At 37.1% G+C, this 61603-nt stretch overlaps 3 protein-coding genes across 3 annotated transcripts; 1 reads left to right on the forward strand and 2 right to left on the reverse strand.

The window, feature by feature from the left end:
* The first annotated feature begins 1608 nt into the window (after positions 1 to 1608).
* On the forward strand, positions 1609 to 6592 carry LOC120192594 (cyclin-A2-1-like). The gene is made up of 12 exons (XM_039195342.1): positions 1609 to 1751; positions 2671 to 3024; positions 3283 to 3568; positions 3930 to 4057; positions 4388 to 4480; positions 4835 to 4968; positions 5239 to 5327; positions 5451 to 5526; positions 5681 to 5714; positions 5796 to 5945; positions 6060 to 6194; positions 6286 to 6592. Exons 2-12 carry the CDS (start codon positions 2710 to 2712, stop codon positions 6346 to 6348), a joined length of 1503 nt encoding a protein of 500 aa, XP_039051273.1. The 5' UTR covers positions 1609 to 1751; positions 2671 to 2709; the 3' UTR covers positions 6349 to 6592.
* Positions 6593 to 8078: 1486 nt separating this feature from the next.
* LOC120192651 (dnaJ homolog subfamily B member 4-like) lies at positions 8079 to 10491 on the reverse strand. The gene is made up of 3 exons (XM_039195395.1): positions 10250 to 10491; positions 9183 to 9588; positions 8079 to 8811 (listed from the first exon to the last, which is right to left on the reverse strand). Exons 1-3 carry the CDS (start codon positions 10431 to 10433, stop codon positions 8373 to 8375), a joined length of 1029 nt encoding a protein of 342 aa, XP_039051326.1. The 5' UTR covers positions 10434 to 10491; the 3' UTR covers positions 8079 to 8372.
* Positions 10492 to 12406: 1915 nt separating this feature from the next.
* On the reverse strand, positions 12407 to 55082 carry LOC120192674 (protein TIC236, chloroplastic-like). Its single transcript, XM_039195417.1, is given in 30 exon segments — positions 12407 to 12453; positions 12456 to 12567; positions 12810 to 13082; positions 16601 to 16792; positions 16914 to 17152; positions 17950 to 18206; positions 18464 to 18744; positions 18863 to 19696; positions 20304 to 20435; positions 20549 to 20614; positions 20918 to 21193; positions 21644 to 21766; positions 22258 to 22317; positions 22418 to 22588; positions 31325 to 31794; positions 31797 to 31849; positions 31983 to 32063; positions 32065 to 32138; positions 32583 to 32666; positions 32766 to 32996; positions 33208 to 33270; positions 37074 to 37165; positions 37168 to 37188; positions 37191 to 37212; positions 39277 to 39346; positions 39348 to 39379; positions 40655 to 40714; positions 40812 to 41010; positions 52992 to 54732; positions 54735 to 55082. Coding segments are annotated over 30 exon segments (6531 nt in total). The 5' UTR covers positions 54925 to 55082; the 3' UTR covers positions 12407 to 12421.
* Between the last annotated feature and the right edge of the window lie 6521 nt (positions 55083 to 61603).

A 61603-nucleotide genomic window follows, 5' to 3' on the forward strand; every position in this document is an offset into this window, starting at 1 on the left:
TTAAGAAAAATATAAAGATTTATTAGGTATTTAAACTCGAAATTCATCATGAACCAAACGATTTTAGTGATTAAGAGATTGTTGTTATCCTTGAGATCTCGAGTTCAAGCACGTATATAGGAGTATGAGCGTTCATTGTCAAATAGTTGAAAGTCTTTGTACATATATTACCTTGTATTCACCCTAAAAAAACTCAAAACTCAAAAGACAACTTCTTATTTGTCTAATTTTTAAACTTACAAGGACTTTAATTGTAATTAGACCAAAAATTTGAGAATACATACTTATCATTCTTTAGTTCGACCCTACTTGATTAAATATTTAATAAATTTTTATATTTTTTAAATTTAAATATTTATTTTTACATGAACCAAAATACTATTATACAAAAAATATATCGAATATATAAAATTTAATAGGGGTCGGTGGCCCTGTGAGCTCTGTCCCTGGTTAAAAACTAGATTTAACTAAAATTGAGTAAAATTAATAAAAATATAAACATTGGAGATTATTTTATCATTATTTTTATGCTAATCAAGTCTTATTCAAAATTTGAGAATAGTTCAAGTCTTATTATAGGTAAATTTATTCAATTTTATTCTAATTTAAGTATAAATATATTTTAATTATTAGACTATTCTTTTATCGCTTGTGCATTATACTAAATCATTAATTATATTTATACGTATGTATTTTGATTACCTTTAAAAATTATTACACTTTTTAGCTAAAAAATCATTTTTATTATAATTATATAAATCCTTAATTTTAATTTTTTGAAGTTAAGTCATCAACTTTTTATTTGAATTCAAACGAGACTTTAATGTTTAATCTGCCATCAAATAAGCTTTTAATATAAATAGATCTTTTATTTATGATGAAGATTTATTATAAACCAATAAAATGTGAGTTTATTTGGTTTAATAATAGTAGTATAAGGATAAAAGACATTTAAAAAAAGAGAGTAAATTACAATGTTGTAACTTCTGTTAATTTGAGGACATAGCACATGAGTAAAAATGAATTAATTTTAATTTGATAATTGAATTTTAGATAGAATATTAATTTGACTTTGTATTTTTAGATAAAATGTTAATTTCATCCCTAACTTTTAGATAAATATCAATTTAGGTCATGAGTCCAATCAAAGCCTCACTCTCGATTGTCATTCATCACCATTTTCGATCACCATCAGTTATTGTCATCTTCATCACCAACTGGTGACTGTCATTGTAGATGATCGTTGCACCCTAAAATTTATAGTTCACTCGTTAACCTCATGAATGTAAATCTGATGTCCGTTTCATAAAAAAATACCATGAACTTTATAAATCTAGCATAAAATCCTTAAAAAATAAATTTTAATAATAGTTTACTATTATATTTATTTAAAAATAAGATACCAAAATGACTAAAAATGAGGAAAAAAAACCAAGTTCAGGACTAATGTGGAAAATTCAAGAATCAATTTGAGAAAAGTTACTAAATTCAAGGACTACCTATTGTTTTATCCCTTATTTTTTAAAAGAACTTTAAACTGTAGCAGCGTCCCGCCCACGGAGTTACGCTCCTCTCTGCTTATATCAGACAAATAATCTAACGCTCTCGGAAGCCTCAGCTCACTGTCCCTCACTGTACCTTTTTCACTTTCTCTTAAAAACAGAGAAAAAAGTTGAAAAAAGCCAATATAAAGTAGAGAAAACCTCTACAGAGTTCTTCATTTGCGGTCTCGCGGAGCTCCCCAGAACGCAGTAAGCTTCTTCTTCTTTTTCAAGTCTTTTTAGCGGTTGCTATTGGTTTTTGCATTTGAATTACTATAGTTAATAATGATGGTTGTCAGATTGGTAGAGTTCACAAATTTGAACTTTTAGATCTATAACGGAGCTTTTATTTTGTTTTTTCAGAAAATTTCTGCATTTTTTTTAACTTTATCAAGCATTCAAGCTGTGTTTTATTTTTATTTTAGTATTGAAATTTATCCAAACATTCAAGTGCATCACATTTTTCTTATGAATCTGTGGTTTTTATTAAGAACTTTAAATTATAATCCATTCGGGGATTTGGACTCAGTCTTTCCTTATTATTATTATTTACTTGCTAGCTCGGAATTCGGATAGGGATCGATGATTTTTCTCCTTTTTTAAGAAATGGCATAAATGCTAAAATGTTTCATTTTGAAGGGTTTAGGCTCCAAAAATAAAAACAAAATAACTTAATAATATATAGAATCCTTTATAGCCTACTCAGAATACCGTAAAAATAATTAAGTTTTTTTTAACTGCACATTGCGAGACACGCTTCAACCAGTAAAAATAATCCTTGTCAAACTCCTCGGAGACACACTTCAAGTGTTGGAACATGAGAATTGAGACATTGATTTTGGACACCGTAGGTCTCACATTCCAATATTTGAAAATGGAAAAGGGTGACCTTTCATAGCTCAATTTACTCTTCATAATGGAAAACGTAGTTCTGATTTTACAAAACAAATGGCATTTTGTGCCTGAGGCTAAAGTTTATCTAGTCAATAATTTTGTCATATTGTTGCAGAGCTTATACGGTGTGAGAAATGACTTTCGTCATAAGATTTGTTTTGTTTTTTTCTCTCTCTAGAAAGTTGCAGTTTAACGCGTTCATTATTCTCATCATGTTGCATTGATTCGGTGTTAGAAATTCAGGTTCAATGAAAACAATTTCAAATTGAAAATCATGCATTGCTCTTCCAGAAGGCAATCAAGTATGAAGAAAGAAAATGAACTTACTGAAAAAATTGAAGAGCCTGCAGGACGGATTACTCGAGCACGTGCTAAAGCACAGGGAGGTGCAGCCTCAAAATCGTCCTTCAAACAAGTTCAAAAATGTGTTCATCGAATGAACTCCAAACGTGCATCATCTGATGAGAACAAGGCTTCTGTGACTGCTACTGTTGGCCTTGAGCCTAAAAGAAGGGCAGTGCTTAAAGATGTAACGAATGTCTGTGCTGACGATATGCACATGGACTGCTTAAATGCAAAAAAAAATCAGGTGAGGACATCTTTTGATTCCCCCCCCCCCCCCCTGAAATTCAGCTTGCAAATTTCCTATGCACTAATAACATCTATTTAGGACCTTCGAGCTTGTTTACTTTACTACTACTCAAATAAACAACGGAGTAGATGAAAATTCTTGCTGAAATTGGTCTGAAATGCAGGGATGGGTTTTTCTTCTATTTATTCTCCTAGTGGCAAAGTAATCTGTACTTGCTAAATTATCGAAGTTTCTGTTATTATTACTGGTTGACAGACCTCCAAGAAAACCATTAGAGATCCTAGAGGGAAGAACAAAGAAATGGTTGAAGATATCTTCACGGAGATTCCATTAGTGGAAGATGTGAAAGCAAAGTTAGCTGAAGACTTGTCAAAAATAATGATGATGGAGGCACAAGAAAGCACTTTAACAGTAAAACTGGAAAAAAGAGCAGTAGCAGAGCCTAAGTGTCATGCTGAAAAAGAATGTGCTGTACCAGATTCAATGCCTCCAATACAGGCTTTTACCATGCCTATTGGACACCAAAGCCCTCAAAATAAAGGTTAGCGCTCTTTCTAAAATCATCGAAGGAATGGCACAGATCATGCACTCCAGTTTTCTAAGAAATAGCGTTCCTCTGTTTTAGAAGTACTAGGTGTCAAGACTGCTCTTAGGTTAACACACGATAAGATACTGCAAAGTATTACTACGGTTCTGTTTTTGATAAAAATGTTTAGTGCTTTTAAGTCCGTGTCATGTTTATGGAACCTTATTCTGAAAATGCGGCATTATCTGTGTTTTACCTTTTAAGACAACTTTCTTTTGGAAGAACATAATGTTTTTGGAAGAAATTAGCCAGTTAGCCCTTAAAATATTATGCTTGTAAATTTATGTTGGTTTTGAACTTTTAATTGATGTTGCAGAAGAAGATGAGGTTTGCAAGAAATTAGAAGGCTCGAAAGATGTTGTCGATATTGATTTAAACCTAAAAGATCCTCGAGTGTGTAGCTTGTATGCCCCCGACATATACAATTATATACGTGTTACTGAGGTTGGTGCTGCAATTTTTCATTCACTAATTGCCAATATATGGTTGTTGTACTTTTCGATAGGAGCACTCCATTTTCACACTGAACACTTTCCTATCTTATCATTCTGAATTTTTTGTTTGATGCTGCTGCTACTCTCTCTCTCTCTTTTAACATTTTTACAAGTGCATTATGGAGTAACAGTGATTCCTGTTGGCAGTATAATTGTTATTTTTGCTTTGATGATGGATTTGTTCTTTCTTTCTTCTCATTGAATGGAATGTCTCTTAGCTTGCAAGTTTTACTCTAGCGGCAACTTGTTGATACTTATTTCATCAGATTATCTTCTGCAGCTTAACCGAAGACCTTCAACTAATTATATGGAGCAGGTGCAGAAGGATATTACCCCAAGCATGCGAGGAATTTTGATTGACTGGCTAGTGGAGGTAAGTCAATGTAGTTAATTTATAGCCAAATAGTTACTTGCATCTCCACATGCTTGAATGTAGGATAAAAGTTGAAAAAGCTGCAGGCTTTAGCCTAGTACGAGATCTTATTATGCAGTTCTATTTTTCTTTTTCACCAGAACTTTTCTCTCATGAGCAGAGACAAAGTCTACTGTTTATTGTTCTCCTCACCCAAGAGAATCATTTATTTATCAAACTTCTGCATAGAAGGATATTCTGTTTGTTCTTGAAGCGTATAAAGAGTTAGTTTTTCGTACTTTTTTGTTAGTATGAGCTAAACTTTAGGCTATTTGATATGCTTGCTGCTATTTACAGTGTTTCTTATTGTTTCAGGTTTCTGAAGAATATAAGTTAGTCCCAGACACACTGTACCTCACTGTGAGCCTCATCGATCGTTTTCTCTCCCACAATTTTATAGAAAAACATAGACTCCAGCTACTTGGTGTTACCTGCATGCTAATTGCATCGTAAGTTCTTTAATTTATTTCCTGGGACTTAAGAATTATGTTCCATGCATCTCTTCTGACATGCTTGTGCACTCGCATATGCATGGGTGACAGAGGAATCTATTTTTTTTCACATTGCTGATAAATATGAAAAAAAGTAGTCATATTTGCTGAGGCTAAAACATGCACTAAACTTTCAAACAAGATTGGTGATATGTGTAACACTGGTCGTTATTATCTTTCTTACTCTGTCATTAAGGATTCTAAGTGCTTTACTTTTACGGTTTGAAGAAAGTACGAAGAGATTTGCGCACCAAGAGTGGAAGAATTCTGCTTCATCACTGATAATACCTACACCAGAGGAGAGGTATGGTTTTTCAGCTACTACTTGTACATAGCATTCATGAATCTAGCATTACTTAAAAAAAATCAAAGCCAAATCTTGCTCAATAGTCTAGCAGTATTGTTTGTGACATATTCTGTTGGATCTGGCTACATGGCAGGTGTTGAAATGGAGAGCAAAGTTCTGAATTTCTTGTATTTTCATCTCTCTGTTCCAACCACAAAAACATTTCTCAGGTAATGACACCATCTTCATACTCCACTAAATGCCATCCACTTTGCCGATCATCTAAAACGAGCTCAGGGTTTAGCCCGAACGGTTTGCCTGCCTCTCTTAGGACGCAAGAATGGATTAATCTGTCTCCTAATTTTCCTTTTTTTTTTCTTTCAGGAGATTCATTCAAGCAGCACAAGCAACTTACAAAGTAGTTTAACTTAGAATCCCAATCTACATCTTTTTCTATAAAATTCAGTAAAAACTAATTTGCATTTGTGTTGGAGTACAGGATCCGTGCATGGAACTAGAGTTCTTAGCAAATTATTTGGCAGAGCTGAGCCTAGTTGAGTACAACTTCTTAAAGTTCTTACCTTCCCTCATCGCTGCATCCGCTGTATTCCTTGCTAGATGGACCCTCAATCAATCAGTGCATCCATGGGTCTGTTCATCCTTGTTCCCCTCCCTAGCTTTTCTCTCTTGTTCTTTCTTATAATAGGAAACACCGTCTGAAGGACACATTTCCCATTTATTTTGGGGGGTTTTTGTTGAGCAGAATCCAACCTTGGAGCATTATACTAGTTACAAGGCATCAGATCTGAAAACTACTGTACTTGCATTGGAGGAATTGCAACTCAATACTAATGGTTGTTCCCTCAATTCCATTCGCGACAAGTACAATCAACAGAAGGTAAATTTTACAGATATATACAAAGAATATAAATTTAAGTTTCTGATAAAAAGGATTTTCTCCTTCTTCTGGTTGATGTTACAATTGACAGTTCAAATGCGTAGCGACAATGAGTTCCTCAGAAAGAGCTGTATCGGTCTTCTCAAGAAGATGAAGGAAAGACAGTTTGTCTTCTAAGACGTAAAAACAATGACCATTTATTCCTCCTTGCCTGGAGAATCATCATCCAATCTTAAAAAAAAGTTCAAGTTTTAGTTATAAAGTTCCTTTAAATTGTGCCCTCAATTCAATCTTGTTGTAAGTTGTAGCATTGTTGGCTTGACGGCTCTGGACCTTCCAGTTCCCGACCAACTTCACTACAACATTGTGTAATTTGTAAGTGTCATGTTTTCCAGTCTTTTTTATTTTTTTTTGGGTGGGTGGGTGGGTTGGGGTTTTCATTAATAAAATTCCTCTCTCCAATGGGAACCGGGAAGTTACCACCACTGTAATGAACCTTTGTAATCCAAGTACCCCAAGAAAGAAGAGTTCTCTCTCTCTCTCTCTCTCTCTCTCTCTCTCTCTCTCTCTCTCTCTCTCTCTCTCTCTCTCTCTATCTCTCTCTCTCTCTTTTTAAATGATATCTAATTATCCTTGGTTAACTTTTACTATTAGTTTTATTGTATTTTCATCCATTGAGTTTATGACATTCAACTTTTGGCACCAACTTAGATAAATTACCCTATGTATATTATATATAAAATGACTAATTGAATTAGTTTTTTATATTTTTTTTGTAGCAAAGAGATATTGTTAAAAAACCCTTCGTATCAAGGATGAACTTTGATAGCTGAAGGAAGAAAAGAGTTCCTAAAAAACTTCTATATAAATCAAACCACACCACAGTCAAATAACATCAAGCCAAGAAACTAAAATATGTAGGTCATGGACAAAACCTATGAACACACCAACAACAGACCGCCCAGGGTCTACACAATTAACCAATTCCTCTCTTGGCATCATCTATATGTAGTAATATAATTAGAAAAGTATTAAAATATCTTTATTTTTAAATCCTTCACACATTAATGTCCCGTATGGGCCGTTCTCTCCCTATGTTATAGGGACTTCTTATGGAGATGATCATCGTGCTGTAACTACGTCCTCAAGGTGGTCAAAACATGGGAGTAACAAAATGCAAGGTACGGTTTTGTTATTTTTATTTTATTAGCAGCATCAGCAAGAAGTACATCCGAAATATAATCCGATGATTCATAATTATAAAATAAAGATATTAGGGAGAAAAAAAAAACAAATCGAGCCAAGAAATGAGCAATCAAGTTTGCAGAACGACGAATCTCATACAATTTAAAAAACAAATTAAGAGACCACAATAAAAATCACAGAGGTGATTCACTCGGTTTAAAAGATCAAGTAAAGACATTAGATTTGATGCCTTAAGAAGAAGAAATATTTATAATGACGAGTACAATTAAACCAAGCTTTCATTACAAATGTTCCTTGTGCTTGAAGACGAGTAGATTTTTTTTTCGATTCGACTTTTTTCATTGTATCTTTTAAACTCGTGAATCATATTATGTTCTTGTAAATCGTAAACGACATGAAATGTTTTCAAGATTCTTTTAAGGATAAAAAAATAAATATCTTGAGACTAAAATCACACACAAACACTTGAATATAATATTGGTCTACTGCTTGAAGAATTACACCTCAAATACTTCTGAAATAATAAATAAAATTTTCTTAATTAACGGTGATCACCTATCATTGCAAATGTAATTTGTACCTAAAAACATGACAACTAATACTACCGATAGCGAACTATTGATGCTCCATGGATCGGAAAAATAACAAATACAAAATAAAAAATAAATGACAAAAATGGGACAAAAAAGAATCAACCCCTTATCTCATAGAGTACATAAAGAATTACACAATACAAGTTGGGAGAAGAAAAACAATGATAAAAGATAAAAGCCAATTATAATAGGTTACATGGGTTTAGGGCATTGAAAGATACATTTGATTGAGGCACCAAAAATGATGAGGGAGTTAAACCATGATAGACTGGCAAGCCAACTCTCTACCTACAAGATGCCGGTCAATGACTATATCAGACCAAATTTGACGTTTCAGTGCTGTCGTCGATGCCGGTGCAATAGGGAAAGATTTCCTACTTCAACCCCCCAGAACACGTTTGAGTCCGGCTCGTTGCTCCGGTGTCAACTTTGTAGGGAACTTCACATCAAATTTGATCCTAAGATCACCCCTATTACCAGGCTCCTTTGCAATTGGCATTCCTTCCTTAGCAACAACGAGCTCATAATCCGGGTGGATAATGTCAGTTATGGGCAACGACAACTTACGTCCATTAAGCGTAGTTAGATTTACAGTTGTACCCCCAAGTGCCTCGGCTAGTGACACCTTCCAGTCGACGATAAGATCGTTGCCATCTCTTTTGTAAATATCATGGGGTTTCTCATCAATTACAAATACAAGGTCAGCTGGAAGCTGATTTGGCTGTTCATTTCCTTTATCTGGGAAAGTAATCTTTGTTCCTTTCTTCCACCCTGGCTTCACATCGATGGTTAGTATTTCCGATTCCTGTGCTTGCCGCCTATAAGGATCCGAATTATTGTTCAATCAGCAAAATCAATATAAAGCATGAATATGATATACATGCATAGAAAACACAAAACCACAAAGCATGAAAGAATTGAACTAATTTGCCACCATTTGATTTGAAAACATAATTGCTTTTCTTTTCCTCTCCGAGTTCATTGAAAATGCATGCTTAGACTGTCAACTTGCAGGAACTAAAAGATATAAGGTAAGCATCCATCTTTGATGGGAGTTTCAGTTGATGTGATAAACAATTTCATTAGTTCCATCCTCGGAACACAAAACTGAATTTCTGAGCTTATCAAAATGAAACTTTAGTCAAGAAAATGCAATAGAGGATCATGCATTAGATGAATATATCCATACCCAGATGCATTGACAACAGTTCTTGAGATCTTCATCTTCCTTGTCGATCCAGTGTACAGCTCTTCAAGGGTGCAAGGCAATTTGCTCTCAACCGGGGGTGGTTTCCTGGGTGGAGTTGCATCATTGCACGTTCGAAAACTGTTGTCAGTGCAACCAAACCCTCCAAATTTCCCTCCATCGGAGTGGAACCTTGCAGACCTACCAGGTCCCACTGATCCGAATTCGAAAGGACTACTTCCAAAGAACTCGGCAAATATATCCTCGGCATTCCTAGGATTGAATCCACTCGACCCACAGGAGCCATTTCTTGATGATCCGCCACTGCCCGGTGGAGGCATGTTTTTCAACCCTTCTTCACCCTGCTGATTGTAAATTGCTCTCTTTTGAGGATCACTCAAGACCTGAATAACAAAAGTAACATAATTACATAATCCCCCATATCAAATCTAAAAGACAATGGATACCAGCTCTCGAAAGAGCTTAAGGACAACATACCAAAAATGTTGAAAGAGCTTAAAAGCTGCTATGTCTTCCTATCAGATAAATCGGTTTCTGCAAACGCAATGCATAACCATGTTGCTCGGACTCTTCATTATTTTTGAGGTATTCATGTCCAACACCCATATCTAACATGTGAATACGAGGATATAACCTCTAAAGATCCTCCAAATACATGAAAATAACTTTAGAAAAATCCAACTACATCCATATCGGATACATCGAAGTCCGAGTAACATAGATGCATTCATATTTTATACCTCCTCTTATTACCATTCATCAATTTTTTGCACTAATCCCTAATTTCCTTTCAAGAAAAACATATCTAATGCCATTAAACAGCAATGCAATTCTAAGATTGGAACAAGCACATAAATTTCTGCAGCCCTTCCCCTATCAACATTAATTCATTCAAGACCCTTTTTCTAAGCCAAAAGGTCATTGTGTTTCCTTCCAGGCAAACACCATAAGCAAATGGCAAAAGAACTTCATAAAGAAAACACAGAATGTAGTAATCTAAATTCCATCATTTTCATTTTCTATCATAAATTAACAATCCAAGAGAAACAAAATGAAGGGAAGACTTGCCTCATAGGCCTCTGAGATCTTCTTGAAATTGGCTTCGGCTTCTTTTTTATTGTTTGGGTTCTTGTCAGGATGCCATTTCATTGCTAGTTTCCTGTATGCTTTTTTCAGATCATCTTCCGTTGCAGTCCTGTCCACTTTCAACACATTGTAATAATCCACCCCCATTCTTTCTTGATTTTCTCTTTACAATTCAACCCGAATCCTATAAAAACATCAAATCCTTTCAACAATTTGAAAAAAACCCACGAGAAAAAAACAAGAAATTTCCACTTAAATCCCTCTTTCTGTCGGTAAATCCAAATTCTGCAGGAGAAAATCTATGAATTTTTTAATGTTCCATTGATTGGAACATGAAAAATGGGAGATTTTTTTCTGCAGACAAGATTAACACAAAACAAGAGATTTCCTGTTATTTAAACCAAAAAAAGAAAATAAAGAATAAGATAGGGGTTGAGATCTCCCTCCCTCGGGGAATCAATATGCTTGCATTTCGACCGTGTTTGTTGGGAGACTTTCAGTCCATATAAAATGAAACGGAGATTAAATCAATATCACTAAGATCGCTGTTTGATCTTAAGTACAAAAATACATATATAACCATGCATATATTTGAAATTTGGTTTTTTTTCTCTCCCTATTCCTGGAAAAATGGAAATTATGGTTTGCATTTGGCAATGAAGGTGCCGCGTAAAAGCGAATGTAATACAACTGTACATCTTAGGGCAGTCTTTGGTTGATGCATTATATTTTTTGAAGGGCAGCACCATCGAATTGGATCCCTTCCGCCATTTTTGAAGACTTTTCAAAGTTTGAGACTGAAGATTAGAAAGCGTTCCCTACCACTAGGAACGAGTCTGCTCTCTAGAATTTGGTTCCACATTTGGAGAGCAGCTGATATCTTCTTCCCTTCTTTACACAGGCCACTAATGAATGAGGCATAGGCAAAAACAACGGGTTTCGGTTTCTGTCTATTCATTTCCCCTAACAATTGAACAACCAAAAAGGTGATTGTAAGGAAGCATGGATAGGAATGTTGTGTATCAAGTCACGTCAGGAAGGAACTCGGTGTTTCTTACGCTCTTAAAAATCCGATATGCAGTTGCAAGTTACTGATTCTTGCAAAGATTATGAAGCAGCAAATGGCAAGAGACTACTGTTGGTGTAGGACTACTATGCCTCGTGAAGCAGCAAAAAGACGATAATTGTGTATGTAATCACATTAGGCTTACACCTATCACTTTGCATCAAACGAACAATTATAAAGCAATTACAGATTATGAACAAATCCTTCTTTCTTCATCAAATAAAACAATTACTAAGCAATTTAACTTGATTCTTTTTTCCGGGATTTTCTCCCAGACATGAACCAGGCACTAATGGCAGTGGAATGCTAAGTCATAAGCATAGTAATTACAGTAGAAGATTCCATGAGAAAATCAGTGTGTTGCGGTTTTGCTTCAAAACCCACTTCCCAAAACGTGTTATGAAGGGATTTGGTGCTCTTCGCGCTTTCTTCTTCACTCTCTCCACACATTTTCCATCTTCAGGTGCATATTTTTACCTTTCATTATCTCTTCGTTTTTTTATTTATAAATAGTCTTATTTATTTCGTTTTTGAACATACATGGGCAGCAAAAAGTGTTGCTGATTCTGTATTGTCTGACAAATCTGCACTGGTAATACAAATGACTTCCTTTTCTTGCCAACTAGCGCATTGTTCATATACCTTTTGAAATTTTGTTTCATTCAGTTCACTCGGCAATTTGTAATATTCAATTAAGATTGGAATCTTTCTGATATGGAAATTTGCAAGAGGTTAACGATTGAGCAATTCCAGAAAGGATTTAAAAACGCTGCTAGTGTCTTACTTTTTACCCTTGAAACAATGAAACATCACTCTATTGAATTTTACATCTGTACAAAGCTGAAGGTGCTGCAAATATAAACAACCTTATTCGTTTTAAGCAAAGAATAAAAATTATGCAACTAAACCTACCTTTGCATTTTCAAAAACTATTGCCCCTTCCCTAGACCTATTACCCTTTGTTTTACATGAAAGATGGGCATCACCATAGAATTTTTCACCTGTGAAAGGCCCAGGCAGGTAACGGGTTTGGCATATAGAGAAAAAAAAAATGAAGCCTGATAGCAAGTTAGTCTTGCGAGGTAGCAGAATACTCAAAAGAAGGCGTTTGGAAGGGGCAGATTGTAGTAGAACTCGCAGACGACTTGTAAGTATGTATATCAAGGTCCATTGCATAGCCATCTCTGAGTCTTTCAGCTGCCTAACTATAGAGGCCTAAGAGAGATGAAAGCACCGTGTAAGAACAAAATTCGACACTGATTAAAGCTTGTATAAGAACTTTTTAGCCACATCCAAATGATTAGTGCAAATCAAAGCACCTAAAAACAGTTTTGCAATGTTGGTTTTTGGTTCCCCCGGTTTTTCAATCTATGAATATCGATTCACTTTCATGAAAAGCTCCTTATATGAAATGGAATAGAAAATAAAAAATAAAAATGGATAGAATTTAGATTTACCTGCAGACGTTTTCCAAGCTGAACTTCAACTTCTGTTCCAAAGGATATGTTACTGGCCAAAGATTTGAGAGGATCAGCTGTTGGATCAACAGAGAGTAAATTGGGGATTTGTGGGGCATACACAAGCCTCCACCTGGCCTGACCAAACTCTCCCTTCCCTTCTATTCTTGGCATCAGTGTTTCGAGTGTTGCAGTCGCAAGCTTTTTAAATGCGAGTTGACCATTACCTTCCAATATGGACTCGGCCAGTTGACTCTCAAAAACTCTAGCAGCCTGTGCAAGAGGGGAAAATTCAAAACAACCCATTAGAATTCATGAGATATCCGAACTTGGCAACTACAAACAAGATAATAAACCACATCAAAACCAAGGGCAAAAATTATCCAGATACCCATGCTAAACTTATAAATGCCTTGTCACATTGGATAATGATATTGTCAGACCAACAGAAAACCAGAACCAAATATCACATGTGGCAGCGAGAATGGAAACACACATTGTACATGAATGAAAGTATACAAAACAAACTAGTTAATACCCATAAGGTTGATATTCTGAAATTCTTTCATAACTTTTATTTAGGGAAAGATTGGGAACATGGAGTAAATCATACTTTCATTACTCTTATCCCCAAGGTGGCCAATATTGGTGGATTAGATGACTATAGACCTATAAGCCTTGTAGGAGGTTTGTACAAGATCCTCTCAAAATGTCTTTCGAGGAGATTAAGGAATTGCGTTTCTGATGTAATAAGCCCTATGCAGTTTGCTTTCATTCCAGGTCGTCAAATTCTGGATTGTTCTCTTATAGCCAATGAGGGGATTGATTTTTGGAGGAAAAAGGGACTCAAAGGATGTGTGTTTAAAGTGGATTTTAGAAGGGCATACGACACTGTGGATTGGTCTATTCTTTTTAAGGTTATGGAGAAAATGGGTTTCGGTTCTAAATGGAGAAGTTGGATAAAACAATGTGTTACTACTGCTTCTATTTCAGTTTTGATAAATGGGGTACCTTCTCAGGAATTTCCTATGGCAAGGGGTCTCCGCCAGGGCTGTTCTCTTTCGCCCTTGCTTTTTAACTTAGTTGGGGAACTCCTAAATGTCTTGCTCTTAAAGGCTGTCTCTGATGGATTGTTTTCTGGTCTGCATATTGGGAGGAATGAGACTGCTTTCAACTTATCTCATCTGCAATTTGCAGACGACCTAATTATTTTCTGTGGGGCTTCGAAAATGGAGATTTCAAATGTTAAAAGGGTCTTAAGAGTGTTTGAAGTTATGTCTGGTCTGCAGTTGAATCTTAAGAAAAGCAAGTTATTTGGTGTTAATACGGCTACAGAGGAGGTGGAGGAGTGGGCGTCGTCTATTGGCTGTGCAGTGGGGAAATTTCCTTCTGATTATCTAGGTCTGCCGCTTGGTGCAACACGGAATTCAACCTCTCTTTGGGATCCGGTTGTTTCAAAATTTAACAACAAACTAGCAGGTTGGAAAGCTGCCACCCTTTCCTTGGCAGGGAGATTAGTTTTGATTAAATCGGTTCTCTGTTCTCTTCCTACGTACTACTTGTCTATATTCAAAATTCCATCATCCGTTACTTCTAAACTCAACTCAATCATGTCTAAGTTCTTATGGGGAGGTGGAGCGGAGAAAAATAAGATTCATTGGGTTAGTTGGCTTAACGTGTGCAAGCCAAAGGAGGCTGGTGGTTTAGGAGTGTTAAATATTAGCAATATGAACAGAGCACCATGGGGAAATGGTCTTGGAGATTTGCTAATGACAAGGATGCTGTTTGGAGGAGAATGATCTGTTCAAAATACAATATTTATCCTTTTTCCTTATTGTTCAATAGCAAAATCCCAGCTCAAGCTTCTTGGATTTGGAGCTCGGTGGTGAATTCTTATTTTAAAGAAGACTCTTTTGGTTGCTATTTCCGCAGCATGTTCAGACTAGAAGTTGGGAATGGTCAATTTATTCAGTTTTGGCAGGACAAATGGGCAATGGACTGCCCTCTTAAGGTTTCTTTTCCGAGGCTGTTCGCAATCTCTACAAACCAGTTTGGAAAACTGATTGAATTTGGTGAGTTCAGTTCTTTGGGATGGATTTGGAATATTCAGTTGAGGAGAAGCTTAGCCGATTGGGAATTTGAACAGTGGGCTAACCTGATGGCTATCATTTCTAATTTTTGTCTGTCTAAAGAGGCAATCGATGGTCTGATTTGGAAAGGAAACGGAACTGGTGTCTATTCTACTAATTCATGTGTGAAGACTTGTTCTTTGGCTCAGAAGGATGATTATGTTTGGAAGAAATTTGTGTGGAAAGGTCTGGTGCCACCAAGAGTCGAGGTATTCATGTGGCAGGTAGTTCTTCAAAAACTGCCAGTGAGGTCTGAACTGGTTAAGAGAGGGATTACGGGTATAACAGATCTTTCTTGTCCTCTATGTAATTTGGAGGTTGAATCTTCTTCTCATTTATTTTTCTCGTGTTCAGTTGTGTGGTCTCTTTGGAACAAATTTGTGCAGTATTGGAGTCTTTCTGTGGTTTTTCATACAAATGCGCAGAAGTTTCTTCAAGCTTGGGAAGATCTAAATCCTAGGTCTGCTATTTGGAAGTTTATTCCTGCCGTTGTTATTTGGACTGTTTGGAAAGTAAGAAATGATATTGTTTTTGATAGAGGGAAGTTTGACCATCTTAATCTATTTTTCCTAGCAAGAGTACGACTTGCATCTTGGTTCTTAGCTAAGTTTGCAGATTCTGTTATTTCAATGGATTCTCTAATCGGGGACCCTTCTCTTGGGGATTCATGCTTTCCTCTCAACAAATCGATTGTTACTACAATTCCTTGGTCCCCCCCTCCTAAGGGCTTTGTAAAATTGAATGTGGATGCAGCTACAAATTCTGATTGGAACAGCAGTGGAGTTGCGGGTATTCTAAGAGATGAGGAAGGTCTTATTCTAGGATCTTTTAAGGAGGCCACGGGTCCAGGTCCACCCATTATGATGGAGCTAAGGGCTATCCAGAAGGGCTTAATTTTCTTTGATTCAGTGAAAGGAGGTATTAATGGTCGCTTGTTGTTAGAATCAGACTGCAAATTGGCAGTGGATTGGGTCAAGAATGGCACTTTCTGCCCTCAGATTTTTGTCATTCTTGTCAGGAACATAACAATTAAGCTAAAAGAAGTTGAGGGTGTTATTAGATGGGTTGCTCGGACAGCCAATATTGAGGCTGATGGGTTGGCTAAATCCGCCATTGGCTAATTCCAGTGTGTCTTAGGGGTATTTTATGTTGGGATTTTCAAATTGTTGTAAGGGGCTTATCTTCTTGTTGTAATCTTATGTATTTTCATTAATGAAGTTTAAGGCACTCTTTTCCTCCTTCCTCTGAAGAAGGAACTCATTATAAGTTCCTTATTCAAGAAGGGGGTTTTTAACGAGGCCTACAATTCCTATCAAAAAAAAAATAATGTCTCGAGCAAGTTTTCACAGCGTAAGGAAGAATTTTACTCAGAATAGTTTGATTTTATACTTCCTTAACACAGCTTAATCGCGGATATAAAGCCAAAACCAGAAATCCTTGATCATCATTTATGAATATATTTCATTTACTAATATCATAGGATGCAACCCTAGTACAAGTGGTTATAATCTACTTTCCTAGGTTCGAAGTTCCTAAGGACTGAATCTGCGTCATTCTACCTTTGCCACTTTGTTAGAAGGTGGTGGGAAAAATGCTAACAGTTCATGTTGGTCAGGAAAGATAGTTTCAGGGGGCCAGGTCTTTTATTAATTATTCTATTACCTCAGTGGGTGAGAGAACATCCTGCTCCACAGAACGTATTGAGGTCACCACCAACTTGTCCTGCCAATTGCTGGCTCGACTTTGTATCCTGAATTGCCATTCTGATCCGACCAAAGCTAAATCTAGCATTGGATCTAGACCATGCTCTGGTTCAAATTTTGCTATGTTTAGATGTTCCCGCTTAAGCCTGACCTGATTTGGAGAAGTCCAAGTCAGCATATCAAATGCAATGAAAAATCCCACCAGAAACAATTTGAAAAACACAAAGGAAAAAAAATTAAACAAGATTAACATATAAATACATAGGACTCACTTGAGTTGCAACAAGATTCACATCACCATTCTCAAATGTTAAAACGCCCTTTGGTTTTATCCGCTTTGGATGAGCCAAGCCATTCAACTCGAGTTCCCCACTAACAGCAAAGTTAAGAATCAAAGGATAAACTATCCTCAATTCTGGTCCTAAAACAAGCTTTAAATCACTAAGGCGTACATCTACACTTGGTTTAATGTTCACTACCTCCATCTCCTTATCAACTTCAGCTGATTTAACTGGAGGGGAAAAAAAATAATAAGTATTTCCCTTGGATGATCATAAACAAATGACAGAGACGAACTGATTATAGAACGATAGATGGGATTCTGTATGCTCATGAAATTGGGGATAAATCCTCATCCTTCATTTTCAGAATATCGACATTATTTATTGCGCATTTTAATAAATAAAAAGCTGCTTCATCCTGTCAGTATCATTTAATTTATATAGAAAATAAGAACAAAACCAAAATATAAGTTTAAGTTCAATAGCGTTTAATATATTAATCAAAGATTTAGAAATCAATAGACCAACCCATATCTATATCTATAATTTTCTAATACAAGATTCCACCAATAGGCGTAAATTTATAAATAAACAATAGAGTTTTTTGCTGCTTCTTCCTCTTCCTGTTGCATCAAAGTTAGCTTATTCCTTATATTTGTCACCCATTAGAGGCTTCAACGTATTGAAAAACGAGAACAAAATCCACTATAAGAGATTTTCCCTTGAACCTCTTCAAGTTATCTAAGAGCCTAACTGATAGAAAAGGCCCCCAATTTTCTTTTCTAGTTTAGTGATTTGTTTTTAATTTGGGATTCATAAACACATAACGAGTATTGAATAGCACATAAAATACTTGTCTAAATTCTTATCTAGTGGTTGAAAAAGAAATATTTCAATAATATCTACTGAAATTAACAAAATTTAGAACCACATAAAAGCGAAGCCTTGATTTCTATTGCTGTATTTGGTGACTGCTAGGGAAAAAGAAAAGGCATCAAAATTGAAAGCATTGAATAGCATATACTACCAGATGGTTGTGGGAGTTTGGTCCTTGAAGAAGCAGGTTCAGAACCAAAAAACCGTGAGACATATCTAGAAGCAACTGCTTTGTTGACACCAGCATCTAGAAGCCTGGACTGATTTGATGCCAACCTATTGAAAGGTGCAACTCCACCACCCTTATCATGCGGTAAATATGCCTCCCCATGGCTCAATTTAATATTCCCTGATATGTTTGGCTGCAGTATGGAACCAGTTATCTGCAACTGAGTGTCAACCTGGCCACTGATTTCAGAAAGATTTCAGTTTTCCACAATCAACGCATAGGAAATCAAAACAATTAGGCAGCTAATCAAAGGCTAGAGGGGGGTGTTGAGAGTTCTGTTTGGTATATGGATCTAATGGGGAGAGTACGGAAAATGCCAGAGGGCAGCTAGGGAGCAGTACTGCAATTAATACCTTTCATCAATGATGGCAATAAACACAGAAACCACTCATTTAGAAACAAAGTCACTATATTAAGAATCATAAATCATGTTCACCTCAGAATGTTCTTTGCCCGTACTTCAAGACCTTCACATTTCAAGTCAATTTTGTCACCCAGGGATGCTTCACTTGTTCTAAGGGGTAAATTCCCTTTTAGAAACAGCTTCCCTCTTCTGCTTACCCTGCTCTCCAATAAAGCAATGCATAACTTATTTGACTTCACACGTACGGTGCCACCAATGTTTGTAAGTGGTTGCCTGAGTACTGGTGAAGATATAGATGCCCTGTGGAATGATGCAGATCCATCAAGCACAGGTTGTTCAACAGTGCCTCTAACCTGGTTTACAAGACATGAAAACAATTGAGAGATACTACTAAATAACTCTTGGTTGAATGTTATGCAAATTCTTTACTGTAAGTGTTAAGCTAACAAGAACCTTCTTTAGTTAACCCACCTGAAGCATTACATCAGCATTGCCATTAAGCCAGTCTGCATACGGAGATAATGCTGTCAACAACATCATGCCCCCATCCTTTATATCAGCATCAATTCTAACTTCTCCTTCATCTAGGATGTTCCAATTTAATCCTTTAAGACTTTCAGCTAACTGAGCGTCCCAACCTTCTTCTGTTCTCTCTCGGAAGGTCTTCTTCTCACTAGTTTTATCAGTTGACTCCTGGCTCCTTTCTTTCACCCAGCCAGGGACAAAAGATGTCCCGTTTTTTTCTGTTTCTGTTCCTATTTCTTCATCGGAGACGCTATATTGGACAAACGTAACAGGAACACTTCCCTGTATGTGCACATGGCCATTTTGGGTGCGAGTGCTTGGTTCAAATTTGGCATTGAACAGAAAACGGCTGCTTGAGGTCAGGGAAGCAACAACTTCAGCTCGCCCAAGATCAATGCCCCCAATGGTACCATCCAAGAGCCTTACTTGTACATCACATTCTGGTTTTGCAAGACTTCCTCTGAGGTCTCCTTCTGTGTATAATATACCCTTAATTGGGGCCAGCAATTGTCGCAAAGAATGAACAGCTTCAGTGGCAGACGATTCAATAATCTGTACCAGGGTAGGAACTAGACTAACAGGAAAATTTAGAACAGCAAAATGAAGATTGGTTTTTGGCCCCAACAAAGTTCCATCAGCATGGATTGTTGCATTATCCTTTTGGATAAAAATTTTTTCAAGACGCAAGCCATCATCATTACTGTATGCACCCACCGCCTCAACATGTTGAGTGTTATAGCTTCCCCACTCCCAATCCTCCCCGTGAAAGTCAAATTCTGCCTGAAAATATTTACAACCGGTAATGTCAGAGGAAATATGTTGCATAGAAACAAGTTCCAAAAAGTTACTGCAAATGACAAGTGGCAATCTTTCTTCCAAAATATGCAAATTGAATATGACATTTAAGATCACTTATATGAAGTTAAGGTACCCCAAGAGAGAGAGAGAGAGAGAGAGAGAGAAGGTCCCCCATAGCAGCCTTGTGTTTGAGATCATGATTCACAAAAACTGGATATACTTTTGTGCTTGAGATTGAGTGTCTGTGTGTTGTTTTAGGAGTGTTTGGCCATAACCTTTACAAAAACACCAGCAATATTCATATTTTATAGTTCCCAAGATAATAGTTATAAACAGGCTTTAAGTCCAGATTTTTTGTGTATTATCATGAACAAATAAAAACTTGGCTTTTCCAATTCGAAGAAGTATAGATATGCATCAAAGATCCAGTTTTATTAAGCTTTGCAGCAAGAAATTCCGACTTGTTATTTCACACAACTATTGCAAATCAATCACATGATTATACACTAACCTTAACAGCAGCTATAATATTTCATGTTCGACAAACAAATATTTTTAAAAATTACTCATGCACATGGAAAATGCATACCATTGTATCTCCATTGCCTCCACCACTTGCATCAAGAGAACCGTGCCAACGGCCTTTAAGTTCAGCTAAACCTGGAAGACTTGGGTCTTCAAGAACAACTTCATTTGATGCAGTATAATGACCCCGAATTACCTAAAAATTCAAATAACTATCAAAAGCATAGAAAAGTACAAGAACTGAACTTTGGTGCGTTCTACATGCATAAATGGCATAGAAGTTTCTGAAATCAGGTATTGACCAAGCACCTCAAGCAAGTCCTGAAGACCCTCAGTATATACTCCCACTGATGGCAAACTTTGAATGAAAAGATCCTGGAGACAATATGAAGAAACATGAAGATTTTTAATTGAAAGGATTAAATACTCTAGAGTGATCTCCAATAATGCAAAGAAAAAGCAACCATAGAGAATTCTAATGACGTGAAACCAATTGCACTCTATTTTTCATTTTGAAGAACTTGGTTAGGATGAAGTGGGCACAGTTCATAAGAATAAACTATTATGCAACTACCAAAACGCTTCCAGCAAAATAGTTGGGGTGGCTTCTAATGAGCATATGAGCTGCCTTGAGAAAATTGAATATAATACATTTCAGTAAATAAACCAAAAAACAACCTTTGATCTAGAAAGGACAGCAGGATCTATGCTTCGAGACAAGAGTCTTGCAAGGGGAAGCATCTCAGCAACCTCAGCTCTAGGAACTTCAAGTCTCATTCTCCACCTTCCCATAGAAGATATCACACTACCAAGATGCCCTGTCATTGCTCTTCTCAACAAGCCATCCGTTCCCAATTCAGAGAAGTTTCTATCCCGGCTGCCAGGCAATACATATTCACCTTGAAGCTCATAACAGCTACTAGTTTGCTCTAAAACAGCTTTCTCAAGCGTGATCTACAAAAGTCCATGTCAGCCAGTAACATCAGCCACATAGTTTGCAGTGTCTATATGATGCAATACACGAGATTGATTAAAAATGGAGTCTTCAAATATGTTAGAAACTCTTTAGCAAGCAATATTAAAAATCAATTTGTTGCCACAAAAAAAAACCAAATCAAAGCAAAACCATGTCAATTACTAATATGCAGAATACAATTCCAAATACATAGATCAGTAAAATAAATAACCAAAATTAATATAAACTGAACTGGATGTATCATACAATCGCCTAGGAACCAATACTGGTAAGAAAAAGACAACTTAAAATTGAAATTTGTTGAAAGAATTCCAAACCTATTTAGAAACAAACACAATATATTACACAGTACTTTCATGTGAGATGACACAACAAATTAACCAGAAAATAATGTATATATCAATAGAATAGAAGCTTCAAATACTAACAACATCACCGCTCCATCTAGCAGCCACATCTAAGGCTTCACCAAGCACACCACTAAATTTAGGCCGAAGTACAGATAGAACACCGTGACCTCTTCTTTTCTGGAAATTAAGCTGGATTTCAGCCTGAAAGTGGAGAAAAATAAGTGATTAACTAACAATTTCCGGCTCAAATCACCACTACCAAATGATATATTAAATGATTAATCATCATTGACAGAAAAGAATCCAGCTTCACTTGGAACACAATGTTTTAGATGGAGACCAGTAACAGCTTAAAACATCAATACAAGCACCACATAATATGATAAAACCTTTTTTAGAATCTAGAAGATTTTCCGTGTAATGTGCAGCCCCCCCCCCCCCCCAAAAAAAAAAAAAATCTATTCCCAAAGATTGGAAGAGAGAACAGAACAGAAAAAAAGAGTAAAAGGATACTCCCACTATTTTCGAACTTAGACATGCCATCATCATCCGAATAGAATTGACTTATTTTTGGATTCTTTCTTGCCAAATTAATAAAATATGACTGAATTCTCTTGCCCTCTCTCCCTAAAGAAAACCCATATCATCTCAATTAGTTGCTATCTAACAAAAAAGCCCACATAAAAGGTTACCCGCTGTATTGTTCCACGAAGTGAAGCAAGCTCCAATTCATCAAGTGGCAAGTGGCGTATCTACAACAAAACACATGTCAAGAAAGTTTCGAGTTCATCTGACTTTTAGTCCTTGAGAAGACTAACATATACAAACTAAACTGGAAAGATCTCAATATACCTCAAAAGTAGCAGAATGCAGTGGGCGTAAACAAACATTGGCTCTCAGTTGCCCCTTCTGAAGAGAAAAGGAGAATAATTTTCCATTTGGCAAGTTTTCCTCAGAGCCAGGTTGTAAGGGCCGCAAAACCTCAACTGCAAGACTTTCATCTGGCCTGCCTATGGCATCTAACTGCACAACCAGAGTGGACAAACATTTTTTTGTAAATAATGAGGGGAAAATGGCAATACATTGGTACACAAGAATAAGCTGTCGACCTTTAGCATAGATATTATATTGAAATACTACACATTTTGAAAGAAGATGCTCACTCCTATTTTACCCAGTCCAACTATAACAGACTAGACAGGGAACATAAGGGCTCTTATTATTATTATTATTATTATTGTCACAGCAGGGTTGGGGGGCATAAAAAAGGAGGCCAAAGGCCAGTGGGACATTGGGGAAAGGATAATTTGCGAGAACTAAGGATCAGAACCCAGGCTTGCAAAAATTCTACCTGGAGGTGGGTGAACCATTTGAGCTAAGCCCCTATTTAAAATAAAGGCTCTTGATGATAAAGACATTAACTACTAACTGGGTTGCATAAATTTTGTGATGCATTCTTTTTTTTTCTTTCCTTTTTTCGGAATTTCGAATTCAAAACTATACACTGAACAAACCATTAAAGATCACGATATAGTAGACAAACATGAGATAGAGGTTTCTGTATCAAGCAGACACACTAGATCTCATCATCTCAATGAGAACAGTTATTTAATTAGTTTGCATATACTGATAACGAGGACATGATCCAATAAAATTAAAAATAGAATGAATTTTTTTTTGATAAAAGTTGGAGGTTTCATTAAAAACCCCCTTCACAACTGATCCTTTCCGAGAGGTAAGGAACAACTAGCGGAAAGAGGAAAAGAGTGCCTCATTTTATTGATATAAAATTCATACAACAAAAAGCCTTCAAATTACAATAGAAAATACTATCCCCCTAAGAATACCAAACAACATCCTCAATATAACTACCCAGTCAACCAACACCTTTAGCGAACTTATCAGCCTCCCAATTACAATCTCTAGGAATTAATTTAACTATCAATGCCCCAGACAATACAAAAAGCTCAATATCCTTAATTAGATTACTAAAATACACAGGTGCAGAAGAAGGCGAGTGAATCTAATCAACAGCTGTTTTGCAATCAGTTTCCAGAATCAATATTCCTTTATTAGACCAAATCGAGGAAAAGAAAATTTCAGTTGCTTTCCTAATTGCCTTCAATTCTGCCAATGGAGGACTAGATCCAATACTTTCTGAAAACGACGTCAAAGTGGAACCATTTGAATCTGTAAGAATTCCCCCAATGCCACCAGCCAACCCATCCTTTGTGACAGCACTATCAACATTGAATTTGTAGAAATCCGCTGGTGGAGGAAGCCATTTTTGTACTGCTCTATTCTTTACCTCTGAGCACTTAACACCATCTGCTAAAGTAGGATCCGCCATTAACAAGTCAACTGAGATCGAAACTTGTTGAAACTTGTTGAAACTTGGCAAGAAACCACTTAGCTAATCTAAATCTTACAATGAAGAAGATAGAAGACCTGTCAAGAACTTTTTTGTCGAAAACAACTGAATTCCTATGTTTCCAAATAGACCAAAGAACCACACTCGGGATAAGTTTCCAGATCACAAATTTGGCCATCAAATCAAGCCAAGAGCAAATGAATGATGGAAGATCAGAAGGCATAGCTGTACAGATATCCCAAAAGCTGAAAAACTTATTCCAAATCTCAGTAGTAACTGAATAGAAAATAAACAGATGCTGGGCAGACTCCTCACGTTGATTACATAACGGGCAAAGATCACCATCAGATAAAGGACCCCTCTTTTCATCAACTCTGATTTCACAGCCAATTTTTGATGAATAACTTGCCAAAGAAATGTTTCAACTCTAGGAGGAACCAACCCCAACCATACATGATTTTTTCAAATAAGGTTTTCTAGATGATCCTTATCAATAGTATTTCTGCTGGATCTCACCGAAAACAACCCATCACCATTCCCAGTCCAGGATAGGAAATCTTCAACTGCCTCGGATAACTGTATGTTCAATTTAATCATTAGCTCCAACCATTGTTCCAATTCCAGTCACACAAATTTCTTCTAGTTCGAACATTCCAAGACCAGCCATAAGAATCATAACTTCCAAAATCGACCATCTTCCATGTTTTATTTAAATACAATGCAAAAATTATAGGCAATTGAATTTTCAACGGGGAATTGTCAACCCAAACATCATTCCAAAAGGATATTGACTTACCATTCCCCACCTGAAGCCTTGAATGAGATCTCAAACTTTCTCCAGTCGAATCGTGCTTTAAGAAGTTGTTTACAATTCCTTTCCATATCCAAGATTCATGGGGAGAATACACCCTACTAACTGACATAGACAATCTATCTTTATTGTGTTTGCTACAGATCAAATTTTTCCACAAGGAGTCTTTCTCGTTTGCAAACTTCCATATCCATTTTCCCAATAAATCCCGATTAGTTAGATTCAAATCCAAAACCCCCAATCCTCCATATTCAATTGGGCTACAAACCGTTTGCCAATTCACCCAATGTATACGACTCTTCTCTGGCCCATCACCCCACAGGAATTTAGCCATCATGGATTCAGTTTCTGACTAACTTTGCTATGCAACTTAAAAATAGATGGGAAACAAATCGGAAGAGAAGAAAATACCAACTTCAGGAGCACCAATCTGTCAGCTAAGGATAGTGAATTAGCTTTCCACCCTGCCAATTTTTTATGGAACCTTTGGATAATAGGATCCCCAAGATAAAGAGAGTTTTTCTTTGCTCCAAGAGGTATCCCTAAATATTCCGTAGGGAAAGAACCCACTTAACACCCTATGGATGAAGCCCACTCTTTCAGAACGTCTTCTTCCATATTAATTCCGTACAAATGACTTTTCGAAAGATTTAAATTAAGACCAACTATCAAGCTGAAAATTCTGAACTCTTTTCACATTTCTAATTTATCCGAGGGAAGCGCAACAGAAAATGATAAGATCGTTTGCGAACTGAAGATGTGACAACTGGAAAGGATTTTCTGCCCCTCCAATAGAGAAGCCATAGAATAGACCCATGTCCACAACTTTAGCCAACATCAAATGAAGTAACTCACCAACTAAATTGAATAGACCCAGATTCATATCCTCCACTTCCAACGTTGCTTTACTATTGTAGGACTGGAAGAAAAAATCTGATACATGATTCATTATTTGAACTGGATCCGAAGTTTCCTTACCATCAATTTTCAAGGAACAAATGTTAAATTTTTTCCTGCTCGAAGCACAAAGGTGAAAAAACCTCGTATTCTTATCGCTATCCTTGATCGACCTTGATCTTGACTTCTGGAACCATTTGCTCTCTTCAATCCTATGCATTCTCCAAAGATCATTTTTGAATTGCGTCAGATTAGTCCTTTCTTGAGGAGATAAGCTACCACTCTAAAATTTTAGTTCCATATTAAGAATTTTTGCTTCCAACTCCGATATGGACTCTGAAATCCCTATGTGCATATTCCCATACCCGGCTTTTAATCGCCTTTTTTGTTCCTAGCAAAATGCTGACGATTCCTCTTCGATTATCCTCCTTCTTAAGATTTGATAATGCAAAACTAACCATATCTTCAAACCCTTCTTCCTCTAATAAGTAGTTAAAAAATCTGAATGGCTTTAAACCCCAATTCAAGCTTTTTTCTTCCAACAAAACCAAATTGTGATCCTAAAGAGAATTAGGAAGGAGACATTGCACCACATTCGGAAAACAATTCAAGAAGTTGCCATTAATTAGAAATCGATCCAATCTAACCCATGTTGGAGATTCTCTATTACTACTCCATGTAAACCAACCACCCGACAATGGAAGATCCATTAGATTAGTCTGTTGAATGAAGTTCCTCATCAGCTCAATGGAATGCCAATTTTGGGACGCACCTATTTTCTCCTTCGGCTAAAGATAGGCATTGAAATCTCCCCCGATACACAATGGAATGTTAAGGCTAGCAACAAAAACCATTAAACCCCTGAAAAATTCCTCCTTTTCTGCCTCAACAGTAGGGTAATATACATTAATTACTGCACACTTGAGTCTCGACATCCTGAACATACCAACAATAGCTATGAATCTGCTGTGTAGAAACTTCAAACAAATCCTCATTCCACATGCAAAGCAACCCGCCTGCTGAAGAAAAAATTGAGCCATTCAACCGATTACCTCCTATTTTCCTTCTCAACACGAGCTGACATTGTTCTTGCTTGGTCTCTTGAATAAACAAAATAGATGGGCTATTCTTCTTCACTAGCCTTGACACTGCTCTTGACTTTTTCTTTCATACCTAAACCCTGAATGTTCCACGAAATCACACTGATTTTAGACATTTATTAAATCTTCAAGAAAATAAAAATCCCCACAATAGAGAACTGAAGCTTAATTCTTCTTCTTCGAAGAGGTCATCTTCTCCAACTTCGTTATCTCTTCCTCTAACAGATTCTTCCCCCCAGTGAAAGAGATTCCCAACATATCACTAATCTCTCTCTAGTGGCAACAGCTTCCTCTCTCGCATTAATGGAAGCAGGGAACGAACTAGATGACTCACTGTCTTGGTCCAACGAAGCACGAACCATTCTTCTTTGTACCCTTCTATATACTCTATCATAAAAACTGATGTTGACCTCTGAGGAGACACTACCAAAACGACGAGATGAGATTTTATTATGGGTATGATGGCTATAGCTCTTAGACCGTTTTAGGACTCACCTGTGACTGTCACCATGAGCTTTAACATTTCCGTTATTACAATTACTCCCTTCAGCTTGATTTTCACCAATTTTTTTTTTTTGATAGAAGATTAGGCCTCATTAAAAACCCCCTTCTTACCCTCAATGTTACGAAAATAACATGAAGGACATTGAAAGGAGGAAAAGAGTGCCTATAACTATATTAATGTGAAGAATAATACACTGTCATCCCTAGCATCAAACTTAAAACCTTCCCACAAGAACATAAGACTTAAAAACCACATTCTGCTGAAAAGCCTTATCACTAATACATAAGACTGAAAACAAAATCACTGCTACAACGAAGGGAATCATACATTCTAACACCCCAAAAACACAACCTAATAATCAACCTATACCATCTTTAGCTAATCTGTCCGCTTCCCAGTTGGCAGCCCTCAAGATAAGCCTTAACGTAATATCCTTCCCTTCCATTAAAGAAACGATCTCCTTCACCAAGGATTGGAACATAGGGGTGCTTGATTCCAGATTTTTGATCCACTTCAACGCGTTACTTGAATCCGATTCTAAAATAGTCCTCTGATTAAGAACCAAACCTGACTCATAACACATGTGCAACCCCCTCTTTATCGCCAAAAGTTCTGCCAAAATCAGAGGACCACCCCCAACTTTATCAGAGAACCAATCAATCAACAAACTACTGCTGTCCCTAATCAGGCCTACTATACCACCTTTAATCCATCCCTTCACCATCGCTCCGTCAACATTAATCTTTATGAACCCATCTGGAGGAGGAACCCATCAAGTAGGTTGGGATCTCTTTTTTTCTGTCTAGCAACCGAATCTGCAAGTGTAAGGTCACCCACTAGGGAGTCGAAAGGGATCTGCATGTCAAAACTAGTAGCAAACCAAGAAACTAATCTAAAACGAGCAATAAAAAACAGCATCACCACATCCAGCGACCCATGTTTAAAAATAACCTCATTCCTGCTCTTCCATACCGTCCACAAGATAGCCCTTGGAATGAATTTCCAAATACTAGAGGTCGGAAGTAGATCGTCCCACTGAATAATACAGTCTAAGATGTTATTTGGAATCACCCAACAAACGTTCCACAAATTCGAAAATCTAACCCACAATCCCAAAGCTACCTCACAATGCAGAAAAAGATGTGAAACAGTTTCCCCAAACCCGCCACACAACGGTCATAAGGGATCTTCAATACCAGCCACTCCACGCTTCAACAATTCCTCTTTAACCGCCACTCTCTGATGAACAACTTGCCATAAGAAAGTTTCAACACGGGGAGGTGCTAACCCTACCCAAATATTTCGTTCCCAAAAATCCTGATTCTCCTCAATATCGACCGAATCAAAGAAATTCTTGATACATGAATTAGTAGAGAAGCAACCCTCTCCATTCCCTAACCAAATCCAACCATCTTCCTCCTCGTGAGACAGTGAGATGTTATTCAGCATAGAAATCAGGTGTAACCATTGTTCAATCTCTCAATCCACCAGATTTCTTCTCATTTGTATATCCCACACCCAGACTGCAGCATTGTTCACCCTAAACTCCACCACTTTACCCGTTTTATTAATCGAAAGAACATACAATATAGGGAACATATCTTTGAGGGGGACTTCTCCCAACCAAACATCATGCCAAAATACCACAGAATGACCATTTCCAGTTTTCAACCTCAAATTATTCCTAATGCAATCCCCAAACCCATCATTAGAAAAGAAATTATTAATCACTCCTTTCCAAATCCAAGAGGCACAAGCTGTCCAAGTATTCTCCAACATTTTGGAATTCAGTTCCAAGTTGTTCACACAACATACCACCCTCTTCCACCAAGAATCTTTTACAGAGGCAAACTTCCATACCCATTTACCCAACAGAGCTCTGTTCAAAATTGCTAAGTTCGGGATCACAAGACCCCCCAACCTTCTCGGCTTACTGACCAAATCCCAGTTCACCCAATGCATGTTTCTTTTATCAGTCAAACCCCCTATAAAAAAACAGCCATGATAGAGTTTAATTTCTGCAACACAGTAACTGGAATTCGAAATATTGAAAGGAAATAAGTGGGGAGAGAGCACAACACAGCTTTGACCAACACCACCCTTCCTGCTAACGCTAATGAGTTTGCCTTCCAATCAGTCAACTTGTTATGAAATTTCTACACAATTGGCTCCCACATTGCAACAGAATTCCTCTTAGACCCCAGAGGCAAGCCTAGATATTCTGCTGGAAAATTACCCACTGAGCAGCCAATTTCCTTAGACCAATCAGCTAGCACATCCTCTTCAACATTAATCCCAAAAATTCTGCTTTAGCCTAGATTAATCTTCAACTCCACCAATAACTCATAAATCAAAAGCACTCTTCTAACATTCTTAAATCCCGAATTGATGTTTTAGAAAAATAATAAGGTCATCCGCAAATTGTAGATGCGTTAGCTTGAAGGAACGATCTTGAAATCCTAACTCTGGTTACTGCCTGTCACCGTGGAACTAGCCACCCCGACATGATTAACATCTGGTAATAGGTACTCTATCACCTGACCTGCCACTCTGGAGCCACGTAGTCACCTTTGCATGTATTGAGAATGACTACAATTTAGTCATTTAAACTTACATTGAAAAGTTATGCAACATATAATTCTTTTTCTTACCTCGTCACACCATCTAATTTCAATTGATACATGTTATTTCCCTTTTATGCACCAAGTAACAATCATGCTATCCATAGAGGATCCATCAAAAACTCACCTTTTACTCCCAAACCTAATCCCGAGTTCTATAAATGACTATTCCATTGATTATAAGCTTCAAATATCAACAAAAAAGGTTAACCACGTCAAATGTACCATTTAAAAATGGAAGAGTAAAGAAGTGTGTATCGAAACATAGTTGCTAAAATATCCCCTTCATAAAAATGGAGTCGTGATAAAATTTTGAACAGGAGAAAGCATGCAATGGGCAAATGCCTGCATAAAACCATTATTCTATAGCAGCCAGAAACACTTCAAACATATGTAACCCTTGAATGCAACATATTGTAAGGATGCATCTGTCCTAGACTAACCACAAAAATTCTCAAATTGCTATGTGATTATCACCTTCAACCAAGGAGGCTGCCATTTCATTTTTGTCAAGTCTAAAAATTTTCCCAGTTCATAACTGAATGAAGAATTATGAGAAAAAGGCTAGCAAACTTGTTACCATCTTAATATGACACTCAATGATGCATAATAAGTCACTTCCAGTCAACAGTAGACACCTAGTAGCTAAACACAATTGTAAAAGAAAAGTAATGGGCTAATTACATATATCATACATTTCTAAAACATATGTTTTCTGCAACACTTTCAACACTGACAACTCTTGAAGAATTACTAAGAAAAGTTAGCAAACATCTTCAGCATGTGATCAGTTACAATTAGTGTTGTAGAGAGGAAACCACCAGTCAACAATAGACACATGGAAGCTACAAAAGCAACTTAAACCTTCCTCACTAGTTGGAAAAGCTATAAGAGTTAAAGGCCATACTATTACCAGGCCATCAGTCTATTTAGGTCCACGTCCTAAGCATTTTCAACAAAAGCAACACTTTCACAACTTCAACCCATGTTTTCTTTTCCCTTCCCTCCCATTGACACAATGAAAGAACATGATATTTTTAAACCCAAATATTATATTGTCTATATTGAATGAATTACTCACTTTGTCAGATAGACTATATGGGTTCAAGGCCATGCTATTACCAGGCGTCAATCTATTTAGGTCCTTATTTTAAGAATTCTCAGCAAAAGCAACATCCTTTCACAGCTTTAACCCATGTCTTCTTTTCCCTTTCCCCCCCTCGACACGATGTAAGAAAATAATATTTTTAAACCTCTATAATATTGTCTATATTGTAGGAATTACTGCAGACATTTTAAAAGAGCATGCAAAAGTTTTGTCTAGCAGTGTATTGTAGCCCTCTCAACATGTCCACCAAAACTATTACCATCGTAAGCCCTAAGATTCCTGAATATAAACACAAGAAAATCTTTAATAGTTATCTTGCCTAGTGGAGAAAGTTCATAGACGGTACCTTTACAGAATCTTGAGAGATGCTCAACTGTCCACCCAACTGAGGTGCCAACATTAACTGATTCAGTCTGAGACCTGAGACAGACAAGTCACCAACAAGACTCTTTTTACTTATATTATCCGTCATTTTCTCCAATTTCCCCTCAGCCTCGGAACCAATATTTTCATCACTCGTAATAGAAGACTTCAGAACCTTTCCATGAAATTTTATTTTTCCTGTTGCTTTCAAATGTGTAGGCCTTGGAGAATCAAAAGTATAGGAGGAGACCAGGTTGAAAAACTCAAAACCACGCATTCGCAAGTCCAACTCCACTCCTTCAACAGTAAATGGCACGGTGATATTCGCACTGAACTCCTTTCTGTTTAGCCAGTATTCCTCAGGGTAAGAAGTTTGAACTTTCGTAAACAAATCAAAAGCAGCAGATGAAGAATTAACAGTGATACAATCGGGTGCAATCATTATATCTCCCGAGCATCACTAAATGACCCTTCAGCTTTCGGTGCAGTCCACTTGATATCAAACCTCCTATGTTCAAACGGAATGCAAATAAACCAACTTATAAGCACCAAAAAAAGAAAAAACAAGCAGAAAATTGAGAAATAAAACTAGGTGGTTCGCATCCATGAACCCAAATCAAGAACGAAGGTCATCAGCTTACGGTTTCAAAAGTGATCCAGAAAGTTTTGTCTCCCCGCTTAAATCCCCTAACTTGAGTGGCATAAGATGAAGATAACCTGGTATATCGCTGCATAATCTTGTCGAAGGATAAATTTCCTGAGAAATTTACATCCATTGCTGTATCATCTTCCTCACCCTGGGAAACGTAAGTACCGTACATCAGTAAGGCAGAAGAAATTACTTTTGAATGTATAATGTGTTGTATGGCAAAGAAACATACTTTGATTATTGTATTTTCGATTTGCCAACTAGTTAAAGGGAGAACTAAAGCTAAGAAATTCAATAAATGACAACCATCTAGCACCAACCAAATAAATCACGAAATTGTGATATAGAAGAGATGCAAGCAAATATCAGTAATTATAGAAGAAGCAACCTTGTAAGTCCATAAAATAACAGTCAATGTATAAAGGTTAACCAGGCTCTGCAATATCAAGAAATAAGGAATGAAGCAGAAAGGAGATGCATTCAACATGATACCAGAAGAAACCAGAAACTGCTTGAAAAAGATGATAATCCAATGACAATTAAGTGTTCTGTCAGCGTAGCTAATTGAGCAGGAAAAGTAACATTAGCAGACCTCGGGACAAATCCATGCATTTCCTGCCCCTCGAATTTCCCCACCATCCACTAGACTAGCTCGAATTCCATACAAGTCAGCAACCTATAACATATGACACATTTTCAAAAAGCTTTCCACTACAATGTTATTCAAAGAAAAGTTCATCTTAATACTCATTATTTGTTAATGAAAACAACGTACACAATTGTCAGTATTAAAGGTAAAATTGGCAGACAGATTCGAAAATGGAACACGGTCAAATGCTGCCACTGCACCAGCCTCCTTATTTTTCAACATTGCTTCAGAGGCAGAGGATGAAGGGACATCCGAAACGGAGTATGATATCTTTCTAGACACCATTCCACTCCCTACAAAAATAGGGGCATCCAGTGGACCTTGACAGTTGAACACCGCCGTCACAAAACCAGCCAACTGCAGTCAAGATAGAAAGCACTAAATTCCTCAAAAATTGGAACATAACGGTAGAACAGAAATAGAGTGTATCTGATTAAAGGGGAAGATGACAATGTCATCTGTTAGAACAGAAAGTCCTAAGAAGTAAGAATAAGTCATAAATAATTAACAATGGTAGCAGACATAGAAATAGTAACACTCGTGATGATAAAATAGATGATATGCGTACTGGAAACAACAAAGGCTTCATTTTGAAGGTTTTCATCAGGGCATTTACTTCCACACACGGAACCTGAAAAGGAGTAATGGTGAATTAGAAAATTGGTGAAGAATAAAACATGTGTGAAGAATAAAACATGTTGCAAGTTGTCAGATAAACAAAAGGATCACAGCAAAGCTGCCACTTCAAGCTCAAAGAGAAAGCGTAGGATTAGAAGTCATGACTTCTTTCATTTCCTCCTAGTAAATTTTGATGTAAATGTTGTGTGATGCATGATGCATGTTACAAATACATTCATTTAAAATTTTAAACATAATCAAATGGTTCATCATTAGACACAGATCTACGACTATAAAATGTAAAATATATGGAAAAAGTTGCTATGACAACATCTTTGAGATGATCACCAAAGTACAGCTCATCTTCGAGTATGAATCTAACTTCAAGCATTACTTTTGAAACCTAGCACTCAAACATATTGAAGTTGGGAGTTATAAGAGATGGCAACCTTCTTATCAATCAAATATAACAATGAAATTTTTAAAGAATAAAATCCTCAATATGATAACTAAGAGAAAAAAACATGAGAGAATCCTTTTTTAACATGAAGTTCATGTTAAACAACACACAATCGATTGGCAATAGACCAAATGGTCCAACCTGAATAAAATACTGCAACAATACCAAAACTTAGTTGATATGAAATTGCTCTGTTCAAAACTCCCACCAGCACGTAGGAACAATATTTTTTTTGATAGAAATAGGGAAGGCCTCATTAAAAAACCCCTTCTTGACCTCCATGTTACTACAATAACATGAAGGTATTGGAAGGAGGAAAAGAGTGCCTTGTAATTTATTAATATCAGAATAATACAAAGCCTTATCCTAGGTAGCTTTTGTTACAACATAAGACTTGAAAATCCCACAAAGAACATAAATAACCAGCTGAATAGCAGAACTACCTAACTCATACCCTATTAATCATCTTATACCTTCTTTAGCTAATATATCAGCTTCACAATTAGCAGCTCTCAAAATATGCCTAACAATAACATTTCTACTCTCCACTAAGGCAGCAATGTCTTTCACCAAAAACTGGAACATAGGAGTACATAAAGCTGGATTTTAATCCATTCAGAGCAGTTAGGGAATCCGATTCTAGGATGACCTTGGAATGAAGCCAAAGCTTTCTCCTCCATAAATAACAACCTCTTTGATAGCCAACTTTGCAAGAATAGGAGGACCACCCCCAATTTTATCAGAAAACGAACCATGCTGCAGCCCTTTAGAATCCCTTATCAAGCCACCTATGCCTCCTTTATCCCAGTCCTTGGACATCACACCATCAACATTTAACTTAACTAAACCTAGGGGGGAGGAATCCAGCAGGTGGAAGAAAGACTACCCTTCTTCCTTCTTATCCCCAAATCAGCAAGTCTAACATCACCCACAAGAGAATCGAAGTGGATCTGAACATCTTTAAATCTCGCAACAAACCATGATGCAATCCTAAAACGAACAAGGAAGAACAATAACGGACCATCCACCTTTCCTTTCCCAAAAATAATTTCATTTCTGCACTTCCAAATCGACCACAACACTGCCCTAAGGATGAACTTCCAAATGGTGGAGTTCGGGACTAGATCATCCCAAATAATTATGAAATCCAACAGTGTTCGAGGAGCAACAAAAGATACATTCCATGATGAAAAGAATCTACTCCACAACACCTTACAACCTCGCAATGTACAAAAGATGAGAAACCGATTCCACACTTACCGCACAACGGACAAGAGGAGTCTTCAATTCCTATTACTCCTCGCTTTATTAATTCCTCTAACTGCCACTCTCTGGTGAGCAGCCTGCCAGACAAAGGTTTCCACCCTTAGAGGAGCAACCCCTTCCATACAATGATGTCCCAAATGCCTTCATATTCCTCATTACCAGCCCAATCAAATAACACTTAACACAAGATTTAGCTGAAAAACAGCCCTCCCCATTCCCTGTCCAAACCCAACAGTCCTCTTGCAAGGATGATAGAGATGAAGTATTCAACAAGGACATAAGCTGCAACCACTGTTCAACCTCCCAGTCCACTAGATTCCTTCTCAATCTTATATCCCAGCAACACCCGGAAGGAGAATTTTCTCTAAACTCTGCAACTTTACCATCTTATTCATTGATAGAGCAAAAATCCTAGGGAACCTAACTTTTAAAGGAATCGAACCCAACCAAGAATCCTGCCAAAATTGCATTGACCCACCGTTCCCATCTTCAACATAAGTCTTCCTCAGACAGTCCCCGAAATCATCATCAGAAAAGAAATTGTTTAAAATTCCCTTCCAAATCCAAGAAGCCGAGAGGACAATGAGTTCACACTCAATAACGAATTAAATTCATATTATACACACAACAAACCACCTTTTTCCACCACGAGTCCTTCTCCGTAACAAATTTCCATACCCATTTACCCAAAAGAGCTCTATTTAGAAGCATCAGATTCGGAATTCCCAATCCCCCCAACCTCTTCGGCTTGCAAACCAGTTTCCAATTCACCCAATGAATATTCTTCTTCTCAGACGAACCCCCAAAGGAAGGCAGCCATAATGGAATTCAATTCCTTCACACACCACTTGAATTCTAAAAAGAGAAAGAAATATGTGGGAAGAACACAGGACTGACTTACTAAAACTGCCTCCAGCTAGAGATAGGGAATTAACCTTCCAACCAGTCGATTTTTAATGAAATCTTCGAACAATTGGCTCCCATAAGGCTGCAGAATTTCTCTTAAACCCCAACGGTAAATCTAGTAATCTGTTGGAAAATAACCCATTGAACAGCCGATTTCATTAGCCCAGCCTGCTAACAAGTCCGGTTCGACATTAATACAAAAGATTTTACTCTTAGATAAATTCAATTGCAAACCCATCAACAATTCAAAAATTAGCAACACCCTTCTAACATTCTTCAAGTCTCGGAAAGAAGCCTACTAAGATAACAGGTCATCCGCAAATTGCAAATGTGACAGCATAAATAACCTCTCTTGATTTCCTAACTCGAAGCCTGAAAATAGTCCTTTCCACTGCTTTAGCCAATCAAATGTAGCAACTCTCCAACTAAATTAAACAGCATGGAGATAACGAGCAGCCCTGTCGAAGTCCTCGTAATGTTTGAAATTTTTCTGTAGGTGTCCCATTAACTAAGACTGAAATTGTTGTTGTAGACACGCATTGATTAAACCAAGAAGACCACTTAAACCCAAACCCCATCTTACACATTATTTCATCAAAATAGACCAATCTACCGAATCATATGCTTTTAAAATCTACTTTGAACACTACCCCTTTCAAACCCTTTTTCCTCCAATAGTCGATACCCTCATTTGCAATAAACGAACAATCCATAATTTGTCTCCCCGGAAATGTAGGAACAATATTAACAACTAAAACGAATAGAACAAGCCTAATTCACCAATAAGTAAAAATGGAAAAAATAGCAAATACTATAAATTGACAACAAAGAACTTCAGCTCTCTACCGTAAAGATCCAAAATGAATTAAGAAATGGAAAGCCTAACCTAAATAAAAGGCCTTAACAAACACCAAACTTGATCAATGTGGAAAATACAAACTAAGAAATCAAATGTTTAACTGTTCAAACTATAAAGAAAAACTTAATCTACCATCTATCAATATAGATTATTCTTTTTTCTGTTGCATGGAAAACACCAATAATCCAGTTTAATTATTGTTCGAATACGTATTCATTTTAGCACATACAGCAGTATCACTTTCATTGTCCAGTATAATAACACAATTCGATGCAGAAATCAGGTCATCGGATAAAGCCTGGCCAGAATATACTCAAGTACATGCCTGACACATTAGATGGAATTCTCCTTCCTCAGGGTGGATGCCAAAATCTCCAGAAGCTTCTAAAGGAACATTACCAAACCAGCCACTTGTATATGAAGGAATATTCTCTGACCCGGAAACATAAACTTGCTGAAATATCCTGCAAAAGAAAATATTGGATAGATCAATAACTTCAAGGACATACTAGAATTAGGTCCTTAATGCTCAAGTTATCTGATTTAAATGTATCAAGTACGCCAATGCATTCATGAACATAAAATAATCACATAAAACAGAGTAGTAAACCTTAGAATACATTTTCCACTCTGAAATGCCAAGAAATTGGCGGTTAGAGTGGAATTGAAGAAAAGAGGGGTTAATCTAGAAGATGTTCTGTGTCCTTTTGTCACAAATATGAGAAAACAATTCAAATCTGTTATTCTTGCTCGGTTGCAGAGGAGTTGTGGTATAGATTTTTAAGGTTTTGGGATATCTCTTCAGTTATGTCCAAGAACCTTCTTCCCTACTTTGTTCTGATCTTATCTAAGGGAGTGTTCTACTATTTGGAAGTTATTCCAGGGGTTGTTATGTCTTATGGAAAGCTAGGAATTCAGTGGTGTTTGAAAACTGGAATCTAGACACTTCATCTGTTCTTCATTTCCAGGTTTAGGTTGGGTAAATGGTTTTTAGCGAATTCCCTCATGTTAATATTCAGGTTGACTACTAGTAGGGGATCCATCGCTTGCAGACAGATTACCTATTAAATCCTATAAAAAGAAGAAGGTTCTTTACTGGTCTCCGCCTCCTTCTGATTTCTTTAAGTTCAGGTGGAGGGAGGGTAAGAGGTGATGGGCAGCAGGGTGGAATTGGAGGAGTCTTGAAAGATTCGAAATGTTCGACTTAAATACATTTTCTATGGCGTGGGACCTGGTCCTCTTATGTTAGCTTAGCTGAAAGCTATTAAACAGGAATGATGTATTCCTTTCTTCTGAATGGGCTTTGAAGGGAAGACTAATCCTAGAGAGTGATTGTAAATCAGTAGTTGATTGGATTTTGAAGCCATTTTCTGCCTACGTTTTCATACTTTGGTGGGGAAATTGGGGCCTTAGTTTCTGCTAGGGGTTTATTGTTAGATGGATTCCTAGAAGCTGCAATTGGGAGGCAGACAAGTTAGCTAAGGAGGGGATTGGTTGATATTTAGAGCTTCATGGTTGTTTTGGTTTGTATTATTTCGGGCAGTGTATTATGTAAGCTGTAATCTTATGTAATTATGGTTTATTAATAAGATGAGCTACTCTTTTCCTCCTTCCGCTAGTTGCCTCTTCACAAGAGCCAACTAAGAGGGAGGTTTTAATGAGACCTCTATTCCTATAAAAAAAAAAAAAAGCCATACCCTCATGATAACAGGAAAAGAGAAAATAAATCTTACATAAATTATATCAAGATACCACCCAAACCACAAAAGTAATCTCAAATTGCCACAATAAAAAGGTAAAGACATCTGCAAGAACACTTGCAATTTCCATATTACAAAACGTTAAGACCCAAACCAAATAGCGTTTATTCTTGCAATAGATTGGGTTACTAAAATTTGTGAAAATAGAGTGCATTTTGAAAGAATAATTGGATACCCTAGGCAACAAAGTTTAGCAATTTTTGCCAACATTGTGAAAAAAAGGAACATAAAAAATGGTGCAGCATAGAGACAACAAAGTTACGATGAATTTACTAGAAGGCCAGCACATTGCCAACAATGGTGGCATCCAATAGAAGAGAAATGAAAAACTGGTTAGCACCTAAATATAACTAAGCATTAAAGAGTACAGGAACATAACCAAAAAGAAGGGAAAAGAGAGAGATTATATATACATCATTTGCAGATATGTATAAAACAGAGACGGGTCGTAAACCACTCAAGAAGATGCATAAAAAATTACTTTAAGATCTCAGACCTGCTACAGAGAGAAATAACAATTTTTACTGCCCATTTTAATTGGATGTTCGACAAAAAATTATCAAAATTTTCATACATCATATCAACATAAAACACACAGAACATGTAAATAAAAAACCAGGCAAAGATGTGCAAAATATAGAAAAATAATAACCATTTGTGCGTTCATGCTACAACTAGATTTAGTTAATTTCAATGGAGTGCTACAAAAAAATATGGATGGATATGAAAGCAGGGAACTGCTACAGAGAAGAGGAAACAAGGACATACAGAAAAAAATGATGGAGCATCGTATATCTGAAAGGCCAACCCTGTCACATCAATCTGTCCATGAAAATAGGAAATGTGTCCCTCTTGACATGCACAAGTGAACCTGCCAATAAACAAAGTTGACGGGTATGTTATAATGGAGAGGAAAGATAAAGGAGGTGATGAAAGAGAAATCTGACTACTGAATTTAGGAGATTACAATAGTTTTAAATAAACTGAGTAGCTAACTTCTAAAAGGACTTTTCTGCTAAAGATAAAATTCTATCTACATATAGAGATTACAAAAAACCTAGAATATCCTTTTATCATAAAAGACTCATAAACAAACAAGACTCTACACAGCTGATTCTAACAGTATATATATCCATCAATCATACTTTATACTGTAAGTAGGGGTTTCAGTTCTTTTACCTTCCATAGCATGATATAGCCCTTCCAAAAACAAAATTGACAAAGATAGATATAAACCAATCAGTACTTCAAGTTCTAGTATGTGTATTAGATTCCTTTTCCCTCTCTATAAGAGAACAACCAAAAAAATTGGTAGAATCTTTACCTTCAGTTCTTTTACCTTCCATAGCATGATATAGCCCTTCCAATAAACAAAATTGACAAAGATATAGATATAAACCAATCAGTACTTCAAGTTCTAGTATGTGTATTAGATTTCCTTTTCCTCTCTATAAGAGAACAACCAAAAAAATTGGTAGAATCTTTACCACTTATTAAGGGAGGGAATAAAAGATCTAAGGCCTAAAAAAACTCAACCACTGCCATTTGATATGTTTCTAGGTCACAATTCACGAAAAATTGTCTCTCCAAGGACAAGGGTAGACGGACTCAATCATAGTGGTTTCATAAATATCAACCATTCTATGGGATAATGTTATGTAATCAGACTAGGAAGCAAGCATCAAATACAAGCATGTTGCCAACACAGATACATTCTATTTTTTCTAAGTTAGTCAAGTATTTGGATGGTCTTTGGAGCCATAGCCATGGCCTGATATGTGTCAGACATTGGAAAATTCAAGAACGATGAAGTGTTAGAGCAAAATGGTATTGTAGTGTAGTGATACTATTATATCTATCCCCCTTCGTCAATAATGATATGGGAAGTCAAACATGGAAGCCGCTCAAGAACTTCCAGTGCAATTGATTGTGAAATTTAAGACGTAAAGAGAAGTCGATAGGAAAAGAGCAAAAGATATCACAAATATCACATAGGAGTGCTAAAAACACCTTTGAACATGGTACTGGAATACATACAAAATGACTTGGTTGTCCATGTAGCTTCCAAAAGATCAGAACATGACATGTGTATAATGCCAGAAAAAAAACAAATGCAGGAAAAAACAAAGTGAAGTCAGAAAAGCACCTCACCACTGGCTCTTCCTTTAAGCCATGTGACTGGAATTTCTAAAATCCTTTCAAAAAGCTGTAGAAAAGAAAAACATGAAAAACAGACATCAAAAATTCATGCTGGATCAAATGCAGACAGAAAAGTTAATCATCACATTCTTTTTATTCCTTACCGGAACAAAGAGGTTAGAAATATTTAAATTTGCATGCCATTTTTGATCTAGAGTATCAACAAAAACATCAGTAGACAACCAGCCACCATCTTCAGAGACCAAATCTGATCTCCAAGTTTTACAATTGCCACAGAGTTGTACATGCACAAGGCCATAATGATTTTGGAACTTCACATATCCAGAAGCATTCTCCATCTCTCTACAAACAATATCAAACGTTTTAAAACATAGAACTAACATAAGCCATCTATTGTTCATAAACTTTTTTACATGAACATGGCAAACACATATATAAAAAAATATCAGATAGAGTACGTGTGTATTGATTATTTCAAGGACAGATTAGGCTTCAAGAGTGATTTCACTTTCAAAATGTGTTTGAATATTTTTTTGGCATATCAAGACAACAAGTTTGGTAAATTTCTAAACTGAGCTTAAGGGAATAAACGATGTGCTTTAAATTAATCCTCCAGAGGCCAAATTTCAAAATGCAGCTTTTAGTTAAGTATTGCGAAAAAGAAAAAACACCAAAAGGGAGTAAAGCTCCCTCAAGTTTAAACTAATCTCGTCTTTCCCAAGCCACAGACACCTTCAACTATAGGAAATTCCATCAACATCAATTTCGGAAGTTCCTCTTTGTCTCCTCTCCAATTTCCATTTCATCATCTTTTCTTCTTTTGCTTCATACTTGCACGTCTCTAGAGCATGTTTGGTAGAGAATATAGCCATAGGTACTGACGGTCGAGAACTTGAGTCACTATTTATTGTCTGGTTTTTTTTTTTTAAATGGAGTGGCCAAAATGTTGGGTCTTTGACCATTTAAAGATGGTTTAGAGTTATTTATAATGGTGATTTAAAAGGCTCAAGTGGAAATTTTAATGGTTGTGAATTCAGTTTTTTTAAAGGTATGGTGCAGTCGTTTCACAGTGGTGGAAGACTGATAGAAAAGAAAGGGCGAGGCATAACCGATTCCTTTTTTCTTAACTTTCTCAAGGCCCCTTTTCTTCAGAGTCCATCACAATTCATTGTTACCCTAAAAACAATTCAGATCATGGATCTCACAATGCCCCAATTTATTGAACTTATCAAACACCAACCTCATATATCCAGTAGAACTGTAGAAAACTATATGATAAAAAAACAGCTATATGTTCGCTGGATGGAAGGCTTCCTCTCTTTCTTTAGCAGGGAGATTGGTATTGATTAAGTCGGTTCTATGTTCGCTCCCAACTTATTATTTTTTTATAGGAATAGTAGGTCTCATTAAAAACCTCCTTCTTAGTAGTCTTTACCATGAGGTTAGAACCGACTAGCGGAAGGACGAAAAGAGTGCCTGAATATATTAATTATAAAAAGATTACATAAGACTTAAACCACTCCATGTAGATACATAAAACTAAACACACTCTAATAACCCCCTTGGAATAAAACATCCGAACTCAGTACAACAAAGTGAACCACTATCCAATCCCCTCCTTTGCAAGCAAATCTGCCTCGCAATTGCAGCTTCTCAGAATCCACCTCACAATGACCTCATTCTCAGAAACAGTAGCCGCAATATCCTTAACAAAATTTAAAAGAAAAGGTGGAACCAATCCGGATATTTCAACCAATCAACGGCTAACTTGCAATCACTTTCAATAATGAGCCTTCCCTTCATAACCCATTCTGATGACACAAAGATGTCTAAGCCTCTTTTGATAGCTTTCAACTCTGCTAAAATGATAGGAGTAGGACCTATTTTTTGAAAACCAAAAGCTTAATTCAATTCCAATCTCTTAGAATTCCCCCAATTCCAGCTAACATCCTAACAAACTCACAGCACCATCCACGTTAAACTTAAAAACATCGATTGGAGGAGGACTCCAGCTAACCACTGGCCTGTTCAAATCCATAGAAGCTGAAATTTTATCAGTCAATGAAGGATCCCCAATTAAAGAATCCACTTGAATAGAGAGTAGAGGATACTTAGCTAGGAACCATTTCGCTAACCTTAACCTAACTGTGAAAAACAGTGAGGATGTGTCCATCTTACCTCTTTCAAAAATAATTTCATTTCTCATCTTCCAAATTGACCAGAAAACATCCCCCGGAATAAACTTCCACATATCTGAATAAGGCCTCAAAACAGACTATGAATTTAGAAGTGATGAAGGATCAGCAGGTAAGGCTAACTTGATACCCCAGTAGCCTATGATTTTGTTCCATAACACCCACGAAAATTGGCAGGAAATAAACAGGTGTTGAACTGATTCTTCAGCTTAATTGCAAAAGGGGCATTGAATGTCCTCCCCTATAGGAACTCCCCTTTTCTTCAATTCCACTCTAACCGCTAATTTATTGAGTGATACTTGCCAAAGGAAAACATCTACTCTAGGAGGAACCAGTCCCTGCCAAACACATTTACTCCACATAAAAGGATCCTCATCAACTGAGGAGATTGAAGTCGTGCAAGCTTTTACAGAATACAACCCCTCACCCACGCCATCCCAAAGCAAACAATCCTCCAAAGATTCATTTAATTTTATATCATTGAGCTTACCCAATAATCCAACCAGCTGAACCACTTCCCAATCATATAGGTTCCTCCTAGTCTTAATATTCCACTCCCATCCATTCGAATCAAAGCTACCAAAATCAACAACCTTACCCCCTTGGTTTGATGAAAGAGCAAAAATCCTAGGAAAAAGAACTTTCAAAGGAAAATCCCCCAGCCATGTATCATCCCAGAAGGAAATTGATTTGCCATTCCCAACTTGTAGCCTCGCATGAGATCTAATGCATCCTCCAATGAAATCATCCTTCATGAAGCTATTCACAATACCTCTCAAAATCCAAGAGTCCTTGTGAGAAAGGACTTTAATTACATCCATAGAAAGACAACTAACATTATATTTAGAGCATAAGAAATTCTTCCACAAGGAATCTTTTTCATTTGCAAACTTCCAAACCCACTTTCCCAACAAAGCTATTAGTAAGCTTCAAGTCAACAACTCCTAGACCCCCTGCACTTTCGGTTTACAGATCTTATTCCAACTCACCCAATGCATTTTCTTCTTCTCTTCCCCTCCACCCCATAAAAAGTTCTCCATCAAAGAGTTTAATTTTGACAAATCTTAGATGGAATCTTGAAAATGGAAAGATAAAAGATGGGTAAAGAGGATAATACCGACTTGATAAGCATCAATCTACCGGCCATAGACAAAGAGGAAGCTTTCCATCCCGCCAATTTCTTTTCGAAGTTGACAATGACTGGCTCCCACAATTTCTCACAATTCCTTTTAGCCCCTAACAGAAGGCCTAAATAAACCGTCGGAAAGGAACCAATAGAGCAGCCAATGTCCTTAGCCCAATTTCCAATGATGTCCACATTAATACCATAAAGTTTGCTTTTAACTAAATTAAGATGAAGCACTGTCATAAAACTAAAGATCGTCAACACTCGTCTAACATTTTTAATTTGAGTGATGGAGGCTCGGCAAAAAATAATTAAGTCGTCAGCAAACTGGAGATGAGTCAAATTGAAACAGTTTTGACTCTTTCCAAAAGAAAATCCTTGGAATAAGCCCGAATCCACAACTTTAGTTAACATCATATGAAGAAGTTCACCAACAAATAAACCGTCGGAAAGGAACCAATAGAGCAGCCAATGTCCTTAGCCCAATTTCCAATGATGTCCTCCTCCACATTAATACCATAAAGTTTGCTTTTAACTAAATTAAGATGAAGCACTGTCATAAAACTAAAGATCGTCAACTCGTCTAACATTTTAATTTGAGTGATGGAGGCTCGGCAAAAAATAATTAAGTCGTCAGCAAACTGGAGATGAGTCAAATTGAAGCAGTTTTGACTCTTTCCAAAAGAAAATCCTTGGAATAAGCCCGAATCCACAACTTTAGTTAACATCATATGAAGAAGTTCACCAACCACGTTAAACAATAGAGGAGAAATACTACATCCTTGTCGCAAACCTTTCACAATATGAAACTCTTTGTAGGAGACCATTCAATAAAACAGATATTGAGGCTGTGGAAATACACTGATCAATCCAAGAACACCACTTTTTTTCGAAGCCCATCTCCTTCATAATCCTTAACAAAATCTGCCAATCCACTGTCATATGCTCTGCTAAAATCCACTTTAAAAACAAACCCCCTGCAGTCCTTGTTTCCTCCAGTAATCGATGCCTTCATTGGCTAAGCAGGCACAATCCAACAATTGCCTCTCCGGAATGAAAGCAAACTGTGTAGGGCTAACAATATCTTTAACACAAGATATAAGTCTTTTTGCAAGAACTTTAGCGAGAATCTTATACAAGCTACCCACTAGACTAATAGGTATATAATCTTCAATACTCTCAGGATTACCTTACTTTGGAATCAAGGTAATAAAAGCGTGATTAACCCGTGAACCCACTGCTTTCCATTGTAGAAATCTGTAAAAAACTCCATAATCTTCACCTTTAAAAACTTCTAGTACTTCTTGTAAAAACCCACTTTGAGCTTGAGACAATTGATTAAAATCAAAATTAAGGCCCTCAACTTCTAGTGTTGTTTTTTCATTATAGGCATTCTTGAAAAAATTAAATACCGTCTTTTATCTGTTCTGGATCCGAGATTAATCTGCCTTTAAATTTGATAGAATGAATGTAGTGTTTGTTATTCCTTTCATAGCACTAAGGTGAAAAAACCTTGTATTCCTGTTGCCATCTTTAATCCACCTGTTTCTGGATTTTTGAAACCAAATCCTCTCCTCGATCCTTGGGAGTCTCCATAATTCCTTTTTAAATTCAGTCAATGATCCTGTTCCCCTGGAGATAAATTTCCACCTTGACACTTTAAGTCCAACCTGTTAATTTTGATTCCAGCAACGAAATGGACTCTGCCAGCTCTAAATGGCCACTTCCAGACCAGTTCCTGATTTATTTTAGCTTCCTGCATATTCTGAAAATTCCACCACTATTGTTCTTCCTTTCTCTACTACCATAGATTCTACAACTAAGTCATCGAACCTTGTTCTTCTAAAAGAAAGTTAAAGAACCTAAAAGGTTTAGGGCCCCAATTTATAGACTTATCCTCCAGCAAAACTGGATTATGGTCGAAATAGATTTCGGTAAAAGAAACTGCGAAATGTTAGGGAAATCTTAAGGAATCTTGCAAAATTAGAAACCGGTCTAGTCTTACCCATGTTGAAGATTCCTATTACTGCACCAAGTGAAAGAACCTCCTGACAGGCAAGTTAATAAGTTTCACAAAAGACCTGAAAATATCGATAGTATGCCAATTTTGTGATTTCCCAATCTTCTTCTGGATCAAGATACGCGTTGAAATCTCCCCCTAAACAAACTGGTAAATTTATAGCTAACATAGTTTAGTAGTTCCTCATAAAAATCCTCCTTCTCAGCTTCAACAGGAGGCCCATAAACATTAATAACAACAAACTCCATCGGACCATACTTAAATTTTCCCACTAACGCCAAAAACCTACTATGAACATATTGATCTGTGACTTGAACCACATTCTCATTCCACAAAGAAATCAAACCCCCGATGAACCTGTGCCGGAGAGACCTGCACCCCCTTTAACAAGTACCCCTATCCTTCTTAAAATCGACCCATTGCATCGTTCCAACTTGGATTCTTGAATGAACAGAAAAACTGGTTTCGTCTTCTTGACAAGCCTTGCTACAGCTACACACTTTTCACTCCTCCCGAGACCCTAATGTTCCACGAAATAATACTTAATTTTTCATAAACAAGAAAAACCCCCTACACACAGCATATACAGTCCAACCATCATCCTCCCCTTACTACATCTGACTTTTTTCAAGACTTAATAATTTTTCAATAAAAGCCTCCTTCCCTTCCTTAAATGAAATTCCTAACATCTCACAGACTTCCCATGTATCCAATGCTTCCTTCATCAATTCCGAAAAAGAGGATGAATAAATAGTCGAATTATTAACCAGTTCAAGAGCTTCAGAAATTAAGACTCTCCTCTTCCTTCTATTTTCATTTCCTTTCCCTAAAGCAGTCATAGTAGTTGCTTCCACACTCTCGACGACATCACTGCTAATGACAGGGATCGTAGATGTATTCTGGAAATCGACAGAACAAATGAAGTCCTTATCTTGTCCACTTCCAATAATAGTTCTAGAAAATTGCTGACTTCTTCTAAAATCAAAAATGTTCTGCTTAGTCCTCGAAGTAGCCAGTGGGCGAAAATCATCATCTTCAATAGCAGAACACAACCATATTCTTCTATCTCTTGACCTTCTATAAACTCGAGCAAAGCGTCCTCTTCTCCTTCTACCATCAGGGGCACTTCTAATTGACAAACATGTAGAAACAGGAAATCCCCAATTCAACTGCTTTGAAAACTTCGCTTCACTGTTTTCAGCTTGCATCAGAGTTCTTCTAGTAGCTTACCAAGAACCATACCATCATCTTCCTTTCCCCCTTCCCCCCTTTTATTTCTTCTTCTAATGGTATATTTCTTTCTTCTGCACTAAATTCAGACAGATTCTGAACCTTATTTTGATTTACTGACCTGGCCCAATTCAACTTCACAGCAGGGCCAGCTGGGATAATTTTAGTAACAGGAGAATAAGACTCCTAATTAGAATCAAAATGGGCCGAAAGACTCTGGCCCGCAACTTCCCGCAGCCCAAGGCCCGCATAATCCCCACTGAAATTTAATTCAAATTTGTCTGACACCTCATTAGTATTGGGCAGAGAGTCAGACTTCTTTTTCAGATAATGTTCCCACCTCCTTCTGACAACCCCCTATCTTGACTATTCTGAAGCCACGTGTCAACCTTTGACCAGAATCCTTCTGCTAAGTTCTCACAATTGTCTTCTTCCTTCTCTGTGTTTCCACCATCTTCCCCCTTTGACACATCGTCACTGCAGCTGCCATATGAAAAATTCTGCCTCATGTCTCCTAAAGCTTCAGAGATAGATTTAGAGTTGGATCCCACATTAATTTTTACTTTAAACGATCTTCCATAAGATCCAACAATAACAGATTCTTGTACATCAAAAGGGCTTGCAACCCTTAACAGCATTCTGGCCGAAGAAGTCATCTCTATTTCTTGTTTCCTCCATTATACTAACAACCTTTCCCCACTTACCCCAAGCTTCTCCAGAAAAGGTACGCTCCAGCTAAGAAGCGGTAAACCAACCAACTCGACCAAGCAATAGGCCAAAGGGACTCCATCTTCACTCAACAAAGGATCTACCCAATCAAACCAGCAGTGGAATTTCTCTCTAAGACTTGACCACGCCTTTAAAAACTCTTCATTTGTATTGAATAATAATACTGGCATTCCTAACATAACCCCACCTTACTATCTTAACCTGGAAACCCTCATTTGCCAAAGCTCTCACCACCATATCAGGCTGAAGGGAATCTTTAATAACCCTGTTAAGGAGTTTTTCACCCAGCAAAAATCTTCTGATGGGATGTGCATATCCTATACATTTCTCACTCCATTTGCTTTCTTCTGGCCTCCCCTATTCACCATTCGATGTTGATCCAAACTCCTACTGTTAGCCACACTCACAACCTCCTTGTACGTTCTGCCATCTCTCAAACTTGGTGATTTCTCCAACTCAGCGTGCTTTCTACATTAGCCTCTCTATCTGGCTTATATCCTTCCAGCTGAGTTCCTTTTACATCTGTTGCTCTTTTCCTGCCCCTCTTGTACTTTGCAACCCCACTGTGACTCTCTTCCCATCAATCAGCGTTCCGTTGACATTCTGGACTGCTCTTCTGCAACCTTCCTCCATCGCATATTGCACAAAAGCAAACGTGGATGACTTATAATTCGGTTTACTCATAACTTGGAATAAAGACCCTCACTATTTTTCCATAATGGTTGAAAATCTCTCTTAACTCACCTCTAGTAACTCTCATACTAAGAATTCCAACAAAAACAGTCCATTCCTCACCGAATAATGAACGACCAAAAGCACTCGCTCTATTTCTCTCTCTATTTTTCTCACTCATGATTATGTCGCTCCCAACTTATTATTTATCATTATTTAAGATACCAGCTTAGGTTCTTAATTCCCTAAACTCAATTATGTCCAAATTCCTATGGGGAGGGGGTAATGATAAAAATAAGATCCATTGGGTTAGCTGGCCTAATGTGTGCAAACCAAAGTTGCAGGGGATTTAGGTGTTCTGAATATGTACTTGATGAATAGAGCATTCTAGAAAAATGGTCTTGGAGATATGCCAATGAAAGGGGGTCTGTTTGGAGGGAATTTATTTGTTCTAAATATAATCTGGATCCATCTTTGTTAATGTTCGACAGTAAGATCCCACAAAAAGTTTCTTGGATTTGGAGATCTGTGGTTAATAACCACTTTAAAGATGATCATATTAGCTCCAAGTTTAGAAGTATGTGTTCTTTTCTAGTGGGAGATGGCAAATGTATTCAATTCTGGCAGGACATATGGGTTGTGGAATATCCTCTTCTACTCATTTTCCCTAGATTGTTTTCTATTTCCACGAACAAAATTGGCAAAATATTTGAATTTGGGGATTATAGCTCTGCGGGCTGGACTTGGGATGTGCAGTTTCGAAGGAACCTAAATGACTGGGAATTACAGCAGTGGTCTAGTTTGATGGCTCTACGATTTGGTCTTTCATTCCAGGGGTCTTTCATTCCAGGGGTCGTTCTTTGGACCACTTGGAAAATTAGGAATTTTATTGTGTTTGAAGGGGGGAAGTTAGATATGACAGAATTTTTCTTCTTAGCAAGGTTTAGGCTTGCTTCTTGGTTCCTAGCAAAGCATAAACGGGTTTCTATTCAAAAGGATACTCTTATTTCAGATCCTTCATTAGGGGACTCTTGTTCTCTCCATTCTAATCAGATCGTATCTATTTTTCCTTGGTCTCTTCCTCCTATAGGTTTGTTAAACTGAAGGTAGACGCAGCTACTACAAAGGATTGGAAGAAGAGCGGTTTAGGAGGAGTTTTAAAGGATTCCTCAGGATCGAGCTTAGGCTCTTTCAAGTTTTCTGCTGGTCCGGGGCCACCGACTTTTATGGAATTAAAAGCTATTCAGAAGGGGTTGTTATTCTTTGCTGATTTTCGAGAGAGGATCAAGGACCGTTTGATTATTGAAAGTGACAACAAGGTGGCAGTCGATTAGGTTAAGGAGACTGAATTATGTCCTGATGTTTACGCTTTTATGATTAAAGATATTGTTCATAGGCTTAATCTATTAGAAGGTGTTGTTAGTTGGGTAAATAGGACAACCTGTGTTTTAAAAAGCACGCCTGAGGCGCTTTGAGGCGCTAGGCGAGGCGAGGCGTTTAGAAGAAAGCCTCCGACCACCAAGGCGGCGGCGAGTACATGAGGCGGCGATTCAGTCGTCGGAGGCGGCGAGAGGCGACGAGGCGATGCTTTTAGCGATTCACATACAATGACCCATTTTTAAATTTTGGGTCTGGGCTCGATTTTCTTCCAACAGTCAGACCTTTTAATCTTCCAACAGTCAGACCTTTTAAATTCCAATTACTTACATTAATGTATTCCTGGAACTTTGAACTGTCTCTTGACCTTCTAACGTCCAATTTTTTAATTACTGTATGTCTATAAATCATGATCCAAGCTCTCTAGTTTCTCCGATGCATACCCTGGAGCTTCTTTTCCCTCCTAAAATTTTCTCTCCCTCCTCCATTCATGCTTAATTCAGCGATTGGTTATATCTATAACCATGTTGGCATTGTCAACATGATGAGGAGGTTTACAAATCAAAGAAACCTACATAGGCCCGCAATCGCCAGATTTGCAACATCGTTCATCACTCTCGCCCAGATGCATAAGCAAAAAAACAATTTGCGAAAGATGATCACGTCTTCAGAATGGAACAATACCAAGTGGTCAAACGATCCTGGTGGGAAGAGACTAACATCAATTATTTTGCAAGAACGCTTTTGGAGAAATATAGTGTATGCTTTGAAGTTGACAGGACCTCTTGTCAAGGTATTGAGAATGGTAGATGTAGACAAAAAGCCGGCCATGGGATATATCTATGAGTCCATGGATAGGGCTAAAGAGACTATCGCTCTTAGTTTTTTACACAAAGAAGAACACTATAAGAAAGCTTTTGAGTATATTGATGCAAGGTGGGATTGCCAACTTCATAGGCCACTGCATGCAGCCGGGTTTTTTTAAATCCGGAAATGTATTACGAGAATCCGGAGAATGCAATGTGTGTAGAGGTTATGAACGGGTTGTATGCTTGCATTCAAAGGCTGGTACCTGATTTGAGCACTCAAGATAAGATTGGGGAACAATTAACTTGTATCAAAATGCCAAGGTCTTTTTGGCAATCCGATGGCTGTAAGACAAAGAAAGAAAAGAGCTCCAGGTAAAAAACACACACACACAGACGCATATATGTATATTATATATATATATCATACCTCACAAAATTAAATCTTGATTTATTTTATATGTTAATAGCGGATTGGTGGTTTGCATATGGAGCCTCAGCACCGGAGTTACAGAAATTTGCAATCCGAGTTCTTAGCCTAACTTGTAGTGCTACGGGTTGCGAGAGGAACTGGAGCGTTTTTCAACAACTTCATTCAAAAAGGAGAAATAGATTGGCACAAAGTCGTTTAAATGACATGGTGTATGTCAAGTTTAATCGTGCTTTGCGACGAAGATATCAAAGAAAGGACACCACAGATCCTATTCTTTTGAAGGAAATAGATGAAAGCAACGAGTGGTTGATGGGCCATATGGACGATGAAGATGGTGAGGAGGACGACTTTGTCTTTGATGGAGATGATTTAACATGGTCTGCTGTTGATAAAGCTTCTGGGGCATCTCAAGCTACTTATTCCACTAGAAGAACATCTACATCAAGTTCATCAAGAGATAGAGGAAAGGGTGTTGCCCAAACCTTCACTCGTAGAAGGCCCTCTACTGGACTAAATTTGATTGATGAAGACGATGAAGAGATAGAACAGGATATTGGACTTTCCGAAGATGATGGGGAGGAGGAGGTGCTTGGGATTGATGTTGATGACGATGATGATGAAGACGAGTTTTAGGCATTTGATTATTGATGATGTTTTTATTTATCTTTTGAGATACAATATGACCTATGCTACTTGGTTTTTTTGCTTATTAAGTTGTTTTGTGTTTGAGATATGGTTATAAAATATTTACAAATGTTTTGTAAAATTAAGCGCCTCGCGTACGTGAATCTCTCGCCTCAAAGCGCCTCAAAAAATTGAGGCTCTCGGGTAGCTAATCGCCTTGGAGCGCCTCACGCCTTTTAAAACAGAGGACAACCAATTTAGAGGCTGATGCCTTAGCTAAGGAATTGGCTGAGCTAGTGTGGTTGTTTATGGGTGGTTTAAGGTTGCTCTGTGTTTTCTGTTTGACTGTTTCCAGGTTGTATTTTATGTATTCTCTTATGTTTAATAAAATCTTAAGGCACTCTTTCCTCCTTCGCTGATTAAGGAGCTTCCCTACAAGTTTCATTAATCAAGAAGGGGGTTTTTAACGAGGCCTGAAATTCTTATAAAAAACAGCTATATTTTACATTATTAACTCTAAAATACGCAAGAAAAGATCTATCAAACAAAACATAAAAGACCAAGGTCTTCCTTATAGCAAAAATGGGTATGGTGAAACTCCAAGAGATATGGTAAAAAGTACATATTCGTTCTCAATATTATCATATACAAAAAGTCATTTAGTACATAAGTGTGAGATTCTCAACGCAACAATTATTAAAAACTACTACTCAAAGTGAAAAAATGGCACATTGAATGCCCTATGACAAACTCTTAAATGCAATTTAAGGTGCAGTAAGAAGAGAAATTAAATTAGATCTTAATTCTTTCTTTATTAACATAAAAACACAATTGATTCACTTCAATATAATGCTATAATAGCTACTGAAATACTCTAATCTGTTTTTTCTCCCATAAAATCAACTATCCAGTGAAAACAACATAAGATTTTTTATATTAGTATACCATATAGGAAGAGGAGTCAAAAATTCTATGGAATTCCATACATGAGTATGAAAAGTTGTATTGCCGGTCCATCATAGATAAGAAAGAGACCATTAAAATAAATTAAAATATTTATTACATGCATCCATATGCACGTAAAGATATAGATTAGGAGTGGAGTTTGCACCTGGGCTCTCTGTCACCAAACGCTAGCAGCATCAGTGTTCCACTCTTGAAATGGACAGAATCCACAGTAACTGGAAGCATCTTCTCAATGCCTTTGGTTTGCACCACATTTACCCCATCAACAAGTTCTGCAACAACATCTTCAAACTTTGGAGCCAGACCATAATTAATCTTTTGAAGAGATTCAGCTAAAAAATTGGAAAACCATTCCCCCATGTTGTCGGGAAAAGAAGGCAGGTTAAATTTCAAGTCTAGAGGCCAAAATGTAACCGAATGGTATGCTGAAGGAGTGGGATCAGACTTTATGGAAGTAAAAGTTGATGTATGACTCCTTTCACCCTTTGACACATTATCATCCATATTCCTATTTACATTATCGTAACCCAAATCTTCACCATCTACTTTAGAATTCCTTGTTTTCGCAGCTCCTGCAGCATTTCCATCATATGCTGAATTTTTGCCAATTTTCCTAACACCGCTAAGTCTTTCAACGGTCATAAGAAATGGATCACGTAAGAAATTGAAATTTGCTACAGTTGCATTATCATTAATATGTCGGTTTTCTTTCTCTTCATATTGTTCTCCAAACTGACTATAAGTGAGTAAACTTCCTTCACCACCACTAATGTCAGCAATAGAATCATCTCCATTTTTTAACAAGTGGGCATTAAGATCTGATAAATCATAACTTCTAGCTGCCTCTGAATGATCACAAGAGTCCTCTAGGGATAGGCCATGAAAATACGCAATCGCTGCAGATGCACTACGCTCAAGGATCCGTCTCTTGGAAGCAACACTAGAACAAGAAGTATCTCTCCCATTTAACTTTTTCTTAAATTTGTTCCCTTTAAGCCCTTCAATAACTTTTGGCCACAATGAAAGCCCTGAACCTGGAATTTTCACACCAAATGATTTCTCCAATTCTGCATGTTTCATGTCATAATCAACATTGGTGTCCACGCAATGATGATCCCTCTGATGCATCTTTTCATCCAAGCAAGAAAATGACTTTAAGCTTGTCATTTCAACTGAAGGACCTTTCTCTTTAACCGTACCATCTTCAGATCTATCTGAAATTCCCACGGAAACAATGTAACCCATCTCTGCTGCTTTCCTGGCATCATCATCCCTCTCTCTTTCCCAGCGAGCAGCAGATTCCTCTCTGGCAATCCGCCTGCTTTTAGTACGAAAATCAATCCCTTCTTCAGTTGATAAATGTCTTTGTAGAACATCTTCTGAAAATGGTAACCCCAACCAGGTATAATCCTTCTTTTGTGCAATCAATAAACTAGGATGAGATAAAACTGCATCTATTACAATCTTGCCTCTCCTCAAGCTTGCAAAAGGCCGAACATGAATTTTCATGCTGGGAACCTCACCGCAAGAGAACTCTTCACTATGAGGTCCAATGGAGCATGCTTCCAATGTGATGCTTAATGGAGAAACACTCCTAACCTTACCAAAATCAACCTCGCGCTGTATATGTTCACTAAGTACCGAACAAACCGAAGGCAAAAGCTCTGCTTCCACGAAAGCTTTAGCTTTCTTCTGTCCGTACCAACCAGTAAACACACAGCAGACAAACAGCAGCAAAAACAGAGCATCTAACCAACAGTAACCTTCATTCCACAAAGGAGACAAAGATCTGACCAAAGCCCTGCTCCCAGCAAAAGGCTCCTTAACACTTTTAGCAACAAACCCACTTCTCAGCCCAATAGTTTTCCTAAACAGCTCAATATTTTCCCACAAAAATGGGAAAACCTGATTGCTTGAGCAATCCAATCATTCTGATTCTCCGCAAATACACGCTTGCGAATAACTCTTTTGTGGAGCTTCCCTCTATTGAAACCGAAGCAGCGCCTATTGCTTATTTTACCATTTAAAGAGCTTCCAGTTTGTATCCCGAGAAATGGGGAATTAAGTTTTAGGCTCATTCTCTTCTACTACTTCTACTTCTACTTCTTCAACTCATGGACTTCCACTCATTATGTTGGGGACCAAGAACCTCGTTGTCTCAGTCCCCTTTCAATTCAAACAATCTTAAGGTTCTCAAACATTCCAAAATAATCCTAAAATTAAAAATTCAACAAATCAACAATTTGGTTTTTACCCATATTAATTTTTTAAAAAAACTAAAATTATAGGCTGTTTTAGGAATAGAGAAAAAAAAAGAGGGAAACCTGGAAGAAGAAATGCGTAGAAGTCTTGAGAATGCTTGTGGAGTCGATTATTCCTAATTTTCAAATTGAACTCCTTTGCTTTCTTCTTTTCAAAAAGAGGAAAATGAAGGCAGTGTGTTGCTTGCCTGGCTTTGCTTTAGAGTTTTGTATGTGATTCTTATTATTTTCGTGGTAACAACAAAGAAAGAGATAAACTTTGTGGAATTCTTCGTCGCTTTGTTGACGAAAATGCATCCGAATAAATTACAATATGGTAAAACTTGTTTTTTGTCACTCAATTTTGAGTTCATTTCTTTTTGTCATTACTTTAAAATTTTCTTATTTTATCATTTAACTTTTGAATTTCATTTTTTAGGTCGACCTGTAAGTGTTTAATACTATTTTGGGTAAAATGCAAAACAAATCACACAGTTGTTAGTATGTTTACAAATGGGTCACTAAATTTATTTTATAGAAAGAAGGTCTCGTTAAAAAAACCCCCTCATAACCGTCAAGCAAAAAGACTCAACGTACATTGGAAGGAGAAAAAGAGTGTCTTAGAAATTTTATTGCATAAGAACCATGTACAATAAGAACACACTACCACCCAAAAACGATGGCAGCCCACTCAACGTAATGCAAAACAGCACTACCAACATATATATGTTAATACCCTACAAAAAACTACCTCTAGGTTAATCAACCAAACACAAACATATCATTCCCAAATCTTCCCGATATACCAATAATAGAAAAACAACAACTCAATCAGTTCCCCATCATTTAATCAATCCCTAATTTGGCAAATTCATCCGCTTCACAATTAGTTACTCTCGTCACATAACGAATAATAACCCCTTCATTGACCACAATGTCTGTAATATCTTTAACGGTGGATAAAAGCTTGCTGGGTTTTTTATCCACTCCACTACCACCGCACTATCAGACTCCAAAATAAGCCTTCGATTCACCGACAAACCCAAATCCAGGAACAGTTTCAAGCCTCTCCTCACTGCCATCAATTCTGCCATAATAGGAGGATCGGATCCCACTTTTTTTAGAACGAACCCAACATCACTCCTTTATCATCTCTGATAAACCCATTAATATCACCCTTCGACCACCACCTGTCCATAGCACCATCTACATTTACTTTAATAAAACCAGTATGAGGTGGAGACCAACTAAATATCTTTTGAGATATTTTTTCATCAAACATAACACGATCAACTAGCTCTAGATCCCCCACAAGACTATCGAAAGGGACCATCAATTTAGGAAATCTTGAAGAAAACCATGATGTCACTCTGTACCGTGAGAGAAAAGATAACAAAGCGCAATCTAATTTCCCATTATTAAAAATAATATCATTCCTCATTTTCCAAATTGACCACAAAACAACTCATGGAATGAAAGCCCAAACGCATGAGTGTGGCACAAGATAAAGCCAAACTGAAAATAAGGCTACAGAGCACTCCAGAATTGCAAATGAAACCTGCCACCAGCGCAAAAAGCTAGCCCATAACCCCAAGACACTTTGCAAGAAAAGAATATGTGAGAAATCGTTTTTAAACCAACCCATAAAAAGGACAATAAGGATCTCCTATACCTTGCACCCCACATTTTATTAGCTCTTTCTTGACCGCAACCTTCTTGTGCACCACTTGACAAATAAAATATTCAACCCTATGAGAAGCTACACTGGCCCAGATATTTTTTTCCCATGGAAAACTATCGACCGAGTTTCCAAGAAAAATTTTAAGACAAGATTTCACTGAAAACCTCCCATCGCCTTCTCCCGCCCATACAAAACTATCATCCATCGATGGAGAAAAATTTAAATTATACAACAATGTCATAAGCTCAATCCATTGCATCAACTCCCAATCGGCAATATTTCTCCTCATGGCAATATCCCAGAAACAGCCTGACGAATTAATTTTCCTGAAATCGACAATGTTACCCTCCTTGTTGATTGATAATGTGTACAAGCAAGGAAAATGTACCCTCAATGAAACTCCGTCCAGCCAAGCGTCATGCTAGAATCTTATTGAGTCCCCATTGCCTGCCTTCAGTAGAAAGTTAATTCTCAAACACTCCCTAAACTCGTCATCCTAACAATAATTCTTCACAACCCCTTTGCATATCCGAGAAGCTTTATAAGAGGCTGAACTATCCACCCCATAGTATTCAGATCAATATTATTTTTTCAACAAATTATCTTTTTCCACCAGGAATTTTTCTCGTTAGCAAACTTCCAAGTCCACTTTCCTAATAAAGTTCTATTCATAAGCTCAAGATTTGGAACCCTAATCTCTCCCAACACCTTGGGCTTGCAAGCAATCTCCCAATTAACCCAATGAATTTTGTTTTTAACACTCGACTTCCCCTAAAGAAAACTTGCCATAATTGAGTTGAGCCTCTTCAAAACACACCTTGGTAATCTAAAAATCGACATGAAGTATATTGGTAAGGAGCAAAGGACCGACTTAATCAACACCACTCTAACAACAATGGATAGGGAGGCCGACTTCCACCCATTCAATTTTTTGTAGAACTTTTGAATAACCAAATCCCATAAAGAAACTGAGTTTTTCTTCGGCCCAAGAGGAAGCCCAAGTAGTTCGTTGAAAAGAACCCATTGTGCAACCGATTACAGTAACCCACTCAGAAAAAATAATGTCATTCACATTGATACTGAATAACCTTCTCTTTAAAAGATTAATCTTCAACCCTGACATCAACTCAAAAATCAGAAGCACCCTTCTCACATTTTTCAATTCCCCAATAGACGCATTACAAAAAATTAACAAACCATCTGTGAATTGAAGATGGGAGAGCTCAAAAGAATCTCCCAGACTGTCAATCTCAAAACCTCTAAACAAGCTTAACCTCACAGCTTTCGACTGTAGACACCCATTTTTGATCGGGTTTAAAAAATATTATAAATATTAATTATATATTATTATTATTATTATTATTAATGTTACATATTATATTTTACAGGCCCAGCAATTACCCATAAGCCCAACAAGGCCCAAGACCCAGTTACAAATATCAACCCAATTGCAAGATGTTGGTTCGAGCCCAAGACCCAGATCCAGACCCAGATCCAGACCCGGTTACAAGACCCGCCAGCCACCAGAGATGCGTCTGTGCTTCACTGTTGCTCCCATCCACGCGTATGAGCGCCTCTAATCATGCCACAATTGAAGCTGATACTACACAAATCATCTACAGTCAACCAAAATCACAACCAAAGTTAAGAAGAAAGCAACTTAATCCATTAAAATCTAGGATTTCCACCATCTTATCTACCTAATCCAACCATAAGTCAAGGTATTTGGTGAAGAAAATAGAGATAAAATCGGGGCAATTTCGAAGAAAATAGGAGGGGAAAAAAGAAGATTCAGAGGAATCAACCAAAAAAAATCAACAACAGAGGGCAGTGAACCAAATAACAGGCAACCATTCGAAAGGAAAAACAAGAAATCAACTAGAGAGCAAACGGGGGGTTTCGATCATCAACAACAGGGGATTTCATCAACACAGAGAAAGAAAAGCATTGTAACAAGTGTAATTCCCTATCATTTTCCAAAACAATAAATGTTATCTTTGAGGCATTCATTGAATTTTTTTATGGTTCCTAGTGCATTAACAGTGTGTGTGTGCTTATTTCGAAATGAATGAAAATGAAAAATAAAGCCTTCCATTTCGTTTTTAGACAAAGAGTAATACGTAATTTTTTCTACCATTCTCCTTTATTTTTGAAGAATCAAATATCAAGTTTTTTTATCATTCGAACCAAGCAAGAAATAAAAATGAAAGAGATAGATTTAGCTTTGTTACCTTAGGCGGTCAAGTCCTGTGGCAGTTTAGGTAAGGAGTGCCACCATCGTATGGTGGTCGGCCGAGCGTCGGTGAGCAGTGTGTTCCTTGGAACATGGACGTTATTCGAAAGATTAAGGGAGAGATTGAGAAATTAAAAAAATAGTTTAAAAAGGGGAGTTTAATTGTTTACCTGGTGGTTGGTCTTCTTGTCGGTATAGTATGGCCTTACCGGAGTGAGTGTTGGCGGAGTCGTCATTTAGGGAGGCTCTCGACAGTTAGGGGTAGCAGATGAGAGACCGATTTTAATCTTGCATGTGTTGATTTAGGAAGTTATGGGTAGAAAAGAGTTTGGTTTTTAGGTCTAAGTCTAGCTTTCATTTAACCCGACCACCTATTGTGGTGGTCGGAGCATTAGTTGGCCAATTTATGGCCTAAAATGGTGGTAATTTTCTATCAAGGATTATTGTTAAAAAAGCAGGGTTCTTTAGGGTCGTATAGGTTTTTTTAGTTAGTCTCTGCAGCACATTCGAAGCTCGGGAGTAGTGGAAGTCCATGGTTGCCTCGATGAGTATCTAGTCAGAACAAAGAAGAAAGGGAGAGAATGGAGAAGGAGAAGATAATGGCGCATATGATTTGTTTTAAGGAAAAGTAAAAAGCAAATGAAATTAGGTTTAGTTTTTTACTTTATATATTATATTTATTAGAAAAGCAAAACAGATGTGTTTCAGTGGATTAATTTGTACGTGTTTTGTAAATGGGATAATAGTGTGCGAAATCCTTTAGTTTTAGACATGTTACGTTTTAGTCCTTCAATCGAATCTTTCATGTTTTTATTTTGGTATTCATATTTAAGTGTTTTTCTTTCTAGTCTTAAGTTTATGGTTTTGTTCATTTTATGATTGTTCTTATATTTGGTATGTAACTTTGTTAATTTATGATTTAATTACATAATTTGTTTAATTAAGGTACTATTCAATTTACATTTTGGAAGCCTAACTTCATTATTTGTTATTTTCATCCTTTTTGCCAGTATTAAATTTAAGATTAGGCTTTTTACAGTATATTTAATTTTATTTTTAAGTAGTGACATTTATATTATTGTTTTGTATGGGGTATGTACATTTTTTATGCATGTATGTATTATATAATTATATTTTATTTTTAGCTTTAAGTAAATGAGATTAATATTATTTTTTTAGTTAAAATGGTAAATTTATATTCTTTATCATTTAATACCTAGTTTAAATAATTTACTTAGTTTCTTAACTGTAGATACTCGATTTGTCCGGGGCTAGGTTGGAGCAGACCCGAAGCATACCAGTTGAAGGCCCAACTCAAGCCCAGTAACCCTGCAGAGCAATTTCCAACCCATGTGAATACTCCCAGGAAAATAAAAAAAATTGGTTATCGGGAGTTAACAAAAAAAAGGGTTTCGGTTTTCATAGGATAGAGGAGGATTTAAAATTGGAGAGTGGGCAGTTCTCAAAAAAAAAGGAAAAATGAAGCATTACTGGCATTGGTAATTTTTTCAAGGCATCACAAACAAGGAAAAGAGGAGAACACACAAAGAGAGGGGGGAACTGGCAGAGTCTAAGAGCCAATCTTCTACTTCTCAAGAGAAACCCGAGTACTCTTTTCCATCTATTTCTCTGTCCATCATTTATATTTCTTAATCTATTTTAGCTTCGATTAGCTTTCGCTCTGCTTTTATGAGTTGTGTTTGTTACGATTTCATTTCTTTACGACGAACATTCTTCTTTCTTTTCGATGTTTTAGCTACTGGAGAGAAATGGATTTGAGTTTTACTTGTTGGGTTTTGTCTTATTTGCTACATGACATTGCGTTTCGGTGATATGTTTCCTCATCGTTTTATCGATTTACATTTTGCATGTCAACGATCAGTGTGATGTATACGCTTGTAACCACATAAGGCTGGGAAATTATGAAATCTGTTCATATTATATTCTTTATCCCTCCCGGGTTTTTGTTAGTCCAGTAAAACACTTCAAGCACTCTTTACCAACTTGTAAAATACTGGCTTGAAAACATGTTCTACTATATTCTTTCACTGTTAAAAAATGTGCATGATTTGTCTTATATAAACGCATTTTGTTTTGATCCTGTGTTCTTTTCTTCCCCACCTTGCGTTTTTCTAAGTCTCATTATGCATATGGGTTCAACTCTAGAGAATCTAATAAAACCTTAATGAGTCAGTGTTACTAGGATAGCTTTGTTAAGCTTTTAGTCAAAGAGTCTATGTATTGGGACTAGGGAGGTGACTGTGTCTAGGCTTTTGAACTGTTATTTCTTCAAAGAGTATTACTCGAGTAAAAATACACTGGAGCTGACGGGTCTATGAACAAGAATGAAAGTAAGAGCTGAGGCAGGATAATGAGGTTTAAAAAGTACAGCTTTTCATCGTCTATTCTAGTCTTTGGAGGAAACAATGCTTGGGAAATGGGAACTAGCTATCATGGAGTCTGCTATTGTGGAATCTCGTTCATAAACCATAACATTTGGGTCACTCTTTTGGTATGGAAACATGTCAGGACTCTCATACTGAGTTGGTTTGGGCTTGGTTCTATTTCTCTCTTACTATCTCTCTTTATATATATATATATAT

Source organism: Hibiscus syriacus, unplaced genomic scaffold (assembly GCF_006381635.1).
Source record: "Hibiscus syriacus cultivar Baekdansim isolate YM2019G1 unplaced genomic scaffold, ASM638163v2 tig00116976_pilon, whole genome shotgun sequence".
Taxonomy (NCBI): Eukaryota; Viridiplantae; Streptophyta; class Magnoliopsida; order Malvales; family Malvaceae; genus Hibiscus; species Hibiscus syriacus.

What these genes read in the sequence shown, in the direction of transcription:
- LOC120192651 (XM_039195395.1), bottom strand. Translation starts at nt 10,433, where the DNA reads ATGGGGGTGGATTATTACAATGTGTTGAAAGTGGACAGGACTGCAACG. An exon ending in GGCAAGTCTTCCCTTCATTT is followed by an intron (nt 9,589 to 10,249) that starts TGTTTCTCTTGG and finishes TTACTTTTGTTA; the next exon opens with TTCAGGTCTTGAGTGATCCT. An exon ending in ACTGTTGTCAATGCATCTGG is followed by an intron (nt 8,812 to 9,182) that starts GTATGGATATAT and finishes GGATCCTTATAG; the next exon opens with GCGGCAAGCACAGGAATCGG.
- LOC120192594 (XM_039195342.1), top strand. Translation starts at nt 2,710, where the DNA reads ATGCATTGCTCTTCCAGAAGGCAATCAAGTATGAAGAAAGAAAATGAA. An exon ending in ATTATATACGTGTTACTGAG is followed by an intron (nt 4,058 to 4,387) that starts GTTGGTGCTGCA and finishes TATCTTCTGCAG; the next exon opens with CTTAACCGAAGACCTTCAAC. An exon ending in ACAAGTACAATCAACAGAAG is followed by an intron (nt 6,195 to 6,285) that starts GTAAATTTTACA and finishes TACAATTGACAG; the next exon opens with TTCAAATGCGTAGCGACAAT.